The sequence below is a fragment of the Gastrolobium bilobum genome, unplaced genomic scaffold, assembly GCF_033153095.1.
Source record: "Gastrolobium bilobum isolate Gb01-03AN ecotype WA unplaced genomic scaffold, APGP_CSIRO_Gbil_v1 utg23824, whole genome shotgun sequence".
Classification (NCBI taxonomy): Eukaryota; Viridiplantae; Streptophyta; class Magnoliopsida; order Fabales; family Fabaceae; genus Gastrolobium; species Gastrolobium bilobum.
In genome coordinates this window covers 52,488-124,576 of record NW_026897584.1, presented here as the reverse complement: position 1 = coordinate 124,576, position 72,089 = coordinate 52,488, and the positions used below count along the sequence as shown (strand labels likewise).

At 32.6% G+C, this 72,089-nt stretch overlaps 4 protein-coding genes and 1 pseudogene across 5 annotated transcripts; 1 reads left to right on the top strand and 4 right to left on the bottom strand.

Annotated features, from left to right (window-relative positions):
• Positions 1 to 8,650: 8,650 nt before the first annotated feature.
• LOC133308323 (probable WRKY transcription factor 65) lies at positions 8,651 to 10,338 on the bottom strand. Of its 2 annotated transcripts, none has more exons than XM_061508932.1 (3): positions 9,969 to 10,338; positions 9,716 to 9,865; positions 8,651 to 9,492 (listed from the first exon to the last, which is right to left on the bottom strand). In XM_061508932.1, the coding sequence occupies exons 1-3, from the start codon at positions 10,133 to 10,135 to the stop codon at positions 9,000 to 9,002; spliced, it is 810 nt and encodes a 269-aa protein (XP_061364916.1). In that variant the 5' UTR covers positions 10,136 to 10,338; the 3' UTR covers positions 8,651 to 8,999. The 2 variants fall into 2 exon arrangements, with proteins under 2 accessions (XP_061364916.1, XP_061364918.1); XM_061508934.1 differs by having other exon boundaries at positions 9,716 to 9,862.
• Positions 10,339 to 37,559: 27,221 nt separating this feature from the next.
• On the top strand, positions 37,560 to 38,081 carry LOC133308303 (protein FLX-like 4; annotated as a pseudogene).
• Positions 38,082 to 40,189: 2,108 nt separating this feature from the next.
• Positions 40,190 to 41,271, bottom strand: LOC133308301 (uncharacterized). The gene is made up of 3 exons (XM_061508914.1): positions 41,082 to 41,271; positions 40,927 to 40,961; positions 40,190 to 40,801 (listed from the first exon to the last, which is right to left on the bottom strand). The coding sequence occupies exons 1-3, from the start codon at positions 41,269 to 41,271 to the stop codon at positions 40,190 to 40,192; spliced, it is 837 nt and encodes a 278-aa protein (XP_061364898.1).
• Positions 41,272 to 41,574: 303 nt separating this feature from the next.
• LOC133308300 (protein ALP1-like) lies at positions 41,575 to 42,671 on the bottom strand. Its single transcript, XM_061508913.1, has 3 exons — positions 42,456 to 42,671; positions 42,126 to 42,351; positions 41,575 to 42,023 (listed from the first exon to the last, which is right to left on the bottom strand). The coding sequence occupies exons 1-3, from the start codon at positions 42,669 to 42,671 to the stop codon at positions 41,575 to 41,577; spliced, it is 891 nt and encodes a 296-aa protein (XP_061364897.1).
• Positions 42,672 to 48,752: 6,081 nt separating this feature from the next.
• LOC133308298 (uncharacterized) lies at positions 48,753 to 49,456 on the bottom strand. Its single transcript, XM_061508911.1, has 3 exons — positions 49,376 to 49,456; positions 49,145 to 49,273; positions 48,753 to 49,037 (listed from the first exon to the last, which is right to left on the bottom strand). Exons 1-3 carry the CDS (start codon positions 49,454 to 49,456, stop codon positions 48,753 to 48,755), a joined length of 495 nt encoding a protein of 164 aa, XP_061364895.1.
• Positions 49,457 to 72,089: the final 22,633 nt, after the last annotated feature.

Sequence of the window (72,089 nt, the reverse complement as noted above, 5' to 3'; positions counted from 1 at the left end):
CTGCAGCGAACAAACAGGCTTTTGCTTTTGACTTCTTAGTTTTCTTCTCCTTCTGCACTTTTATTTGTGCCATGGTGGGATTAGCTGGAAGAGGCAGAATTTCATAGTCCTCTTCCACTGCTTCCCAAAGATCCAACGCCTCCAAGTACGTCTCCATGCGTACCTCCCAAATTGGGTAGTTTTCTCCATCAAATACTGGCGGAGCAATTGACGTAAGATTCGCTTCAGTTTCCATGGCGCCTCAAATTGACACACAGATCCCTTTAGGAAGATAGCTTTGATACCAGTTGTTGGTTTTAGAAATGAAGTACATTTTATTGATGTGTGACAATACAACTTATAAAGCAAAATAATAAAAAGAAACTGCTCACTACTACATAACTTCTCATCAAAGTAGAAAAGAAAATTGCTCACTATATAACTACCCATTAAAGCAAAAAAGTAAATTGCCCACTACATAACAACTCATTAAAACATAATGAAAACTGACTCCTAAATAATTAAAAATATCAAATTGCAGTTTCTAAAGCATGATCTCTAACAAAAGCTATCGTTTTTTTTTAAGAATTCAGGTATACGTACCCCCGTATAGTGGAGAAGAAAAATTGCTGTAGTTGCCATTTGGACTCGAGGCCCATGTTTATATTTTCTCTCGCTATCTAGCCATGTTTTGAACTTCTTGTCAAACTAATTCAACTAGTAAACTATTTACAATTAACAGCGTTGAAGAGCATACAAACGTTATGTGAGTGCTACTAATGTGAAATCATATACACCTAGATGAAAGAGCTAGTTTATGCGGAATTGACTGTTCCAAAGCACATCATATTGTCGAAGAGATTGGAGTTGAAAACAAATTTGTCATGGACCTAACTAATTATACTCACTTCCCAAGTACTTGAATGGAAATGATTTTGTAATTATCTTGATTACTTGTTTTAGTCTTTCTACCTCAGTGAACCCAAGTGTTCTATTATCTTTTATGCATATGATCGTTTTGGATGTTATCAGAAAAAAGGTGATGAGAGAGATGTGGTGAGGTTGGTGAGCATTCAGTGTGCTACAGAGGGTTCAGGCACATGATGGTTTACCCTGCTGAGGACAGTGCACTCATTCAAATGACAGTGCGAGGGGTTTCACGATGAAAAATGCTCATGAGCTAGTTAAATAGGTTTTGGGTTAGAAAGTTACTTTAAGTTAAATCAAGATTGAACTTTATACTCTCAATTTTTGTTTCATTCCATTTGGTTTTGTTTTTCTTCTCATGAGTTTCTGATTTTAGTCCTTTAGTAATAGTCAACACACTTGCTTATTTGAAATTTTCAATAATTTGTGTTGCTGTTACTGCTTACTATCATAATCTCCAGTTCCTGAATAGCTCTATATGTATTGTGAAAACAGTTTGGGGTGGAATTTGGATTACTCTCAATTTATAATATCGAACTTTTCATAAATAGGTGATGTTAATATTTTTCAAGTGCTTTGGAATCATATTCGTAAAACAGTACTTCTGTTTTTTCATAAAACATGTGCATGTAAGATTTACTCCATAAATGTGTGAAATAATCTGGGAATTGGTGGTTGCCTTTTTCAATGAACATTATAAGATTGCCCTCTCAAAGTTCTTTATACACTTCAACTATCTTGTCAACCAAGGAGTGGCCAGAAAGGCTGGACAAAATACCTTCATTTTGGAGCATCCTTTTATGAGTACACTTCTCAAGGTTGGAAATTTGACTGTGTGATTCCAGGAACAGAAATTCTTCAAACTTGGTGGACCTGTGAGTTCCAAATATACTTGTTTCTTGAGGGCAAATTTCAATTTCCACATCTCCCCCATTTGTTTGTAATCCAAAGCTCAATCATTTTGCAGTCATTGGTGTTGTGAAATGAACCAAACATGGCAATGAAGAAGAGGATGGTAATCAAGCACAAGTAACATTCACCTTCTTCCATGTATTCTTTAACTGATCCAGATGGGCAATGTAAAATTCTCTTTCAAACAGTGCAATTTGTCCCAGGTGGATCAACTGCAGGTCCTCAACTGGAATATCTCCTTAAAGGACTATGGTGCACATAAAGTTCAATGAGATTAATGGGAAATTTCTTACATGGGAAAGTTACCATTCCACTATAGAAAGGACATAAAACTTTGTTGAAGAAGTCTGAATTGGCCATTGTTTATCATCATCTCACCATTCTGATTTAATAATAGTTCCACTAAATTGGGTATTATCTGTATAAGTTATTCATTAAATAAATTTGGGGTATAAAATACAAGATATAAAGAAGGAAAAAAAAATTTAGCTTTAGCAAATCTACTTTTTAAACGTTTCTCACGTATTTTTTTACTCTAACTTCTTTACTAGTCTGGCTTATAAACATTGTACAAGGTAGGCGTAAAACAAAATGCTCCACTAGTTATTCCAAGTTGTTTTCCCGAGAAAACCATCGTGACGTATGGGACTTCCAGAATTGAATAATATCAAATATCTAATGCCTCTAACCATTGATTAGTGGGGTCCCAGAATTGAACTAAAATAAAGTATTGAAGTTCATAATGCTCATGTTTTGATTCGAAGTAGTTATCTTGAGAAAACCATTATTTCATGATGTTTGGAAAAAGACCCAAGGTGTTTCTAGACATCTTAGGATTTTTTGGAAGTTAAAAATTGATTTTAAGAAATTAAAAGCATTGTGTATAGAATTGTGGTGGTGGTAACAGTCTCACATGTCCCTTCGTGCTTTTGAAAAAAATTTGGACAAAATGGCACGGGCCCATTGTGTCAGAACAATAAAGATAATGTATGGATGCTTTTTCTATAACATTGCATCGTTACAACGTGTTTTTTGAAAGCATCTTAAAAGCAGGAAGAGCAATTGTGTTGAATGGAAACAATCCAATATCAAAAAACATATGGCTATTAGCGTATTCAATGAACCATACACGTTAGAGCATGTTAGTTTGGCAAATGGACCCCACAAAGGTACACCATAGGAATCTCCTCAAAAAAGATTTGATATTATATATGCTTCTTATAAAAATGAACATATACTTATACATCATGTTTAGCAAGAGAAAAATAAAAGAAATACATATAAATTCCTGTGAATATGATATTACAATCATAGGGAAATTTTGGATTTTCTTTGTATTCTAATTAACAAGAAACAGTGTTTGGGAAGGGAAATCTTCCTATTTTTTTTTTTTTTTTTTTAATAAACCATATGTATTTTTCACAAGAACAATCTTATTCAGGATTAAGACTTTAAACCCTTCCAAAAATGATACAGGATCGAACACGTTGCTCTCGCCCCCACCTGATTATCTTCCTACTTTCTTTACATTCACTGTCAGGAACAACACAACACCTGCAAAAGGATAAGGTAAAATTTTTCAGTGCAAATTCAGAAAGAAAGAAGCAAAAGAAATGATATCTACCACTTGGAACCGATGGAACAGAGAAAAAAGTATCCTAGTACACTGAAACAGACTCTGGTTTTTTTGTTATGACTTCTTGCATTTCTGCTTCTGAGTCTTTCAAGCATTTCTTGCTCAGTGAATATCCCCTCTGGTGAGCTCAAGAACACTGTGCGTGAAACTAGAGGAGACCATAACCCACTTTGTTCATAATCAAAGTCAAACTGTGACTCATCATAGAACTTCTCCAGCAACCTATCAGATACAGACTTAGGGACAAGTTGAACTTGAACAACCTTTTGTGGAGAGGTGTCATGGGAAACATTGGTTTTAGCTAGCATTTCACTCAAGGGGTATGGAGCAATTGGCAAAAGAAAAATTGAACAATGATAATATTCCAATGTGGTGTGTGTGAGATAATGAAAATACAGGTTAGGAGTGATGTAGCATTTGAAAAGGAGACAAATTTCAAGAGGGGCTAATGATGCAGAAGGTGGGAACTCTGACAAGGACGTGTATGGCTGTATGCAATCATAGATAGGTCGTGAGCACCATAATATGAGATATTGAGATTCTTGTTTGGTGTTTGAATGACAAGTGTTTCAGTTTGTTGTATGATCCTGCATTTAAATATATTTGAGGAAACCACTCTTTGGTGTTAATGGAGGAATATACAAACTCTAATGTGGCCTGGCCCTACTTCGTTGGTTATCCTGTAGCTTTTCCATATAGGTTGTTGGTTAGCACAGAAGCATGTGTAGATGTTAGGCTGAGGCTAATGATTTCTGGGATACCCATTCTGTTCACCTATATATCATAATGCAAAATAATAGCTATTCTGTAAAGATAATATTCGATTTTTGTGCTTATACTATACAGGTCAATTGTTTCAGTAATTTATAGACATGAAATTAAGATGGAATTAAGTCCATTTATTTATTGAATGAATTAAGAATGCACAGAGAGTTGATAGTTTGACCAAAATTCTGACAACGCTTGCCGGCAACTAGTCCATATTGTACCCTTTTTCCTCTTATATTTTCAGCTTTTCATTTTTATATAACATATTTAACTATATTTGGTTTTCTCCTTGAGGGGTTATGTAAAAATGGCTTTTAATCTTTTTCCCATTTGTTTTATGTTTTTGTGTGTATTATGGGGGAGCTTTGTCTGCTATTTCTTTATTCTTTCCTGTTAAAATGTCAGATTTTGTTTTCATCTTTTCGGTAAACAGATGAAATGAACATGAGGTATATGCTTCCTAAAACCCTACATGGAGAAAATTTTAGCATCATTTCACTAACTGCCCGGGTGCCAATAATGATGGTTAAGCATGATGCCTCTGAAAGTTTTTTCATGTTGGAAAATTTTGTTTGGAATTTGCCTCCCTCTCAAAAAATTTCAATGATAGAACATAAAAAGAAGGGGAGGAGGGAATGATGAAATGACTTTCTGTCACTTACTTGAATGGATTTAATATGATTTCCTCTAAGCAATGAAAGGTAAAAACTATTGAGTTAAAAAATTGAAGGAGCTTAGGGAGTTTTTTTAAATTCTCAATGTGATGATTGTAGATCGGGGTCTGAAAGAAAAATATGCTTAGAACTGCATAGGCCATCTTAAAGATAGCTAATAGGAATGAATGCATGATTAAGGGAATGACTTACATGTAATGGTACTAAAAGTAATAAGAATATTAATGAATGCGATCATATGGAAAAAGAGCAAAATATCACTGCAATTAGACTTTTCTTCTTGCATCTAAAGGCGCTGAATTGTGTAATCAGCATCCACAATGAATAAACGTTGCCAACAACCAAATAGAGTCTAGGGTAGGATTATTGGTAGAATATAACATCATGCAAAAGCCTTATGAGGCTATTATTGGTGATTGAATATTTCTACCACAAAAAAATATCAACTATTTTTTTTTCTCTTTTAACCTTTTTAGTCATGAATAACTATTTTTACTTGACAAAAACAGTATAGTGTTCTCATGTTTCATGAACTTGCAGCCCAGAATATTGAAGCATCAACAAAATAATTTGAACTTCCGAAAAGAACAAATACATAGAGAAGAGATTATAGGGACTCCAGTTATTGGTCTCAGAGTATTGGGCCTTACCACTTGAAACAGACTCTGTTTGTGCTGCAGAGCTGCTCAGAGCACCTATTAAGGTAATCTCATTATGATACCTGTTTTTAGAAAATGGGCTACCCAGGAATAACTTAGGGCCTACAGTACTAAGATACCTCTGTTGAAATAATAGACCATACATAGGCCTATCAGGTAGCCCCTCTCTTTCTTTAATTTATTTAAGTAAGTGAACGTCCATGAAAGAAAAAAAATGGCTTCTTATACATCTTTTAGTCAATAAATTGTGTAACACTGGTGGAAGGATCTCTTAATCGCGCTAGTGTCTGAAAAATTAATGCTTATAAAAATATTTGGTGAAATACAAAATAAAATGTCTAACTACGGTTACACTCTCTTACTCCGGAAGCAAATAAAAATTTCTCTTCGCAACTCTGACAAATTTGTCCACCAACATTATAATACATGATGTTCTGCCGTTAAATGACAAAGTCAAATGATGTAGATTTTTTTTTTCTTTTAATGTTTGAATAATTTTCATATTATAGAAGAGGTTTATAACTTTTTAAAAGCATGAGGAAAAAGTTTGACACCCCCTCCTAAAAAAAAAAATCTCCAACACACACATATCTGTGTCAAAGAAAAAGTTTAACATCTCATCCAAGAGTTATTGATCTTATCTTGATCTAACGACTCTGATTTGTAATCATGTGACAAATTGATTTGTTTTGATCTAACAGCACTCAAATGAGATGCCAAACTTTTTGTTTGACACCATTATCAAAGGATCTGCCCATATATATATATATGCGTAAATATTTCTACAGCCACTTTAGATAAAGTTATCTACAGCTATCCTAAAACTACGTCGTTTTGATTAATGTAAGGTGTTTCTGTAATTTTAGGTGAATTAATGAAGGGTGTTTTCGTAATTTTTCTTTTATCATATCAATTTTACTGAAACACCATTCATTAATCAAAACGACGTAATTTTGAGGTAGCTGTAGATAACCTTATCTAAAGTGGCTGTAGAAATATTTTTTCCATATATATATATATAAGGGTTTATATATCTGCAGCTGCAGTACATGCAACAATCAAATACTTGCTCTATATATACTTGAAAGCATTAAATGCGGGGAGTCATAACCATACAAAGGATAAAAGCATTAAATGTGGGAAAGCATAACCATACACCTGTCGTTACTGTACGTAAAGCGGGTGCAGAAATAATTTTACCATATATATATATAATGTCTCTTATGTTGTAGGAGATAAAATTTTCTTACAAAAATAGACCAAAGTCAATTGCATGAGACCAGATGATAGCCCTTAAAAGGGATTTTTTTTTTCTCTTTAGCGGGAGTTCCAAAGTCGGTACTCCCCTTTTCCCAAATTGAAAAAATGTGGTTCTATTTAAATCCATGTCTTTTTACATAATTCCCTTCAAATCCCCATCCATTTCTTGTTTTTACATAATTACCAAAATGTCTCCCTTAGAAGGGTCTTGGTGGTGGAGGAAGAGAGTTCAAAAATACTATTTTGAGATGGCACCCTCTCCATTTTCTTTAATGCATTTATCCCTTGGGTCTTAAGCAATTATTTCGTGCATATTTTTTCTTTTTGAATTCAGTAACCTTAATTATTGGGCGAGTGAGATCTTTCGGGTATCTCTATGATTCACGTAAAAAAAGGGACCCACATAAATATGAAACTAATATTGAGTCAAGTGACGTGTCAATTATCTAAATCTTGCCTAAAATGTCATCTTTATGATTCAATCCATGTTCTTTTGGCAATTTGTGTTGGGTATGACTTATATTTTGTATTCAAATGACAACCCTTGTTGGCCAGATGCAAAGAAAGCCAACAAGGGTCCCATTCTATTTTTTTTATTTTATGATTGTGTCTGTGTACTTGAAAAAAATCTATGTGTGTAAATCTGTATCTTTATTCTTTTTTCCTTTCTCTCTTTTCTATTTTGCAATTGTGTGTGCTCGTTCGCTCGTAACAATTTATTCATCTTTGAGGTTCGAATTGTCATTTGAACCAACTCTCAAAATTGTGTATATTTTTGTTTCTTCATAAAAAAAAGTAATGAAATGAAATTCAATAATGAAAACAATGAATATTCTATTTTATTCATTAGATGATACCAAAATAATCTGCAAGTTTTTCAAGATATTTAATAGCAATTAGCAAGTGATAAGTTTTTCTATTTTCTTCTTCTTTTTTAATTATATTTCTTCATCTTTTTTCCTCTACATAAATGAGACAGCTCGTTAAAATGCATATATAACAATCACAATACAAAAAATTAAATATATTACCTTTTTCATACTATTTAAAGTTTCAAACTCATTAACACTAATAGTGATTTAATGGAAAAACTAAATACACAATCAGAGACAAATTCAAACAAGACAAAGAGGGAGAGCCATTCATAAAAAGATGGAAAAATGATAATAAAGTGAAATTTTGTCATAAATATCATAATTTAAATGTGAGATTTACTTCAGCACTCCTTCCAAAAAGAGGAAATAGTATATTAGTTTTTGAAAAAATAATAGACCAAATAATATAAAAGTACAAGTTGACTCTCAATTTTTATAACATTTAATTTAAAATTTATAAATACTACAATATTAGGAAAATAAGAAGAAGGGAATAGACCCCTTTATACGTAAGAACATTTTGTTAATTTTAAGAGCATGGGGTCCCCATGAAATATCTTGAAAACAATTAATAAAATCGGGGAATTAATATAGGATTTTATAAGAATATTATTGTAGAAAAAATTTGTTAGGTTATGCTAAAACAAAAAATTTCGTGGGACCCACTTTTTCTTTAAAAAAGAAAAAGAAAAAATGCCGGTGGCAGTTTCCATGTATGTGCAGGACATGAAGCGACGTGAGCAAACAATTCTCCGTTAATATACGAGTTTTATAAGAGTTATGTCGTAGGAAAAGTGATTGTGTAATGTTATAGAAATTCGTTTTACGTGTCGTAATTTTTTTTTTTCAAAAAATACAAGCCCCACAAAATATTATGTATAAAAAATTTTGTTGTGTTATGTTAAATAACAAATGCAAAACCCTTGATATATTGTTATAAAAAATGAGAAATTAGTGAAGAAGAGGTGGGGTGGTCCACATAAAATATCTTGAAACATGGTGCAGGCTGTTCAAATGGCCGGACAAGTTATGCTAATTACAACCAAGTTGGGGATACCACACTCACACATACATCCTCCAACTACCCCTTCAACTTCAGCTTCCACCCCAACCCCAATCTGTCTTTATTCATCACTATCCCCTACTTTTTCTATTTTCCTTTTTCTTTTTTCTACTCTCAACCAAGTAGTAGTCAACAAAAAAATAAAATAAAATCTGAAAATAAAAATTGGGTATCTTTTTCTTGTGCTGAAACGAAGAACGTGTCAAACAGGCAACTCTTTTGTTGGTCTCTCTCTTGCTTTGTCCCTCAACTTGTGGTCCCACACCACGGCGCCCTGTACCGCCGGCGCTCCACCACCATTCCCCGCCTGAACACCACCGAGCACTCCGGCAGTTCCCCGAGGTCTGCGAACAGAGACTCGTCCTCTTCTCTCATTGGCAATAACACCGACGCCACGTCAGCGTCGTACTCCGCCATTATCGGGCTCTCCAGAACCGCCGACGACGTCGTCGTCTCCATCTCGCCAAACCACCCCAACTCGTCCCCGGCGAGGTCCGCAAACTTATTATCCTCCGGTTCGGGTTCCGGTTCCGCAACGACCTCCGGTTCGGGTTCGGGTTTTTTAGTGGGTTTAGCGGCGGCGGAGGAGGAGGAGGAGTGATGGTGGTTTCTAGAAACTGGCCAAGGGTGGTTATGGTCGGAGGAGTAAGTAACGACGAGCATGGTGGGGTCCACGTGGCTCCTTTCAACTTGTTTCCTTGCCGGACACCCCTTGGAACTGCTACACCTGTAGTACCCTCTGTTGTCCCAACTCCAACGACAACAACAACAACAACAATTCACAAAACAAACAACCGTTACACGAGTTCAGTTTCTTGTCACCAATTCTTCACTCACAAACCTTAAAAAAACCAAACACGAGTAATAGAATCTTATTGGTTCAAATCAATGATGATCATTTTATGGAAAATCATTACTATTATCATTATCATTATTATTACTACTACTTAATAATTGATTACCTGGGATAAGGGGAACCTTTGATGGGTTTCTGTCCGTATTTTCTCCATGCCCATGAATCGGACGGTGGAGTGTTGCTCTCTCCTTTAAGCCTAGACCCTTCTGTTTCCTTAATTGGGATTTGCACCACCCTCTTTTGTATGGCTCGCCTGCTTCATTTTAAAAAAAAAAAAAAAAAAAAAAAAAACCATTTAACCCTTTCATTAATTCACACTAGTTAATTGTGTAATTAGTATATATGGCTGGAATACTAACCTTTTCTTAAGTGAAGAATTAGTTGGGGAAGGAACCAAGCCATCCATGTTAAACATGGTGGAAGAAGGAGGGGACTCGGCAATGTTTTCCTGAGCTAATACGTCAGTTTCTTCTTGTTCCTTATTGATATAACGGTTGCTGTTGTTGCTGAATAACTTACTATCCATTTTCTTGAGATTTGGAACTTGGTAACTGTGGTGGGTTTGTAATCTTGACCCTTGATCCCACCAGAAGGTGGTGAGATTTTGACGATGGTGATAATTGTGGCTAGCGAAGCATGGAAAAGGGTTAGCTATTGATTACACAGAATAGAAGGAAAGTAAACGGGGAAGAAGGAGGTGAGAGAACGGGGAATGCCCTTTAAAAATGGGGATTCATATTGACAGATTGGCTATGGCCTTTGTTTATTAGAGGACGTGGTAGCAAATACTTCATCATATCGAAACTGACACTAATATATATGAATATGTATATGTCATTTGAAAGCAACCCTATATTTCTTTAGTCGTTATCTTATAAGAAATTTTTCCCTTAGGATAAGCCCGTTGATTAGTTTAAGGGAACCAAGTCTACCCTTTTTGTCATATCTGGGGTACCCTTTCAATTACAACTTAGGTTACTTTTGCTTACATTTATATGCATATTTCCTGTTTTGTATTATCTCCTAAATTTTACTGGACGGAATGGTGCATCTAGAAGAATAAAACTTCGTTTAATATATTATGAAGATAAATGAACCAGTTAACTTAGCTAGTTATAAACAAGGTGAAAAAGTAAGATAGTTCCACGCTCCACGTGCTTAGGTTATGTAAAAAATAAATATATAAATTAAGAAAAGGGGCCAAAATTTTCACCAAACATAGAAGGGGGTGAAAGAGGAAGAGTAGAACTTGCTTTCTTTATAATAAAAGGCTACTTTAATATTGTTCGCATGTTGAGTTTCCTTAGCCTAAATCAAGGTGAATCTTATCCGTGGCAGAGATAATAATTATAAGGGTTTATTCTTTGTCATTTAAAAGGATGCTCCTTTTAGATAAATATAGTGTGTTTTTTTAAATTTTAAATTATAAATCTTTTCATCCACTTTCTTTTCTCTAAGTTTATTCTTTTATCTCTCTTAAAAAGATATAAATGTGTATCCTTTAAAAGAATACACACTTTTCCCTAATAATAATAGTTGAATTAACTATATTGTGAATTCCGTACTATCGTGGTCATATATATGATTTGCCATCACCATTTAATTACATATACATTATTTAATCGACAATAACGTTATCTATTAATATTGTGTATTTATGATTCAAAGTTAAACCAAAAGGAATCACCCATTAATTTCCAACCTAAAACTCACCCACTAACAAGTTGTGATATTTCTTTCTATGTTGATGAAAAGTATATAAATAGGTATTATTGCACGAAATAAAAGAAATATTGTGGATACACGGCTGCTCATGTAAACGGTTGTTACATATATATGCTTAGATCCTAAATAAAAGGGATATTCTGAGTTAAGTCCCACTTTTTATATTATAAGTATGACTAATTATTAGTTAATTAGTATGATGAAAAAAAAATACAATACAAAACTGAGCTATACAACGGTCACCACTCTAAAATTGTTTAAAATATACCTTTAAACAATGATGATTATATCATCTCATTTATTTTGGATCTAAATTCTAGAGAATGGGTAGCTTTCGAAGAGTTTAAATAACAGTTTTATTTTTGTCACGACGCATTCCTTCAATATCAGATCCCATTAGTTTTGACTTAGTCACTTATTGCAGGCTCTGTCACTTTCTAAGGGAAAGGGATTGGAAGTACCTATTGGCCAATATGTTACATAAAAAACATTGAAGACCAGAAAACAAATCAATCTTCTAAGGTTCCTAAAAGCGTGAAGCAATGCAACAACTATTTTTATATTATGGATCATTTATTATCTCCAGCAACCCAAATTTTTTATTGCGAAACACTTTCGATCCATTTTTCTTCTCTATACTCTGTCAGAAAAACAATGACTATATATATATATATATCAATATACAAATGAATAAAAATAATAATATAATAACGTATCTCTAAGCTAGGTTTCTTGCTCCCCAATTTTTGACTCCCTGTCCTTGCGGCATTTGTTATGCCCATTATTCTCTTCACCTCAAATTTCTTCCTAATTAATTAGTACCACTCATCTATATCTTATATATTTTGGTTTTATATTTTATTTTATCAAGGATTGCTAAAGAGCTCGTTTGGCATGCCATATTAATATTATGCTTGATTGTATCCAAAAATGAAAATAAAAATCAATGTTAAGCTTGATAGACTATGTTAATAGAATACATTTGATTTAACCTCCAAAGATATCTCAGTTGGCAACTGAGCTCCCAAGGGTTTGCTTGAGTCAGAGGTTCAAACCCTGCCTCAAGCAAATCTTTGGGATCCAGAGGACATGTCTTTCTCTTTGAACGAAGGATTAGTCTCATCCTTCTTCCGGTAGCGAAGCTCAATGCACCCGCTGTTCCACCGCTGTTCTAATGAAGGGCTAGCCTTCAAAATTCCTCCGGTAGCGAAGCTCAACGCACTCGCTGTTCTAATGAGAGGCTAGCCTTTAGAGCCGTATCCCGAGGACAAGATGACCAGAGGAAGTTGAATAGGGATACCTCCAGATTAATACTAAAAAAAAAATACATTTGATTTTATCAATTATTTGGTGTGAGATTCATCACACTTTTGTTATATATCAAATTGATGTAAAACGTAATCAGGCTTTAAGGGAGGGATAAGATTAGACTTGATTGGCTTTTAAATTGATGCATAAGCTTATCTGAAAAAAATTCCATCGCAACTCTGCCCGTTTGGATGAACTTTTGAAAATAAGGACTTTTATGATAAACTTTTTTAAAAAGAATTTTTTTTAAAAGCCAATATTATTTTACGTTTGGAGGTAATATTTGAGAAGTACTTTTAAGTATAAATGTCATTTGGATGTTAGAACATAAAAGCACTTTTTAATTACAAAATGACTATTGTACCCTTCACTCTATTTCAACGGTATCCTCCTCTCCTCCTCAAGTGAACAACTCTGACGCCGAGAGAAGTGCCTTTGCAACGCCATCGAAGAGCTTCAGCGTGGTGCTGCTGCTCACGCCCACCACCACCACCTCGACTCCCCTCCTTGCAATCACGGCCCTAACAAGTCCGGCGTCGCCCATGCCATTGGTTCATTCTTTCGCTGGATTCATTCATTCTTTTCTTTCGCTGAGTTCTCTCTCTCCTTTTCACGAATTCATTTTTGTTTGTGAAATCATTCGGTACAATGCTCTCTGCATCTCACGTTCATGTCCTCTTAATTGTTCAATCATTCCATTGTTTAATATTAATTTGGGATTGATTAATTTCTTGTCATAAGACGTAATCTGATTTGGGAAAAAGCTCATCCAAACTTGGGGTCTGTCTCTACCTTCTTTTTTGGCTTCTTCATACTCATAAGTAAGTTGCTCCTTCTTCCACTATAAGTAGAGATCTGAACTTGAAGATGGAAAATGACAAGGAAGAAAAAATGACAGAGGAGCCGAGGGTCCAATCTGTCTAGGAGGCTTTGCTACTTGCTTTTGGCTTCTGCTTCTCCAAGATTTTAAAAGGATGTTAAAATTTTAACTTTTTCATTAACTTGTGCTTTTTTTTTTAAGTTACCATCCAAACAATGTTAAAATTTTAAAAGGATTTTTTTTTAAAAAAAAAAAAAAAAACTTCTCACTACGGAGAAAAGCCTATCCAAACGAAGGCTAAAGCTTTTCTATCACAGTATTAACCACGAGAACCCAGTTCTGGGGCCGGTCGATGATGATATCCAAAAATACATTTTCAAGTTGAGTGAACTTCTTTAACTAGCGGTTATCGAATCCCACTTTATAGTAGATGTGCATGGCTGGTTAAAAATTCGCTCCAAAAGAATGATGATGCCAACGAGAGTCAATATTATATTTAAATATTTTTATTTTTAAAACTAAATGTAGTATAATTTTCTTAGGTTATAAATATGACATTTTTTAAAATTTATTTCAAATTGAACTAGTGCTATTTTTTTTAACAATATATTTTTTAAAAGAAATAAGTTATACATATGGACAAGATTAAATTAATTTTTACGACTTAATTAAATAGTAATGCATAAACAGTAACACAAATTGAATACATGTGATTATTAATATAAAACAAGGGATTAAAGTTTTTGTTGTAACTTTAGATAAATATATTTGTTGTTAAATTAAACACATTGTTTTGATTTTTTTTTTAACTAAAACAAATTACTTATCATGCCATGCACTCTTCCAAATAACACCTTTAATTGGTGAAAGTTTACCAGGGTGACATCAGCAGAGGTGATCCATATGATAACCACAATATCTATGTGGAACAATCCAACCTTGTATCTCCAACCCATTACAAAAAAAAAACTACACCTAAATAACGGAGAAAACTGCTGGAATTGCAGAGGTCCACAAGTTTCAGCTTCCACCAGATCCCAAAAATCACCCTTCAATACGCAAATTTTGTCAACCACATAATAAAGAAAAAGAGACACTGTGGTGAAGAAAAAAAAAGCTTCAATCTTGCGTGCAAATTGGATGAGAGAGACACAGAAGGTGAACGAGGTGAAGACGAAGACGGTGTGTTAAAAAAAAATGAAAACTGTGTGTTAACGGCGTGATTTGGCATGATATATAAGTAACTTGTTTTAGTTAAAAAAAGATCAAAAGAGTGTGTTTAAGTTAACAACATACATATATATCTAAAGTTATAGCACAAATTTTTATCCCATAAAACAAAGGACTTTACTAATCTACAGTTGCATAAAGGAAGATTATCTCTTATTACTCTCACAATCATATAATGGGACCCACATAATTATAAAATAAAAAAGGAAAAAAATTTAAAAACTCCTCTATAAGTTTCTTTAGAATCATTTATCCCCCTCATCAAAAAATTTAATCATTTACACCCCTACTTAAAACTTTTTTTATCATTTACCCCCTAACTTGATTTTCCATCCAAATTAAAGTTAACGGTGTTAATTTGAAAAAAATAAATCAAAACTACCCTTAAAGAATAGTAACACACAGCACTGTACCTTACCGCTGCAAGAGATAGTCATTGAGGAGTGGAGAGTGGAGCCCTAATCTATAGAGACGGAACATTACCCAAAAATTATAGAGCGCATGGCTGACGCTCCACCGCCCCTGCTTCTGATTAGCAGCTTATATAATTCGGGTTCTGAGAGAAACACACAGCAGTCAAAGATTTGGACTAGTAAATCTCCATTCTATCTGAGTATTTGGACTGATATATATATATATATATATATATATATATACCATTTGCGAGTTTTTGATTCTGCGAATTATGTGAAATTTTGAATCTACGAAATATATATATATATATATATATATATATATATATATATATATATATATATATATAGACGTTGTCCCGAGTTCTTGAATCAGCTTATATATATACCATTTGTGAGTTTTTGATTCTGCGAATTATGTGAAATTTTGAATCTACGAAATATATATATATATATATATATATAGAAGCTGTCCCGAGTTCTTGAATCAGCTTATATATATATATATATATATATATATATATATATATATATATATATATATACAAGGTAGGATCCTTTGACACTGGTATCAAATTTGAAGTTTGACACCTCATCTGAGAACCGTTAGATCAAAAAAGATTAATGGTGTCACGTGCTTACAAATCAGAGTCGTTGATCTTATTTTATCTAATGACTCTCAGATGAGGTGTCAAATTTCAAATTTGACACCAGTATCAAAGGATCCTGCCTATATATATATATATATATATATATATATATATATACATATATATACCAACGATTCAGCTGATTGAATGGTCTCTTATATTGATAGATGGCTACAAGAGGAGGAAAACATATTAATGCCTCCTTAGCACATGATGAAGGTTCATTGATTTGAAACTGCTTGTTGTTGTCCAATTTTTTTTTTTTTTTTGAGATTAATATGCTTGAAAGGAGATTTTTTTGAAGCTTGTTGTTATTTTTCCAGATTTTTTGAAAACCCATTTTTTTTGCTGTCCAGACATGTTATCTTATCGATAATAGTTAATGAAATTGATCATTTAATTGATTTTGTTGTTGTCCATATTTTTTACTTGCTGAAAATATTTACACCTTTGGTCCTTTAATTAATATATGGAAGCATTGAAAATTGGTTCATTTTTTACAAACAAAAGGTGAAACATATAGTGGGGCTGGAAAAAAAATTACAAGATAACAAAAAAAACCATGTTACTTGAATGGTAGATTTTAGTAGATCATTGATGATAGTTTTTTATCTCTTGCTAGCAATAGGGTGTTGAGGGGTTAATTCTTTTTTTAAGGGTAGTTTTGATATTTTTTTAAAAGACTAATATCGTTAACTTTAATTTGGATGAAAAATCAAGTTGGGGGAGTAAGTGTAAAAAGTTTTTAAGTAAGAGTGTAAATGATTAAAAATTTTGGGGAGGAGGGTAAGTGTCTGAAGAAATTTATAGGAGAATTTTTGAAATTTTTCTTAAAAAAAAATACAAATAAAAAACTTAAAAGTCTAATGTCTCTATAGGAAAATAAACTACTCTCGTGGGATGGAGAGTAGTTTTTCCCTAAAACAAATATATAAATTTTAGATCATTGTGTTTGTTATGATCTCTATAAATCTGTTATTGACTATTGAATCTAGATTCTTGTTCGAATTTTGTTAATCTCTGCATACAGACCTTTTTTTTTTAATTGAATGTTCACTGTGTTTATAGGTTTTTTTTCCTAGGCTTTATAGGGATAGGATATTGTGACACCCAAGTTATGTTACACCCATGTGACACCCAGTCAATCTCACCGTTAGATCGCTTATGTTGATCCAACAGTTATATTTATTTCCATCTTTGTATGGTCATGATTTCCCAAATTTAAAGTGAAAGCATTAAATATGGGAAATCATAACCATACAAAGGTAGAAATAAATATAAAATATTAAATTTGAGAAATCATGACCATACAAAGATGGAAATAAATATAACCGTTGGATCAACATAAGCGATCTAACGGTGAGATTGACTGGGTGTCACATGGGTGTAACATAACTTGGGTGTCACAATATCCTATCTCGGCTTTATAAACTATTTTTTTTCCCAAAGTTAGTATGACAAAATAAATTTGGGAAATGTTATATTTACAAATTTTTTGTTTACAAACTACACTAATTATGACCGGTCATACTTCAATTAAGAGTGTATATATAACCGGTCATACTTAGTATAATTTATAAAAAAAATTGTAAACGAATTCTTTCTCAACAAATTTATAGAATGTAATATAATTTTTGTAAGAAGTGTAAACTTTTATCTTATCTAATGTTATAGAACACATCTAAACATAAAATCTTATAGAATACAATATCCACTAACGGGCTCAGGAATTTTTATAATAGGAAATGATAATAAAATTTTCAAATTATAAATATTATTAAAACTATTAAGAGATATTAATTATTATAAATACTATTGATGGGGGAACTAACTATTAGTATTAATAACCTATTATTATTAAAAATATTATTTTATATATAAAATAATTAAAAAATTAAAATTTAGAGAGGGGCAGCTGTCAATGCTTGCCCCTCCCTCAATTCTCCCCTTAAAGTATCTTATATAATGTTACGTCAAATGTTGCATGGTATTAAAATTTTAAAAGACTTTACATAATTAGGCTTTATACTACTACATATGTTTTACATAATTAGGCTTTATACTACTACATATGTTTTAACTATCATGCCTCGTCTTATTATGTTATTAAACGAGACTAAAGAATCAAAGTCATTTTACCAAAATAATCGAACGTTCTTACTTCTTATTGACTCTTAATGGATAAGCAACCCTTATTATTTTATTCTATACAATAATTGTCCTTAAATTCAATTAACTATTTGTTTTAATCGCGCACCACTCTAATTTTATTTTGCTTTGTCAATTGGCACACGTAGTCACTGCCACACATTCAGAAAACAGTTTTGTCGTTTTTTTATGAAAAAAAGTGTGTCATTTTAAATGACACATTTTATATCTTTTCACTTCTTTGAAATGACACATTTTATATCTTTTCACTCTCACAAAGAGGTGAGATTCATGTACAAAAATAAAAGTGGTGAAATTCATATTTTTAAAAAAATTCTTCCATTCTCTCTCCCACAATTTATCTCTTTCTCTCACTTAATATGACACAACTTTACATCTTTTAAAATGATACACATTTTTCTCTTCTTTTGTTTTCATATTTTTGTCCTTAGTTTTTTTTTTTTTTTTTGGAACTTATAGTAGGCAACCCAAATTAGCTTTTCCAGTGCGACAGATTTATTTATTTTATTTAAAAAAAGAGTAAATACTCTTTTTGGTCCCTGGCAATATCCACGAAATCCATTTTAGTCCCTGGCAATAAAAAAGGACCAAATTGGTCCCTAAAATTATAAAAAAAGGGCCATGTTAGTCCTTCTGTCAACTCATCCGTCACGGTCAAACTAACGGTGCCCATATGGCACGTTAGTGTGATGACGGGGCTTGGACGGTTGACACATTGGATGGGCAAACGACGACGTTTTGTACAAATGGGTTCCCAGCTTTGGAAAGTAGAACACGACGTCGTTTCTTGGTTGATGATGAACCCTAAAAAATAAAATCCCCAAAATGCTAAATCGAACCTTCAACAGACAAAACCCTCCGAATTGATGAAGCTAACCCTAAACATGAAATAAGCCCCCAAAATCTGTGGACGTTGATGATTGTTTGTTTCAATATGACTGTCATGACATTTGTTTGAGTCAATTTGGGGGGGGGGGGGTTCATGAACTACGATTGCACCCCTTATAGTATATATGTACACTTTCTAAAGCCCAGACCCAAACATCTTACTCAATGCATTATGTTATATTTGATTTGGTTTATTCTCAAAAACAATTAATGAAGGAAACTAGAGAAATCCAATAATTGAAAGTGGTGGATATGTAATTTATTTGAACTTGAACTTTTCAGGAGTGACGTAGAAATAGGACAGAGTGGCGGCCTCTGATTGAGAAATAATGGAAAATAGATGACATGATATGATGGTATTGGTGGGTGAACTTCAATGAAGAAGCTCTTGCTCTGCCTCGTGATCAGGAGTTTTTTCTAAGGTTCAAGAGGAGGGTCCAACTCAAATCGATGACAACGCAGTAGGCATTGACCGATTAGAATGAATGGGGTTGGTTGAAGTGATATATATTTGATTTTGTTTAAGTAAGGTTTTGCCTTCAAATTTTTATAACTAATGACATCCATTATGGTCTTGGACATGCATGTGATGCACAAAAATATTTAACTGACATATGTATTTTTAACTGAGTACTACATTTATTCTTGTTGAACAAACTGGACAGCAAGCAATATCTGATGTAATGCAGGTATGTTTTGTTGATTTCGACTGCACATCAACAACATACAAGTATGTGCCTATTATTCTCTGCCTATACAGGGTTGATGAATGTTCCAGCAATGCAGTGTTCCAGCTGTTCTGTTTTATGTTTTTTAAACCCTGAGTTATGAAAGTGTAGTTCTTGGACCTCCAAGTCATGTGTTATGCACTTTTGTTTTATAATATCGGACTGCAAGTGTTTCAATCCCTCATGTCCTATTTTTCTCTGGTCAGGGACCAATAAGGGCCCCAAGCTGTTTGTCAAGGACTAAAATGGCCCTCGTGTAGTTTGACAGGGACCAAATTGGCCCTCGTGTTTTGGCATGATTAACAAATGTGCATAACAATATGGAACTTCTGTATCAGCTTATGCATCTATATCTGTACATGGATGATTTGTGATACAATGTAGCAAACTAGCATCCAGTACTACAATAGTTGATACACAAAAATATGATACTATACACAAAAGATTCAAACCAGATACAATCTAGCATCCAGTACTGCAGTAGTTGATACACAAATATATGATACTATACACAAACAGATTCAAACCAACACAGAATGCTCTATATAATACAACCTTCTTCATTAATTGGTATAACAACAGAACTGATAACTCATTACACATCATTGAAGGAAAAATACATTGGGGTAACTTCTTTTGACTGTTACCACACTAACAAAAAAAACATACACAAGATAAACACACCAACACAAACAGCACCTAAGACCCTAGCTTTCCTACCAACATTTCTAATTTGGTTGTCTATCCTATCTAACTCCTCCACCATCTTCAAGTATACATCATTCAGTTTTCTTTCCTACCAACAAATGTCATGACAATCATATTGAAACAAACAATCATCAACGTCCACAGATTTTGGGGGCTTATTTCATGTTTAGGGTTAACTTCATCAATTCGAGGGTTTTTGTCTGTTGAAGGTTCAATTCAGCATTTTGGAGATTTTATTTTTTAGGGTTCATCATCAACCAAGAAACGACGTCGTGCTCTACTTTTCAAAGCTGGGAACCCATTTGCACAAAATGTCGTCGTTTGCCCATCCAAGGTGTCAACCGTCCAAGCCCCGTCATCATACTAACGTGCCACATGGGTACCGTTAGTTTGACCGTGACAGAGGAGTTGACAGAAGGATTAACGTGGCCCTTTTTTTGTAATTGTAGGGACCAATTTAGTCTTTCTTTTATTGTCAGGGACTAAAATAGATTTCGTGGATATTGCCAGGGACCAAAAATGGTGTTTACTCTTACAAAAAACTATATATGTGTAAAGCAGAAATATTCGGAATATTAAAAGAGTAAAAGTGTACGTAAATCATTTTAACTTACACATTTAATTAGTCATTTATCAAATTAATTTAATAAATAATTAACTTATAACTAATCACCAATCTGAATGAAAAATTTGCTACCTTTAAATAAATTAGTAGTTGAATTAAATTAACAAATAATTAATTCAAAACATCTCACTTCAACACACCGACAATTCTTGTCCTTTTCCTTATCATATACGCTAAACTTTGACAAAACTTGTTTGAATTTTTCTACAACTCAATTCCGTGGGAAAATCATTTTCCTTTTTCCTTTTATTGAAATACTATACAAATCAATGATATCCACCTTATATGTATATTCGAAAATAATGTAAGTTTGATGATCCCAAAGCCCACTGACGTGGTAACAAACCAATGGAATGTAGTTCACATGTCTCGGAGAATCATGATCCATGTAACGTGTAAGTCGCATTAAATTTGAAGACTTTTTCCCAGTATTATTATTATTTTTATGCAGTTTTTTTAATCAACACGTTAATGTGGACATTAGTTTTTGTCGAATCTAATCTCACACACCTCACAGCAAAATTTAAATTCAAACTTCCAAATTAAAATATTTCACGCTATTTTCTTTTTCCTTTTACAATGTAGGTTTATGACCCGGTATGTGAATACAAAAACTAAGTTAAATTGTATATGGCTAAGAGATACAATAAAATTATACATGTATATTTTTTTTTTATTGTTTAAGTTTTGGGAAGAGTTGGTTATATAATATTATATATAAACTAACGACTAAATGGTTTTGGAGTTAGATATTTGTGTCGTCATGTCAAATTAAAAAAGAATAAATTTTGTTACCAAAAAAAGAGAGAATAAATTTAAGCATAAGCTAACCAAAAATAAATAATGAATGTGCATTACTCACGCTTTGAAAAAAAAAAGAGATATAATAAAATTCTTCTTGTATCAGAAAATAAGAATTTGAAGACTCAAAAAAGAAATCGAATTCATTTAAATTTTTTAGAATTAATTGTATGATAAATATAACACTTTTTTTGATACATGATAATATAACACTAGGTAAATACGAAGCCTTAAAAAAATTTAGTGTTATTGGAGCTTATGCTCTTTGGCCTATGCGATTTTCTTAACAGAATTAATGATACATACAAAATATTTACGCTTATAAGTTATAACTCCCTCACGTACTTCCAGACAATATTTAGATGATAAATTTGTCTTCTTCTAACCTTTTAATAATATATTTAGATGATTCTATCTTCCAGCCTATAAAAACTTTATAACTACATCTTTAAAAGTATCATTACTTGTTTTAAAATATTAAAAAAAAATATGATAATAATTAGTGACCACGTGACTTTGAAGTCCATAATCAACGCATCTTGACAAAGTCACATAAGTCTTACAAATTATAAAATAAACTCTCATTTGACCATCAACAAGATAGTCAAAGATATTTTAACACGCAAATATTATCAAATAATTTGTAATTTTTTTTATGAATTTTCCATATATTTTGATCATTTCCCAAAAAAATTAAAATATAAATGTTTATAAATCATACAAGCAAGTAGTTAAAATCAAGTTTTTACCTAAAAACATAAAAGAGATAAAAAAAATCATAAAATGTAAAATTATAACTAAAAAAATCATAAAAAAATAAACGCGCAGCTTGAAATGTTGATAAAAACATTTTGATGAAAAAAAAAAAACATAAAAGCACAATTTTAAAATGAATTTTTAACTACCATGCTTACAATTAAGTTCAGAACAACCAAATAGCTATTAATTCTTGGGCCTTAGAACTGTGGATGTAAATGGACCAGTTTAGTCTGGCCTGGTCTACAACTTGACTATGTCGAGCCTGGCCTAGCCTGGTCTTTCTGAAAAAACTGTGTGGGCTTAGGCTCATAAGAAAGCCTTTTAATAAATAGGTCACAGGTCAACTTTGTCAAACTTGGCCTAAAGTCTTGTAGGCTGGCCTATTTAATTTTTTTAAATAAAATAAAATATTTATTTTAGGTTGCAAAGTACCAACCCTAATATCTTTTGTGCACTACCGCTTCAAAGTGACTTCTCACTCTCGTCTCCAAGTTTTGTTTTTGGTTAACTCAGTAATTGTATTTCTTTCTTATTTTTTCCATTTCTTTGACTCTAATTCCTCTCTGATATATATTCTAGAGCTGGGGTATTATGTTAACTCTTTCTTGTTTGTCATTTTTTATTTCTTACGAGAAGTATTAGTGCATGCATGAATGAAACTTTCTTTGCTCTATACAATTATTTCATTTGCTCAGTATCTGCATTGGGAGGCCTGTAGGCCATATCAGGCTTTCTAATTTTTAAAAATAGGTCAGGCCTGACCTATAAGCAAAGCCTTTAATAGGCCAATAGACCAGATAAGCTGAATATTTTTTTATGTAGACTTAGGCCAAAAAGATCAAAGCCCGACCTAGCCTGATCCATTTACACCCTAGCTTGAAACACACATTTAATATCAAATACCAAGACTGTATTACTGTCCAATTTTAGAACTAATCAATCCAAACATCGTAATTTGGCATATGAGAAAAAAGTTAAGGAAAACACAAATATTATGTTGTAAGAAAATTCTTAGGTCATGTCATAGAGACAATCGAGCCATTATTTTTAAAATAAAAGAAAAATAAAAGAATTGATGGGCTCACTTTTATGTGTCTGTAGGAAAATTAGTTGTGTCATGCATGTGAAAGGAGGAAAACATTACCCTTCTTTTAAATGACATATGTTATGTCATTTCACTTTCATAAAGAGGTGAGATATACATCTTTATTTTATTTTTTTTGTCTACTCTCTCATGATCTATTTCTTTCTATCATTTAAATGACACATATTTTTCCTTATGGCATATAGTTAAAATCTTGTTTGCAGAAATAAAAGAGCACATATAAGATAGTCAACTCATAAAGCATTTGAATAAAAATTTATAAGAAACTAAATAAATAAAATCTAAGAAATTAATATTTATTCTTTTAAAGGATATAAAATTTAGTCATTTTAATCAAAATTATTGTGTTTTATGGTGAAAGAAATATAAATGTTCGGAGAGAAAGTGAGATATTTTTTAATTTAAATATTAAATAAAAAACATTAATTTTTACTAAAATGACTGTTTTTTTAAAAGAATCAATATTTAAAAAAAAAAACAAAAAACTGAACAATATGCTAGATTAATAATAAGCTCATCAAACTGAAGGAATGCAATCAGGATATCCCTAGACATTTATCTAAAAAAGATATAACAATAAATAGATGAATTTGCAACTTATTGAACAGTTTATTCTTACTATAATAGAAATAAGACAACGGATGAACAAGTGTTTCATCGAGAACAAAACATATCATACGCAAATGAATAATTCCTCAAATAAAACAGTTCAACTCAAATCATTAGAAACACAAACTACAAGAAGATATAATGAACAGTTAAGCAACACCACCAAATATATAAATCAACTACTACATACGTAATAGATTTTTTAAGCTTATAACCAAAGGTCTTAAGCTCGAGTCCATGGGACGTAGATGTGTTAAAACATGGTAATGAGTTTTGTTGTTTATGTGATCTTACCTAATCGAAATCGAATTAATCAATAAATCAATGGATAATATATATATATAAAATAACATCTAAACGAGAGGACAATTTTCAAGAATGCAAAAATATAAAGTATTTAGTGGCAAAAATATTAATAAATTATAATTTAAATAAGAAATTATGAATTTATTGTTGTTTTCAAAATATTTACGTGTGTATTGCAGCGTGTCACGCTCTGATTGGGCGTCACAGGTCACGCCCAAAGGTGTCAATGCCAAGTGGGTCACGCCCAATTTGGGCGTGACCAATGATGCCCAAACCAGACGTGATACAAAACAATCTATATAAACCCCAAAAAATTTTCACTTTTACCATTTTACTCTCTCTAACTTTCTCTCTAATACGTTGTTGCTCTCCTTTTCGCGAAAATTGGTTAGGGTAGCTCTGTCCGAAAAGTAAGTTTTTAATACCTGCTTTCTATATCTTTAAATTACAGTAATACATTAGGAATATGTTAGTGATTTAAGAATTTATTAGTGACTTAGAAAACTGTTAGTGGCCTAGAAATATCAAGTGACGTAGAAATTTTGTAGTGACTTAGGAATTTTCTAATGACTTAGAAATTAATATTATTGACCTACAAATTAATTAGTGACTTAGGAATTTGTTAGTTGCCTGAAAATTTTTGTATGCTTCATAAAATTGATAGTGACTTAGGTAATGAATAGTGACCTAGAACAAGTAATTGAAATTATCATATATTATAATTTCACTTGGACGATAATCTTGTACAGGATGTTACATAATTTTTAAATATATATTAATTTTAAATATTGTAATTAGTTGTAAATTAAATTAATGGTACCAATAAATTTAATATTTTTTTATAGTATTTTATCATGGCTAATTCGTCATCATTCGAGGGGTCTGCATCCGATCATGTGCCAAAGCTTACCGATCCCAGTATGTATATCATACATGAACCGTATAGGTAGGAGGTCCTCCGAAAGAGGACACAAAGTGCACACATTTCACAGCGTGTGTGGAATACAGAACATGTTCGTCAGCTGAAGACCCAACACGGTAAGATGCAGGGGGCCACCCCCAGCGATATTTTGGACGTGGTCGCTGATTACCTCACCCAATCAGGATTTATACATGTTGCACGCATGCGACAAATTCAGGTATGCACTTTATGACTGTAATATATTATATTTTTATTCAATTTAATCATTTTAAATTAATGACATGTGATGTGATAATTGTATTATGTACTTCAGATTGATGTTGCCCTGATTAGTGCTTTGGTCGAGAGGTGGAGACCAGAAACGCATACATTTCATATGACACAGGGTGAGATGACTATAACCTTGTGGTGACCTGAGTGATAGATTGGTTACCTTGGAGAGCTAACTTTTGACGAATTCTCTGATGTAGTTCATCAATTGTTGAGTTGCATTTGATATGTGTTGACCTTTTTTCACCTCAAAAAATTGCACTATGTCGGCCTTCCACCTTCCTACCATTGTAATATAGCACAACACGAACAAAATCAGAATGTGAACTCAATTTTAAATGGAATGACAAATAAAATAAGAGACTATGAATAAGCTAATAATTTTGTATGTAAAAATAAGAATTCATGATGGAAAAGAGTTGTGAAGAGTGTGTGGAGGAGAAGAGTTTAAATAGATATAATTGCACCATTCACGCCCCAGGTAGGCTTCAAACCAGCCCTACACATGCCTAATTTGGGCATCATAGGTCACACCTAAATGAGGCGTGACCCACGTGGTAGTGACGTCTACATGGGGCGTGACCTGTAACGCCCAAATTAGGCGTGACACACTATAATACACACGTAAATATTTTAAAAACAGCAATAAATTCATAATTTTTTTTATTTAAATTGCAATTAATTAATTTTTTTTGCCAGTAATTAGTTAAAGCATAGTCTATGCGATAAAATTTATTAGACATAAGTTCAACAGACCAAATCACACATCTCGTCAGGAAACTCACAAGTCACAATCAAATAAGCTCAAAATTTGAACTAACGAACATTTAGCTCGAAACCATAACCAACTTAAATGTGACCAAAAAAAGAGTTAGCATCTATCTTTAGGGGTGTTCGCGGTCTGGATTGGATCGGTTTTGGAAGCAAAAATTATCCGATCCAATACCTTCGGTTTAATCATTTAATCATCCTTTCGGTTTGAATTTTTTTTCAAATCCGATCCGATCCGATCCAATCCAATTTTTTTCGGTTTGGATTGGATCGGTTTTCAATTTTTTAAAAATCCTAAAATTTGTTCCATGATTATTGTATAAATAACATCTTTTGTATATATTGGCTTTGTAAATTATTATTTTTTGAAATACAAAAGCTTCCGTAAACGATAATATAATTTTTTTTTTCGGCATTGAGATATGAAGCTCTACACAATAAAATTTTGTTGATGAGATGTGATTAGGTTTTTTCTTGGGTGTAGTTGATGGATGGGTTAATATGTCTTGGGTTTAAAAATTTTTAGGCTATGATTGGAGAAAAGCTCAAGTAGGTAGAAGAAAATTAATATATTGGATCGGTTTTGATTGGATTGGTTTTCATCAACCCATCTGAAAACCGATCCAATCCAATTAAAATTTGCGGTTTTTTTTCGGTTTTCGGTTATCGGTTTTTCGGTTCGGTCACTGCGGTTTGAATCGGTTTGGATCGGTTGATGAACACCCCTATCTATCTTATTAGATAAGGTTTATAATATATTAGATTCATAAAGCAAACATTCATCGTTGATCAAGATTTCCATTTCAATGAATGGTTTGTTATAACCGTATCTATAAATAGCTCTAAGTTTCAAAAAAATAAAAATGATTATCCCAATAGTTTCTAAGACTATAATAAGTCATTAGGATTGGTATAAAGGTGAGAGTGAGGTTAGGTAATTTATATTAGGTTATGCGTTCAATTCTTATCAGTGTATAAAAAAAACTCTATAATATTTAAAATTTAATAATAAAATCAGTTGAAAATTAACAATTTTCAAATAAACGCAAAACAACTATGAACCGCTTGTGTAATGATGAAATTTTCAAATAATATTTTCCTGAACCGCGCTTTCATTGAAGGTTCCCACACTGTTCTATATCTATAGAATTATTGATGCATGCATCAATAATTCGTATGTCATTAAATTCCCTACACTGTCAATAATTTGGTTTTCTGATGAAATTCAAATAATTTCTAAATAGCATCGCCAAAACTAATGACTCGTACTAATTTGAATTTGTGCCAATAAAAATAATGACTAATCATACTTTTTGGTCATATATATTCACCTCAAAGAACTAAATAAACAAGTTTCAATGAGTGATCAGCATGTTCTCTTTTCTTACTCCACAATCCCCAACTATGAACAACTTGCTAAAAAAAAAAAGAAGAAGAAGAAGAAGAAGGAGAAAAGTTAATGCTTAAAAGTTCCGATTTCCTTAATAATTTGTGCTAAGTGGATGAGATTTGGTAGCTTTTTTAAAAAGATGAAAAAGGGAAAAGACAAAAAAGAAGGAAGATTTAGATCCTCTTGTTCTTAAATAACATGACATGACTTTTTTTTTGGAAGAGAAAGATACAATTTTTACCATGTAAACCTACCATGATTAGTTGCATGATATCAACTATATATTACAAAAAAAAAAAAAAAAAATTGTGTCTATCTTTCTTTAACAAAACTACAACTTATTATTTAAGGGGTTTATACTTCTTATATTGCATAAGAAGAGCTTTCTCAAGCTACACTCACACCGTTTTGCGTGTTAATATTTTTAATTTTTTTATTTACTTTTTTCTAGCGGGACCCACCTGAGTATGTGTGTGTTGCAAAAATTCTCATCTTATACCACATAAGAAGTATAAATCCCATTATTTAATACTAGGAAAGAACCCAAGTTAAAATAAAGGGTTATATGTTTCTTATGTAATTTTACATGAAAAATAAAACCTTTTTTTTGCTGACTCATTGTAAGTTTGGGGCTCACTCATATTTAAAAAAAAAAAAAGCAAAATAATGGAAGTCATTGTGTGTGCAGAAAGGAAGAACATTTTCAGTATGACGGGAGTACAGATCAATGAATGCGGCCAGAGATTTTATATTATGCATTCTTAGTGTAAAGTAATAAAGTCATTTTTTTGTTGTTTAAAAAACTATCAAATGATATGATGCACTTCCATTGATTCGTTGTATCTATGACCGTAATACTATAACCCTAAATGTGTGCAAAAAGGGTTTTGTTTTTCTTATAAAAGGAGAAACATATAACCCTAAAATAAATAAATAAAAGCGCAGGGAGAGGAGTGGGCTGCTTGAAGCTTGAGCTGGTTTAGTTTTTGGATGAAATAGTAAAATTATCTTTTACTATTCAAAATGTACAGCCCATGGTTTTTTCTTTTTTTCCCAACGTGGCGTTGCATATGTATTGATTTTTTTTTCAGTAAATTCCATGTGTATTGATTGGGTTACAATGTTTTGAGAGGTAAGAAGTTACATTTTAACAAAATAATTTTTTTTATTGCTTCAGGACAAATGAAAGAATTGTTATTAAAATCGATTCGAACCAACCGGTTCGACTGATTGGCTCGAAAACTAGCCCGATTTAAGCGATGGACCAATTACACAATTAAACCATTGTCAACCTAATAAACCGGTGATGAACTATAGTTCAATAGATATTAACCTGTACCAATTTTCTTCCTCAAATTGGTTTTTGAAAATTTGTACAAAATAGGGATGGATAGTAATAGTACGTACTTACCATTAGGTTATATTTTGTTATTGGTTAAGATGTATTATTTAATATATTTATTATATAATTAAATATAAATATTTCATATGTAACAGCCAATGGAAGTCAAACTTTTGTCACGGGGATAGACAAAATAATACTTACCACTAATAATCTATCAGTTTGAACCAGTAATCCGGATTAAACCAATAACTTATTAACCCAGTATTTCTACCGGCCAAATTTAATAACGTTCAATGAAACACCAGCGAGAGCCGAGGACTGTCAAGGTCTTTTGAGTCAAGTACTGTAATGGTGGGCCTATGAAATTGTAACCAACTAAAGAGAAATAAAACGTGGCCCAACACATTGCAGGCGGGGTGCATGTGTAACATTTTTAGGCACAAGCTCGTAGTCTACTAGTCTAGCTCCGGCCCCATATTATATGGCGTTAATATATATGAGGTAGGATTCTTTGATAACAGTGTCAAATTTGAAGTTTGACACCTCATCTGATAGCCGTTAGATCAAAAAAGATCAACGATTCTGATTTGTAAGCATGTGACACCATTGATCTTTTTTTATCTAACGGCTATCAGATGAGGTGTCAAACTTCAAATTTGACATTGGTGTCAAACAATCCCACCTCAATATATATATATATATATATATATATATATATGGGCCAGGATATTCTTACACCAGTGTAAGAGTTAGAAGTCTTACACTCAATCTTGATCATTGATCCACTTGTATCCAATGACTCACATTACTAAAAAATTTGAGTTTAAATATAAATGAGATCAACGGACAAGATTGAGAGTGTAACTTACACTAATGTAAAATGATCCTGACCGGTGCCAAAGGATCCTACCTATATATATATATATAGGGGTTTACATTTCTGCAGCTGTTGTACGTGCAGTAATCAAATACTTGCCATATATATATTTGAAGCATTAAATGCAGGGAATCATAACCATACAAAGGATGAAAGCATTAAATGTAGGGAATCATAACCATACATCTGTCGATGATGTACGTAAAGCGGCTACAGAAATGATTTTACCATATATATATATGGTAAATTCATATCTAAAGTTGCTATACATGCAGCAATGACAGGTGTATGATTATCATTCTTCACATTTAATGCTTTCATCTTTTGTATGGTTATGATCTGAGAAGCACAGACACGCTCTTTCCTTAAGAAATTACGTGTGGGACACCGACATGCTCCGACACGTTCCGACACGCGTTCGACATGTAGTCAATATTCTAGGACATGTTGACTATCTCGACACGAAATCAACATTCTTGGACATGTTTTCAGACACGTTTGTAGTTCAGATTAGAATAATTGCGAAAAAAAGTATAGAACAAAGTTCTGGAACAGAGTGATAGAGGGGGAAATCACAAAGTTACAGAAGTTGTCTCGTCGTCTTCGTCGTCTCTGGCGCAGTCACAGGTCGCCGTCGTAGGTGAAGGGGTTTGTCGAAGAGGGGAAGTCACGGTCAGCTAGGGCTGTGCATGGGTCAGGTTGGGTCAGGTTTTTGTCCGACTCGACCCAACTTGGTTTTTATAGGTCAGGTATTTTGACCCGCCCCGCTTTAATTTGATCCAAGTCCGGTCTGACTTGGATTGGATTTTGTTGAACTAGTTCATAACCAGTTTGGATCTGACCTGACTTGGTTTCTGAAGTGGGTCTGACTTGGTTTCTGAACTGGGTCAAATCTGACCTGACCCGTTTTTGACTTGGTTTTCTCACAAAATTTTGTCGAAATTTTTACGTTGCAAAAGACAAAAATTTCGTCACAAAATTATTTTTTCGTCGAAATTTGTACAAAAAAAAAATTTTCTATTGAAATTTAATTTCCGTCAACAGTTTTGACGAAAATGATTTCTTCCATCAAATGTTTTAAACGAAAAAATAATTTTGTCAAAAAATTTAACAGAATGTTTTTCGTTCAAAATTTCGATGGGAATGTGTTCTCACGAAAATTTTGACGAAAATTATTTCGAGGGAAATGTTTCATTTGAAACTTTCGACGAAATTTAGATTCTCTAAAGAATTTTGACAGAATATTTTTTTCGTCAAAATGTTTTTTTTGTCAAAAAAATTTACGGAATTTTTTTATAGAAATGTGTTTCGTTGAAAATTTTCGATGGAAATGTGTTTCGCTAAAAATTTCTACGAAAATTTTTTTTTGTCAAAAAATTTAACGAAATTTTTTTCGTCGAAAACTTTCGCCGAAATTTGAAATCTGTAAAGAATTTTGATGAATATTTTTGCCGTCAAAATTTTTGGATGACGAAAATGTTTCCGTCGAAAACTTTCGCCAAAATTAGAAATCTGTAAAGAATTTTGATGAAATTTTTCGCCTTCAAATTTTTTTGATGACGAAAATATTTCTGTCGAAAACTTTCGCCGAAATTTGAAATCAGTAAAGAATTTTGATGAAATTTTTTGCCGTCGATATTTTCTGCTGTTAAAATTTTTTGATGACGAAAATGTTTCCGTCGAAAACTTTCGCCAAAATTTGAAATCTGTAAAGAATTTTGATGAAATTTTTTGCCGCCAAATTTTTTTGATGACGAAAATATTTCTGTCGAAAACTTTCGCCGAGATTTGAAATCTGTAAAGATTTTTGATGAAATTTTTTGCCGTCGATATTTTTTGCCGTTAAATTTTTTTGATGACTAAAATGTTTCCGTCGAAAACTTTCGCCAAAATTTGAAATCTGTAAAGAATTTTGATGAAATTTTTTGCCGTCAAAATATTTTGATGACGAAAATATTTTCGTCGAAAACTTTCGCCAAAATTTGAAATCTGTAAAGAATTTTGATGAGATTTTTTGCCGTCGAAATTTTTTGTTGACGAAAATGTTTTCGTCGAAAACTTTCGCCAAAATTTGAAATCTGTAAAGAATTTTGATGAAATTTTTTGCCGTCAAAATTTTTTGATGACGAAAATATTTCCGTTAAAAACTTTCGCAAAAATTTGAAATCTGTAAAATTTTTATGAAAATATTTTCCATAAAAAATTTTGACGTAATTGTTTTACTTTAAAACTTCTCTTTTAATGTAATTGTGATTTTTTTTTCACGTAATGGGTATGGGTCAAGTTTTGGGTCAGTGGGTCAATCTTAAAACGAGTTAGGTCTAAAACTGACCCAAATAAAAGTGGGTCAGTATTTAAACCAGTTCAAAAAATATGGGTATTTATGGGTCGGGTCAAGGTCGAATCAAGGGCAGGGCAAGTGAACCAGTTTTTTTGCACAGCCCTACGGTCAGCGCCTCCTCCTTCTCCGTCTTCGCCGCTGGAAGCAGGTCACCGCTGGTCGCAAGTGGCCACTGGTTGAGGTCGCCGCTGGGGAAGGGGAACGAGTTAGTCAAAGAGGGAAGACGTTTGTCAAAGGGTAGGGTTACAGATATTTTAAAGGTTGAAAGACAAAAAGACCCTTTAATTATTACTATTATAATTTTAAACAGAGAGCAAATATGTAAAATTGACATCGATCCAAGAATTTAAAAAAAGATAAGAGGAGTAAGGAACCTGATTGAATAATTGGAGAAGACAAACGGTTTAATAAAAATTAGCAAAGTGATATATTTTGAAAATTAGACATTAAAATAAATACAATATATAATTTGAATGTAAATAATATTATATATATTAAAAATATTATTTAATATCAAAATGTGTCCCAACGTGTCAAAATTTAACATTTTTTAGAATTAACATGTCGGAGTGTCGTATCGTGTCGTGTCTCGTGTCGGTGTCGATGCATCATAGGTTATGATTCCCCACATTAAATGTTTTAACCTATATATGAAAAATTTGTCACTGCTGCACGTAAAACGACTACAGAAAAATCAAACCCTATATGTATATATATATATATATGATCATTTGATACTTGTGTCAAACTTTAAAATTTGACACCAAATTCTGACCGTTGATTTCTACCAATCAACGATTATAATTTGGTGTCAAATTTTAAAGTTTGACACAAATATCAAAAGATCCTGCCCATATATATATATATATATATATTATGGGTGTTCGCGGTCTGAATTTGATCTGTTTTGGAAGCAAAAATCATCTGATCCAATCTCTTTGGTTTGATCATGTAATCATCCATTCAGTTTGGATATTTTTTCAAATCTGATCTGATTCAATCCAATTTTTTTCGGTTTGGATTGAATCGATTTTCGATTTTTTGAAGATCCTAAAATTTGTTTCATGGTTATAGTGCAAATAACATCTTTTGTATAATAGGCTTTGTAAATTTTTTTTGAAATATAAAAGTCAGTAAACGATAATATAATTTTTTTTTGGCAATAAGATATGAAGCTCTACACAGATGAAATTTTGTTGATGAGTTGTGACTAGGTTTTTTTTGGTTTAGTTGATGAGTTAATGAGTCTTGTGTTTACAAATTTTTGGGCTATGATTGAGAAAAGACCCAAGTAGGTATAGAAAAATTAATATATTGGATGTTATCAAAAAAAAAATAAAAAAAATTAATATATTGGATCGATTTGGATTGGATCGGCTTTCATCAATCCATCAGGAAAAAAAATCAAATCCAATTAAAATTTGCGATTTTTTTTCGGTTCTTGGTTTTTTAGTTTTCGGTTTATTCGGTTATCGATTTTTCGGTTCAGTCACCGCGGTTTGAATCGGTTGATGAACACCCCTAATATATATATATGGGGCATGATATTCTTACACCAGTGTAAGAGTTAGAAGTCCTACACTCAATCTGGATCATTGATCCACCTGTATCCAATAGCTCACATTACTAAAAAATTTGAGCCCTTAGATATAAGTGGGATTAACGGACAAGATTAAGAGTGTAACTTACACTGGTGTAAAATGATCCTGACCCTATATATATATATATATATATATATATAGGGGTAGGATCCTTTGACACCGGTGTCAAATTTAAAGTTTGACACCTCATCTGAGAGCTGTTAGATCAAAAAAGATCAATGACTCTGATTTGTAAGCATGTGACACCATTGATCTTTTTTGATCTAACAGCTCTCAGATGAGGTGTCAAACTACAAATTTGACACCGGTGTCAAATGATCGTACCTCATATATATATATATATATATATATATATATATGTATGATCCTTTGACACCGGTGTCAAATTTGAAATTTGACACCTCTTCTAAGACCCATTAGATCAAAAAAGATCAACGACTCTGATTTGTAAGCATGTGACATCATTGATCTTTTTTTATCTAACGACTATTAGATGAGGTGTCAAATTAAATTTGACGCTGGTGTCTAATGATACTGCCTCATATATATATATATATATATATATATATATATATATATATATATATATTAATATTTATTCATGAAAACTTATACATGAAAACTCACAATACCCACAAAATTATCTAGTTACATGTTATTATATTTGTGTAAGAATAATAAGTCTTACTCTAAATTAATGTTATTAATTTGCTTGCATCTAACGGTTCACATATGTAATAAATTAGAACCGTTAGATATAAATACGATCAATACCAAAATTGGGAGTATAACTTATACTGGTATAAAATAATTATCACCCAATTATCTATATCCAATAAAAGGCGTAAATACCTGTATGGCTGTATAGATTGTCTTTGTTAAGAGATTTATCTCTATCATGTTATAAGAGATAAAATTATTTTTTACACATACATAAAAGTGTGTGAGACTCATACTTTCTTTCTCTTTCTTTTCTCTTCACATAGCTCTATATGAGTACCATACACTTTTTTTTTTTATAAGCCCATATACTTTTATATATATAGAAGATAATTTTATCTCCTACGAGTCTACGCCATAAGAAATTTCAAACCCCTTGATTAATTAGTCTATCCCTCTTCATTCTAACAACCAAAAAACGAGACATATATATACTCTGCCTTTGGCGAGGACATTTCAAAACTTTCATATGGATCATGCAAATAAATCCTAATCACTGGATTATGCAAATATTAAATTTTTTAAAGTGATCATGCTATTTTTAACAAATGTTTTATTTTAACTATTCAAAATAAATCGTCTCATCTCTTATCACAAGATGATACTCTTACTGAACATGCTAAAAAAAATCATGTCCCAATTACAAGTTTGGGGCCTATTCAATTTAATATTTGCACATCATTTTTGTTAAACCATTTTTTCACCCTTTTTTTTAATAAAATGAGAAAAACACATATTTCAATAATCTCTATTTTATTTCTTAAATAAATAAATTACTGTAATAGCATATAAAATTTAATCCATCAGAGAAATTGGGGGATCTAAACTTCTTCTGCCACATGGCTAATGGCTCATAAAAATTAGACAGTTAATGACAAAGTACCTTTGTTAATTTGTTAAACCATATATATGTTCCAAAATAACACGTCTAAAGAAGAAGAGCAACGTGATGACTTTTTAAGATATATATTCTGAATCTCTGATATTAGTTTCGGTTAAGCACGCTTAACTGCATAATTATGAATCTTATGTTAATCATTCTAAATATATCATACATGTCGAGTGGTGCATTGCTAAGATTGCTTGAGGATACAGTGAGGGGACGTTTGGTAGAGGAAATGAGAAAGTGAGTTTTCAAGGAATGTGACCAAAAGTTGTTTAGTAAGTGAAAATATTACCGAGAATATTGGCTCAAGATTATTAATTTTATTTTTAGTTAATCGTCAAATATTACTGAGATTGTGAGATGATTTTACAAAAATAACCTTTATCACTCTCAACTATCTCTCGCTCACTCTCAGTCCACACGCACAGGAAACGCCGGCAACCAAAAGCCACATTGGAATGCAAATGGCAACTGCATTAAAAAACTATTAACAGCAACGCCATTTTTATTGTTGATGCCAAACGCCATTTTTATTTTTTCCTTTCCTAAAACTCCAAATTCACCTCTTTAACTTCAAATCGAATTTGTCTGCAATTGATTGATTTTACAGCTTCACAACTTTGGCCGGAGAGGGTGGATGGAGGTGAAGAGATTTAGGAACAAGTAGAGAGAGAAGAGGAAAGGGTATTTTCGTCTAAAAATTTGAAAATATTTTCCCACCATAGATATTTTCAGAATACCATATCTGAGATGGTATTATTACTTGGAAATTTTCTTCACAAATTAAAACACCAGGAAAGTAAAATATTTATGGGGTGTTTGGTAGAGCAGAAATTTTTTTTAACCAGGTAAATATAATTGGTGGGGAAATAGTTGTAAATTTAGATAAGTGGGGAAATTTTAAAAATGTTGTTTGGTAGACCGAAATATTACCAGGAAAATTGTATAAAATTTACTGTGACTATGTTTGGTTGAAAGTAAAAGATTGATGGGGAAATATGGCAAAAATTCCAAAATACCCCTCAATATTGAAATAGACACGGTGGCAAAGATACGTTGGACACGCAATTTTCCAACGTTCTTCTCCTGTTCTTCGTTTATGTGCCAAATGTGTGTCGGTCGTTTTGTCGAAAACCTCATATTGTTCTTATTCATTCGCTGTGTCACAGGGATCCTGGAGACTGGTGAGCCAAATGTGACCATTGTCTTCATCGACGGTGCCATGCACACCAAATAAGCACCTCCTTCTTCATTCACCGTAAGCCTCCTCCTCCTCCTCTTCTCTCTTTCTCTCTTTTCGTTTGATTCACTTGAAGTCCTATTTGACCCATCCCCAGTTTTTTTTTTTATTAAATGTTGCTTAATTTTCTATTTGCATCATTGTTTTTTCATTATGTATCCCCCCTTTTCAATTTTTGAAATGAATTGTTAGTCTCTTCTTTGCTGGGAACGTACAGATACGATTTATTGAAGGTGGGTATTCCTTTGCCAATTCGATTGGTATCTTTTATTTATGTATAATATAGCTCCACACTATTCATCTGTGATATATGTTTCTGTATGATGCAAAATATTTGAATAAGTTGTTAGTTTAGCAAAACAGAAATAAAAGAGATGCTATAAAAATCAATGGCATTCTGAAATTAGCGTTTACATTCTACCTCAGGCCCCCATGCCCCCTTTTAAAGGGAATGAAAAATGTTAACTTTTTTTTTTGGGTGAAAGAAAAATATGAACTTTATGCTTGGTCTGACCTTGAGTCCATGTACTAATGAAACCATCTTTGGAGAGTTGTAGGAATTCATTTTGAGTTTTGAAAATTTGGTTATTGACGTTGGATATGGCTTTGTGTATCCTCTTTAATTGGAGTAATGGTTATTTTTCTTGCAGGTACCTTGGTTGAGTTTGGTGTTGATGTTTGCATAACCACAAGTTCATAATCTGATGAATGGCTGCAGGGGAAAATTTCTACCAGTGTTTGAGGGGCGCTCTGTTCAAGGTTCTGGGATGATGCGACATGGTTCATTTCCTGGTTTGAGTTCTGCTGCTGCACATCTTCCTCTGGAGTCCCTGCCTCCTCCTCACCTGTTGGAGCATAAAATTACTGCTCAGACAGCAGAAATAAAGCAACTTGCTGGGGACAATCATAGACTAGCAAGTACACATGTGGCCTTAAGAGATGCCCTTGTGTCTGCCACTAAGGATTTGCAAAAGCTGAAGTCGCACATTAGAAGCATACACACTAAAAGTGATATTCAGATCAGAGTTTTACTAGATAAGATTGCAAAAATGGAGGTAGATAGTAGAGCTGGTGATACTGTAAAGAAGAACCTGCAACAAGTTCATATTGAGGCACAGAGCTTGGCAGCTTTTAGGCAGGAATTGAGTGCCTAAATTCAACGAGCCACTCAGGAACTGAGGAAGGCCCATGGTGATGTTAAGAGTATGCTAGATTTGCAGGCTGAGCTGGACAGTTTAGTGCAAGAGCACCAGAGGTTACCGTGAGTATTGAAGTATGTTGGATGGCTGTTTGCACCTGCATGTAGATCAGAACTGATGCTTTGAACTGACACTAAACATACAAGTTCACCACTTTCTATAAGCAAAATCTGCATATTTCCCATCCCTACCTAACAAAAAATGAAGATATGAAAAGTATAAATAAACAATCAAAGAAATTTGTTCATGTTGGTTTTTTCTCGACTTAGTACAGTAATAGAAAGTTTAGGACATGCATGCTACTGACAAGGACGATTCCTTTCATCGAACTATCTAGTATCTAAGCTTGATAGGATCTGAATGCTTTCTAGATATTGCATGTTATCTTTGAAGTGGGTATTATGAATGGCATAATAGTTTGGGTATCCTATTTTCATTGTTATGATATACTAAAGGTGAGATATTACGCACCCAGGTCTTTGTGTGGTATCAATTAACATTTATTAGCTTCCATTAACATTTCTGTTTTATTTAATTTATAAAGGAGTAAATAAAATTAATAGTGTTCTACTGTTTTTGCACTTAACGAGCTGCATAAACCCATCTATAATTGCAGGTGTTATATTACCTTCTCTCGAGCTTCTTACTAATGATGAGACAAATATTGTTTATGCTTTTGGGGTGCTGGTTTTCTAGACCCTTTGACAACAACAAAAAACAAAATCTGTATGTGTTCTTTAGCTTACCTCAGTCCTTTACTAATGATTAATGATTAACCACACACATGTTTCATTTTTTATTAACACAGGGAACAAAAAACGGAGCTAGGATAGGCAGCACCTATGCCAGGACCCTTAAATGGCTTACTATGGTCGAAGCATTCACATGGAGATGCTGTGTATGAAGGGAAATTAATAAATGAAGCAATTGGCATTCCAAGTGAAGAACTTGTGTACAACGACCCAGGACTTGTCTATAGACAACTTATCGTCCAAAATTGTGACCATGCTATATTGTAGTTGTCTTGCTTCATGATGGGATTGGACGACCTTGAAGGTGTAAATTGTATAAAAGCGTCATAGACATGCAGTTTGTAAATTGGAGAGTCATGTACTAGATGTGATGATGTTTGTAATTACAAAATTTTGTAGAGCCCTACAAAGGCATACTTATCATTGAATAAAATCAGAGTTATGCAATTCCTTCACTCTATTTACATTTGTGATGCAACTCGATAATGACACAGTAAACAGAGTAAAATTATTCTGTATATGAAGATCTATTCCGTGGACTGCTCTATTCATTAAATAGCAACAAATTTACATTGTTCACAAACTTAAGGACCCATAAATGCAATTAAGGAACAAATCATTCCATAACAGCTGTATCAGACAACATATTCTCCACTATATACTATTACACATAAGCTTGATGAATGGCGAAGTCTATACTAGGTTACAACTTGTATCTGTATTGTTAAGCTCAACTTAGGTTTCTCTCCATCTAGCTTGGTACTCCTAAAAAGAAAACCCAATGGTATATTTTCCATGGCGCATGGTCTTGTGCTTTTTCTGTCAAGAGGAGGTTGTCCTATATCAGAAATATGTGTGTCCACATCAATGATTTCGGTGAAAATGCAAATTTCACCTCCTTGGGCTAACCTGCATATATATATACAGTGTCATATTTCTGTCTTGCATAGTTCATGTTAGATATGAAAACAACCAGCAAAACATATTAGAACAACATCGAATACAGATACAGGTCATGTGGGCATGGTGTCATACATAGCAGTTATATGATTAAATCTTGGACATTGGCAACTTTCTTCATCCTGCAAGTATAGTAACCTGAGTTAGACATGAAATAAATGAACTTTACAGATGCACGAAGCAAGTGATAGACCTATGAAATGACAGCTTACCATCAGACAATGATAAACATTCGTATTCAGCAGCAACATATATTGGTGACCACAAAAAGACGATAAGCTACACTTCTGAACCATGTACATATAGGATATACATTGTGGAGTTGAACCTGACTTCTAATATTAACAGCATTATGGAGATATTTCACAAAAAAGTAACCACCAGTAGATGCATAAAACTATGATATAAGCAAAATATGGCTATCTATCCATAGCACAACCAAAAAGAATGAAACTGTATCAGTCACTGATAATTAGCCAACAATCCAGCCACCAAAACAACTCGTTTTTCGTGACTGCATTGCATGAACACATCTGTGAGATTGCTATCCCTGCCCAATTGCACAGCAAGATGAACCTGTTGTCCCATTGTCAATTCTTCAAATTTCTCCAGTTCAGTAACAATTGACATACGCCTATGGCTACCATCGGCTTGATGTTGAAAGCAAGATGTCAACTTATCAATACTATCATTTGACTTCTTGTAGTTATGACTAAGATCTTTCATGACATCAACAACTTCCACAAGTAATGGGTCTTCGCTTCTCTGACGTTTCTTACCCCTCGTTGTAGTTGCAGTTGATACAGGAGATGGTGGCATCACCTCCTCTTGTGGGATATCGGGCATTGTAGTATCACCACAAGGTGTGGGGATATAGTCTCCAGTCATGTCAAGGTAATCGTTAAAAGCGATCCCACTCCCTGCATTCATAGCACCATCTCGCTGCATTTCGTGAATTGTATCTGTTGGCCCCTCTGCTCCTTGACCAGATGCAACATCTTTTCCGAAGACAACTCCTAATTGGTCGTAGTGAGGAAATGGTTTATTAAACAGACCCTTACCATTGGGGTGACTCTGCAACAATGATAAACAAACCAGGTTACTTTTTTGATGCAATTAAAATTATTATTTAAAGCCCATAGACCAGGAAATTTACTATTTATGATACAAGTATAAGTAAATAAGAGTAACAACATTACCTTCACCCAGTCATCGAATATCTGCCTCTCCACCTCTATCATTTTTTTTGTATCATTCCATCCAAATCCACTCCCACTGTTAGGCCCGATCATTTCAGTGATCGCATTGTACTATTTTTTTAACAACTTAACCCGGGATGTGATATGAGGGATACCTCTGAGGGTACAACCAAGTATCCTTTGATGCATGAGCTTCTTTATAGCTCCAGAAAAACCAGGTTTAAAACCATTCTCTCCTTTGTAAATCGACCCTATGTCAATGAGACATTCCACAAGCACTTTATCTTCTTCGGCAGTCCACGTATGATTAGCTCGTTTGCTTGACTGCTGGCTGTCTTCAGCCATGATGTTAAATTGCCAACTAAAAAATTGTGTCATATGAAAACATGTAAAAACATGCAAATAATTGTGATCCAAAAAGATATATCAGCTTGCAGTTAAATAAATCTAACATCTATATACCATGCCATGATTGTGAGGAACACACATGAATATTTTAACGTAAATCAACTACGAAGATGATGATTCATAACCTAGCATCGTACATTAGTACAACAAAATAGTAGACTGATCGAAGTTTGTAGTCAAATGTAATGCATAACATTAACAAACACAAAATTAGGACTATGACTTGTTACATAGTCCACATCAAACACGTGTCCTCCAGTTGTTAAACATTTGTCTGGCCATAACGTCCCTCAATTGTGACCACGCATTGGAAGACTCCACGTGTGTGATCATTTCCGCTCCCATATCGTCTTGAACCGGTTGAAGATCCACTTCACGCTCCTCTAATGGGTCATAGGCCATTTCTCTTCTGATATGGTTATGTAGCAAGCAACATGCAGTTATAATCTTGATTTGTGTTTTAACCGGATAGTATGACTTCGACCTAACAATTGCCCAACGACCCTTCAACAGCCCAAAACAGCGTTCAATGACATTTCTTGCAGAAGAATGCTTCATGTTAAAAAACTCCTGGGCTGTTGTAGGTTGTGCCCCGTGTCTCCACTCACTGAGATGATATCTTTGACCTCTATAAGGTGTAAGGAAGCCTTCCGCATTCATGTAACCAGCATCACACAAATAATAGAAACCTGGCACAACAAATTAGAGAAACATTAGACATAAATTATTAACAATTCAGCAAGTGAACAAATTATGAAAAAGGGAAAGTTAAAGTTACATATTTGAGGTACCTTTTGGAACCCTTAAACCATTATTACGAGATATGGCATCTCTTAAGACCCTCGAATCTGCAGCTGACCCTTCCCATCCAGGCAATACATATATAAACTGAGCATCTTGTGAACAAACCCCAAGCACATTGGTTGCTATTTCTCCCTTCCGAGTGCGGTATCTAGCCTTATCGGCTTGTAAAGGATTTACCTTGATATGTGTACCATCCAGAGCTCCCAAACAACCCTAACAATTAAGACAAAAAGATATATTAGTACCAGTTTTGCATTGAATACAACTGAACATCGAGAACTACATATTGTAATAGTACAAATTAGAGACAACATTACCTTGAACCACTTCCATTTTTCATCAGTGGAGTTTTGAGGGACTGGCTCAGGTCGTTTCAGTAAAACTGTATGACAGCGAATGACAGACAAAAACACATTCGTGAACTGCCTGCTAATTGTTTCACCGGACCTCATGAATTGTCTTTTAATTATCCTATTCTTCACATCATGTGCCAAAATGTGAAGAAATATTGCAAGCATCTCTTCCACACCCATATGCTTCGTCGGTTCAAGTCCCCCAACAGTTTTGACTAACTCACACAATTTAAAAAAACACCTTATGTCCATCCTTGTATTCTCTATACAAGCAGTGTCACTTAAATGTATGATTCTATGGAAATTTACTTCCCTTACCCTACCCCTGCTACAAAACTCCCATGTTACTGTCCTCCTTTGATTTCTATTTTTTATAATATCGCGTAACAACAAAGCACACAAACTCATTAACAACATTGTCATATGATTCATAAGTTGCAAATGAGTGATGAGTATAACAATGGCACTAATCTCCATTCCGTTGTTCATTGCCACAATCTAACACAAAGAACGACAACATAATTCAGCTTAAACAAAATAAACAACATAAAAAGAGTTATACAAATGTGGAGACATTCTGATATGACCACAAATAGGAAGTACATGGAAAATTCATCAAAAAAAATTCGATGGAAGCAAAAAATAAATAAACGAAAAGGACTAGCATTGTTGTGGTGGTATTCGGTACACAAGAGAAACCTCTTCTATCCTGCCCTTAATAATACAAGTGACCAAAATCGAAAGCTCTTGAGAATAAAGTCCTAAACTTTTCAAATGAAATCCAAAAACTAACCAAACCCAGAAACTACATGAATTGCAACTTAGCCCACCAACTATCCCATATATCCATTGTAAAGGTACACAGCAAGGAAGCAATCAGGCTCTACATGTATATTATCATACTACCAAAAGCATAATTCCTCTAAGAAGGAAATTTTAAAACTGCAGAAGAAAGTAGTGAACATAATTATGCTTGCATTACATGTCTAAAAAGTATAGTAACAATGGCACAAAACAGAACATTCATAGCCCAAAAATAAGACTAGAAAATGGCAAGTTTGAAGACAAATAATTGCTAAGTGTTTAGAACAAAAGGAAAACAAAATAGAAATGGAGATGCATGCTCATTGAAAGATTGCAGCTTTATCAAGGTTAATGCACAAGGTGGTGGTTGTGGTTGTGGTTGCAAAAGTTGATTGTGAGGCATAAAGCTCAATTCTAGTATGGCTAGAGTGTCTTGTTTGGTTGAGTCAATCAATGATTTATTAAAAAAATTCACAGAAATGAAAAACAAAATGCAAATTGTATGGATTTACAAAAAATTCATGCATTTCATGATATTCAGTTTGGACAAACAAAAGCATGTAGGAGCACATAAACACATCAACCGATTGTGCAGAGAGGCATTTTTTAATCAAAATGTGTAAACCGATAAAGAAACTTGTGTAAACAGATATGTGAGCAAACAACAGTACAATCTATGGAGTCTACATATTACCACTTTATTAGAAGAAATTGTACCTTTAATTTAAAGGGGTATGTGAAATGGATAGGCTGAACCCAAAAAAATAATCAAAATACTGTATGAAAAGGAAAGAATAACAAAGATCGAACATCAATATGTATGAATGAAGATGAACAAAAGCATCATGAAATAAAGTGGTAGCAAAATAAAAGGCACCCTTTCTGCTATGCCCCTTTTTAAAGTTTTTTTCATTTACCAAAACAACAACCTCAAGCCTAAACATAAACCAACTAAAGTGGAGTTGACCATGAACACATAACAAAACCAATGCTACCGGAACACTCAACACCAAATCCATTTCAAAAACACAGGGGAACAACACGCATAAATGAACACAACTTACAGAAACGATGAACACAACTCTCGGACCAAAATAGTTGGCAGGTGACTCGTCTTTCCTTCAGCTACACTATCCTTCGTTTCCTCAATGAGCAGTCACCCACGGCATGTATGTTCCACTCAAAGGATGCTACAACGAAGTAATCACAAAGACAAAGAAATACAGAAAATCAGTGGTAGCTTTGTCTACGACCACATGCATCACCCATGGATCTTTCTCCTTCCATCTGTTTGGTTCCACGTACCATGAATAGAGCACGGGTATTATAGGAGAGAGGTAAATAGAGAGGGGCAATTGCGTAAACATTTTGGCGCCTAAAAGATCATTTCCCTAGTTTTCTTCTTATACCAGGTCGAAGGAGGTGTTCTCAAACAGTGATTTGGAGCCGATTTTACACTGATTTCATAGATTCATGGGGAAAGCCATTGCCTTGCTTTATTTGTCAAACTCCTCTACCAAACACGTCCATCACAAATCCCCTCCTTCACTTACCCATCTATCACTCTCAGTCCACACGCACAGGAAATGCCGGCAACCAAAAGCCACATTGGAATGCAAATGGCAACTGCATTAAAAAACTATTAACAGCAACGCCATTTTTATTGTTGATGCCAAACACCATTTTTATTTTTTCCTTTCCTAAAACTCCAAATTCACCTCTTTAACTTCAAATCGAATTTGTCTGCAATTGATTGATTTTACAGCTTCACAACTTTGGCCGGAGAGGGTGGATGGAGGTGAAGAGATTTGGGAACAAGTAGAGAGAGAAGAGGAAAGGGTATTTTCGTCTAAAAACTTGAAAATATTTTCCCACCATAGATATTTTCAGAATACCATATCTGAGATGGTATTATTACTTGGAAATTTTCTTCACAAATTAAAACACCAGGAAAGTAAAATATTTAGAAAAATTTCCCACTTTCTTGTACCAAACATGAGTATATTGGAATCCCAATTTAAGTTTCCAAGGATTTTAAATTTTATCCTCCTACCCAACACCCTCCTAGTTTTAATTAGGAAAATATGTCTCTCATATTATATGAGACAAAATTATTTCACGCAATGTTATTAAAATCGGCTCGGTCATTGACCCAATCGAGGTATTGAGTCACTAGGTCGTTGGTTTAACCAGTGGGTATTCAACCGCATGACTCGGTAATAATAAGTAATTTTATAATTTACATTAAAAAATTAATAAAATTTGGAATTTTATTTTTGGTATCGGGCCAGGTCACCGGTTAACCGAGAATTTTATTTTTGGTATCGGGCCAGGTCACCGGTTAACCGATTGGTCACTGATTTTCATGAAAACCGACCGGGTCGGACCGGGTCGCACCGGTTATGAAGCATGGCCAGTCCGTTGCTTTAACCGGACCGGTTATATGACCAGTTTATCGTTCCCAGGTCAACCCGCTCGGCTCGATCCAGTTTTATTAACACTGATTTCACGCACGCGCAAAAAGTAGATAGGGCCCATCAATTTTTTTCTCTCTTCTTTTTAATGGGTCTCACCTAATTTTTTTGTGTTGTATGAGACAAAATTATCTCATACAACATGACAAATATATTTCCCTTTTAATTAACCATAAAGTTGATTTGAGATAATTTTTAGGGTTTTGCATTTCTCATTTAATAGGAGAATTGCAAAGTTCCTTCACACACAATTTGAGTGGGCCCCACCATAAACAAAAAAAATTACACGTAAAACAATGTTTCAATAATCGAAGAAAACAATTCTACAGTTGAAGGAGAAAGTGTTTTTTCATAATTTTTATGCATCACTAATAAAATAATTCTTCCGTTTGGATGAGTTTTTTTCGCCAAAAGCTACTTTTTTCCAAAAAAAAAAACTTGTATTATAAAGTCCGTTTGAATGTCTGCTTTTAAAAAAGCAGAAGTCACAAAAAAATTCAAAATCTATTTTTTTAAGTTAAATATTTTACCTTCAGAAAAAAACAGAAAGAAAAAGTCAAATATTTTTATTTATTTTTTTTAAAATGTAAATAGCTTTATCTCTTATAAAAAAAATATTTTTAAAATAAGTAAGACATAAAAATTATTTTTTTATAGCCCCATCCAATCGGGCCTTAATCCCAGGATGATACACTTGATAAATGGACTGTGCATACTCCCCAGCTGAAAGGTTTTTATTAAAAAAATTAAATTGCCTAAAGGCTTCAACTTAATCGAAATTAGTTCCATTATATAAATTTAAAAATAATTATTGATAGAATAGTTGTAAAAAAAAATTAAATTTTTTTAATACTATTACATTAATTTCATTTAATGTAAATTACATAGCTAGTAACTTTAGAATTTTATTTGTTAAAATGTGAATTAAATAGGATTTTTTAAAGGAAAAATGGTTTGTCATTATAAAGGACTAAGTTGTATTATTTTAGTTGTTTATAACCTATGTAGCACCGATACTGACACGGGACACGTGATACGACACGACACGACACTCCGATACGTTAATTCTAAAAAATGTTAGATTTCGACACGTTAAGACACATTTTGATATTAAATAATATTTTTAATTTATATAGTGTGTATTATATTTAATATTCAATATTTAACAATAAATAAAACTAAACTTATAATATTCATAAATTTTGCAAAGAAACATAAGATATCCTAAATATTTATATTAAACTCAATAAAATGGTAATCGTAATCCAACAAATCTAATAGTTAAAACTAAAAACTCAATGCAATGCAACCTTTGAACCTTTTTTTGAATTTCTATAACGTGTGTTGGAGTGTCGGAGTGTCGAAAAGTGTCGGATACGACACGTCAGGATTTTTGAAGTGTTGGTGCTTAATAGTTTATAACTATGTATTTTGGGTAGTATATAGCTATAATATTAAAGTTATACTTTTTTTCTTTCCTTAGAAGGTGCCAGCTGATGCGGAAAGTTAAAAAAAGTATAATTTTAATATTATAACTATGTATTATCGAAATATATAATTATAAGTATCTAAACGGACACACAACTTGTGTCCTGCAAAATCACAAATTATTTTCCCTTTTTAAATGGGAAAAATATGTTACTTCTTAAAGGATACAAATTTAAGTTCTTTTAAGAGAGAAATATACACAAAGAAGTGTGACTCCCACTAAAAAAATAAAAATATAAGTCCTACATTTTTATATCTATATCTCTCTTAAAAGGACATAAGTTTATGTCCTTTAAAAAAAACATACTTTTCCCTTTTGAAATCATGCTTTTGTTTTGCCAAGATTGGTTATAAATAGTGATTTGTCAATGTGATTTTTGTTATCCCATTTTTTGAATCGAATTGTGGAAAATTTTGAAAGTATGAAATCATTCCATCAACAAGCAGGCGTTTGTTAAATAGTTTTTTTTTTTATATTTTATATCTTAGGTGAGAGAAAAAAAAAGTGAAGTTCGTTTTGTTTTTTTTTAAATGTGCTTTTCAATTTATTACGTATTTAAATCTTAACTAAAAAAAAATAAAAGTCACTAAAAAGTAAAAAATGAATCCTCTCATGTGAAAAAAGAACATGATATGATCATGTGAAAAGATCATAATTATACAAAGGTAAATCAACAGTTATGATTTGTTAACTACTTATTTCAATATATTTTTTTATCTTTTCTTTTATTACCACTCATCCACCTTTATATGGTTATGATTTCCTACATGATCATGTAATTTTTTTTTTCACCTGAGAAAATCTAGATCCGAGTAGGAGTAACATATTATTGCACCAGACCTTTTTATTTTTTTACTTAAAAATAATTTCTAAATATTGCATTCAATCGTAAAATAGTTTTCATTTTAGGGAAAAAAAAATTCTTCCAAAAAAACAATGCATAAGAAATCCTTTCATAATAAGAGTATATCTAAAGGGGCCCTCAATCAATTTTGAAACAACTCTCAATATTGATTTTGTGAGGAGAATTTTAGTCTAATATCCTTGCGTTTCATATCAGAAGTAATTTACAGGGGAAGCTATCAGACATCTAATTATATTTTTTTCCAAGTTAGTATATGAAAATTGAATTATGAACACTAATTCATGATCAATAGTGTCAAGGAATTTTTTATGTGGCTTATATACATCACAAGGCAAAAGCCAAAAAGGTAATTCAACGATTCAATTTCCTATATTGTATCAAATTCATCGCCTATATGTTAGTTGGGAATCAACATTTTAAAATCGGAAGAGGATTATATATTCTTCATATTGAAGCCGAAAACAAGCATAAAAAATTCGAAGCCTTATTTTTGCTTCCCATGTCAGCAATATTATACATATAAAAGAGGAACTTGTAGAAAAAAAAAAAGAGAGGAACGTGAAATTGGAATTGACTAGTTCGAGGGACACAAGAACATGTAGAACAAATTTAAAGTACTTAAAAAAAAGTCACAAATTACAGCAGTTGTCAAGCTTTTGCGAGTCCTTTTCACCACTCTGCTTTCCAATAGCTTTTAGAAGCGCTTCAGTTACATCTCTTACATCCAGAGTTTGATCCTCAGCAACAGCAATGGCTTCCAAAGAAAAACCATTTTCACATGAAACATTCGCTTGCTGAACATCAAGACACATTTCATCAAAAGCTTCTAAAATAGCAACCAACTTGTCTCCTCCTTTCTCACAGGAGACCCTCACCACAAAAGTTCCTGTCCTTATCTTCTCTATTTTCACATCCTGTTAAAATTTTTGGAACATTAAACATACATATCAATATCATGTTATTTTTGCTAGGATTTTCATTTCTATATGCCTCTGAGAAAAGGGTAAGAGAATAAGCAGACCTTGTTGTATTTGACATGGTTCAATAGGCTAAGGTACTCTCTTCGTGTGGCTAGTAGGTTTTCATACTCTCTTTTGATATTTTCCAGCATGACCTTTAGCTTGTATATGTATTGAACAATACTCTTGGCCTTCAAAATAAACCAGCAACTTCAGTGCATGAAGAAATAAAGTTATATGTTTGTGAAATGAGGGTAAAGAAATTGGTAATAGGAGAAGTTAGATTGCTTTACAGAATTGTTGTTGTTGGTAAGGACTCGCAGAATGTGAAGTTTTCTGCGCCGTGATATCCTTTTGTGCACCTTGCAAGCCATCTCCTCTGTGTACCAGTCTCTCTATCTCTATCTCTTCCTCTCTTGTGAATGTTTAAAGTGAGAGTACTTTGTTACTAGCATCGTATTTATAGTTGGTGAATGGAGCCTTGTGTCTTGGACTCTTGCCATTTCGAGTTTATAAAATTAGGCCATTGCTACGTTCTGTCTGTCGTTTATGGAACTGAAAAAAATAAAAAAAAATAAAACCCAAAATTAAAAACTCTTTTTGGTTACCGAGTACCAACGAGTAAAGAGTTATTCCAACTTAAATGGTGTTCTCGAGTTCGAGTTCTTTGATACGTAACTGTGTTGAATTTTGGTAGAGAGAATTTTACCGCTCATATAGTCCACAGACTTGAATTAGATTAATCGAGTAATCGATAAATCAATGAATAATATTAAAAAAAATCTCATTGATTGAGAATATTCAACCTTTAAAAAATTGCAAGTTTTCTTGAAAAAGTAAAGGGTTCTATTAATTCCTGTTGCTGTAGACAAATTATCTGCAATTGACATATGCTTTTCAGGATACTGTTCCGTATCTTAAAAAACATGTGACTGCTGCACGGAACATGTGACTGCTGAAGAGACATATTTCCCAAAAATAAATCATTAAAAAGTTCTGATTAACCAGAGATGCACAGTTTTAAATGAAGTTGCGAATAACCTAACTGTTTAATAGAATTGCATTTCCTTTAAAAGAAGGGTTTGGTGTTTGTTATTTTAAATGACATAAATTATGTCATTTTATGAGATAAATTATGTCATTTTAGGAGAGAGATAGACACAGAAAAACAGAAATCATGGGAGAGAGAAAGTTGGTGGTTTTTTTAATTTAAAATTCAAATTTTCCGTGTCTGTATCTCTCTTAAAATGACATAACTTTCTGTCATTTAAAATGACAAACATTTTTCCCTCAAAACAAATACAATTTTTCGGCTTTTTGACCTTAGTAGGTTGATTTTTATAAGGTTTTACCGGAATAATTTCTTGATCAAAAGTATTACCTATATAATGCATAACGACGCGATATCATGGGAATCACGTTAGGACGTGGCACTTTAGCAACCGCGTTCTTTGCATTTGTTCCTGACGACTGGAACGTGATACCCTGACAATCACGTCCTATTCCCAAGACTACTGGAACGTGATACCCTGGCAATCACGTCCTATTCCCAAGACGCGGTACACTCTCAGCCGCGTGTCAGTGCGTCTCATCCCAAAAAAAAATTCAATAGAAAGCGGTAGTGTATATGCCGCTTTCCAAGTTACAAGTCAAGTCGGAGTCAAGCACATATATATGTTTCACCTAAAATGTAGGCATATTGATATATTCATTGTAAAAGAGTTCATAAAATCCAATAAATCAAATAGTACCCAATCTTATACCCCTATTTTGTGTTTGGTCTGCTTTCCCGATTTCCAATATGTGAAAGAAACAATTTAATCCAAAATTTTAACGTGATGAGTGAGAGTTTTTTTTAATGATTTATATTAAGGTAAACAAAAAAAATAGAATCTATGCAAAATTCATACTTCAAACCCAAAGGGCTTTCGTATGAGTGAGTGTGTAAGTGAATAACTTGTTGCTTTTATTGGATTTTTGGAACTCTTTTACCGTGAATATATCAATATGTCTAAATTTTAGGTGAAATATATATATATATATGTTTGACTCTGACTTGACTTGTAACCTGGAACGCGACTTATACACTACCGCTTCCTGTTGAATTCTTTTTGGGATGAGACGCACTGACACGCGGCTGAGAGTGTACCGTGTCTTGGGAATATGACGTGATTGCCAAGGTATCACGTTCCAGTAGTCTTGGAAATAGGACGTGATTGCCAGGGTATTACGTTCCAGTCATCAGGAACAAATACAAAGGACGCGGTTGCTAAAGTGTCACGTCTTAACGTGATTCCCATGATACCACGTTGTTATGCATTATATAAGTAATACTTTTGATCAAGAAATTATTCCGGTAAAACCTTATCAAAATCAACCTACTAAGATCAAAAAGCCCAATTTTTCCCTCAAGAAAGCATTATATGTTGTTTGAATTATAAAGATATTAAATGAATTTTTGTACTTTCCTAATCAGCTTGATAACTTTGATTTCATGAACTGATCATACCCGCCACAACAGCTTTCCTAATCAACCAAACCTGCTACAGCATTTTTGTACTTTCCAACACAGTTTTCAGCTTAAATCGTTAAGGAATATTTGTCACCTATAACTCTTCAGCCACTAAAAATGCATTTTCAACACACTGATTTAAAAATACTCAAGAGAGTACAGTGCTCTTAACACAATCTCCCTATCAAGGCCTTCGCCCAAGACTAGTCACGGAAAAGACCTAATCTCACCCTCAAATAGTTCAACTTCAATTAATATTCAATCATAGTTGAATCAATAAATGACAAAACATATTAGTTTACTAAATTAATGACCGATGTAATTTAAAAAGAAGAAGAATTCATTTACAATTTTTTTTACAAATTACACTAAGTATGACCGGTCATACACTTTTGATTGAAGTATGACCAGTTATACTTAGTGTAGTTTATAAACAAAAAATTTATAAATATAACATTCTCCATTTAAAAAATATATTATATTTTAGCATTGATGCTTTCAAGTTTCAACTCTATATGTTTCCATTTCATGGTGTTTGAGTTCAAGTGACATCCCTTCTCGGAACAGTGACCAAAGTGTCACGTTTGGACAAAAAAATTACCAGACTGTCACGCTAACAGTAAATTTTTCCAAAATGCCACGCGGTATAATTCGCTACACAATGTAGTGAATTATGCATGCAAGTAATTCGCTACACAGTGTAGTGAAATATGCCACGTCAGAACGCACAGAACCAAAAATGCCACATGTCAAATTTTGCAAAATTCGCTACATAGGGTAGCAAATTTTGCAAAATTTGACATGTGGCATTTTTGGTTCTGACGTGGCATATTTCGCTACACTGTGTAGCGAATTACTTGCATACATAATTCGCTACACTGTTTTGCGAATTATGCCGCGTGACATTTGGACAAAATTTACTGTTGACGTGACAGTCTGGTAATTTTTTTTTGTTCAAAGGTGACAAAATGGTCGATCTCCCTCCCTTCTCAATATCTACCTACCATTGCAAATGGAAAGCTCTCGGAATGCACACTAGACTTGTGAATGTGGTACAAATCATAATCACCGAAGTTGCTGAAAGGGATTGGCTGGTGTACGAATCACAGAAGCTAAACATATCCATCATGAGACTGTCAAAGTTTGCATGGGAAAGGATGTGGGAACTGAACCAGTGAGCAGTAACAGAGGATGGTCCCAATCAGAAATAATATCAGTGACTGAGTCATGTCAGGATCAGCTACTGCCAATGAATGAGGCACATACGTACATAGATATGCATAATACATGTCTGTCTTTCACTCCCTTCACGGGCTTCTGTTTCACTTCGTTCGTTCCCTTTTCTTTGTCTCTCTATCTTCTCTACCTTCTATTTCATCCCATGCCAAACCTTCACTAGCTAGTGGCCATACTTGTATCACATGCACTGACACTACTTCTGTTTGATTCTTTATATCCTTCCTTTTACGACTTCTGCCCAATCACTTTGCCTGCCCTCTACCTACTTCAATTAATTCCTAAAGTATAAATTAGGTGTTGCAACCCACAAGATAATATCAAAATAATAATAAAGACACTATATTCTTTGCTTTGATGCAAGCTTCTCCAACAATCTCATTTTCCAAGAAGAAGCTTAGTATGCGTAATATTGAGTATTTTAGTTTAAAAAATTTATACTTTGAGTTTATTAAGAAAATAATAAGATCAATTACTTGTTATATCATAACCTAAATGTTGATAAGGACGGTCACTGTCACTGCCTTATTTTGTTGGGAACATGTATCTAGCTTAGCCAGAACAGAGATATAAAATAGAATGGATAAGGGAAAGAGATTTAGAGAATTAGTATTTAATTGTTAATCGATACTGGCTGACACATAAAATGCCGTGTGTGTGTGTTTGTATAATTAATCCAATTAAGTTGAAGGAACCGTTTTGGAATAATAAACAGTGGCATTGGCTGGTCATCATTCTCTAAAGCTAGAAAAAGACAAACATATAGCACTTAATCTGCATAAAAGGCAATTGAAAGGACTTGACCATTGCTAAATTATCTCATTCTTGCACAGGCAAGCATCAGTACTAGAAGGCAAAAAGAAGGTTTGGATTTTAGTAGTTGCATCATGTCTCCTTAAATTGCTCTTACTAGCCCTGTTCTATTGTATGCACTAATATCTCTTTTTGAAGGCTATACTATATAGCTACCTATGTGTATAAGAGGACTACTTTATTGTCTCCTTATTTTCTCATGTATCAATGTTAAAAAGTTTATCCTTCCAGAGGTTGTTGTCCATTTGTGCTTGGCACGTCTTTCTCAATTCGAAAAAGGGGTTAGATTTGTATCTATTCATTGGCTTCTAGCTAAAAGCTCTATGCTTTTCATCTGCTTATCCTCCAAGGAATCCAGACTCACATGCTCAATAAAATGGGAGCAATTTGTATACAGCAAAACATGTCTATGGGCTAACATGTTCATGTCTTGGGTTTGCGCTTCGAGGAAAAGGAATTAAAAGCTCGAAAAGGATAACTAGCTAGGATATAATATAGAAGTATATATTGAACATGTTTTAGTTTTTTGATATATCATATATAAAAATGTTTGATTATGATGTCCCCGCAGCATTACGGTACATGCATCTAACGACATAGATAATACTCTGGTTTTATCACACTCCATTTTCTATTTGTTTGTACCTATAGGACGGCTATTTATATATACATTAACCCGTGCTATTATTTCAATTTTTTTTTTTTTTTTTTTTTTTTTGCGGATTACACAGTAAAAGTCAAAGTTAGGTTAAGCGCGTGTTGAACGGTTTTTTTTTTCTTTTCTAAATTTTATATTTTTAATAACTGAGTTTTTGTATTTGATGAACAAATGGTTAATATATATATCTTAATTAATAACATTAAGGAAAATTTGCGATTAAAATATTGGGGAAGGATATTGTGACAATCAAGTTGTGTTACTACCAAGTGACTAGCAATTAATCTCACCGTTAGATCGATTATGTTGATCCAACGGTTATATTTATTTCTATATTTGTATGGTTATGATTTCCCATATTTAAAGTGAAAGCATTAAATATGGGAAATCATAACCATAAAAGGTGAAAATAAATAATTTACAAAAAAAAAAAGGTGAAAATAAATATAAAATATTAAATTTGGGAAACCATGACCATACAAAGATGGAAATAAATATAACCGTTGGATCAACATAATCGATCTAACGGTGAGATTAATTGGTAGTCACTTGGTAGTAACACAACTCAGTTGTCACAATATCCTTCCCCTAAAATATTTAAACAAAAAATGTATCGGACAATTTTTATTTTGAATAAATTAATATAAAAACATTTATAATCTTATAACACATAATAAAAAGACTCTTGTAAGTTTGTTTCTAATAAATTAATTGAATTAATTTTTTGTATGGAAAAGTTCACCAATATTCTTATGGTTTACTCCAGAATCATCTATGCCTATGTGATTTTTTTTTATCACATGTGCCCTTGTGATTTGTAAAAAATAAAAAAACCACATGGGCTATATGATAAAAAAACATATCCTTTTACAAACTACATGAGCATACGTGATAAAAAATAATCATAGGGGCATAAATAATTTTGGAGTAAATCACAGGGTCATTGGTGAACTTTTTCCTTTTTTGTATTATTCATTATAAATAATATTTATGTATACTTTAACTTTATATACGTACAAGTTATTATATTTATTTTGATATTTTGAGCATATTTTTTAGGGGTTTGCATTTATCATTTAACATGACACAAGAAAGTTTCTTACACACACGACATTTTGTGGGGCTCACACTTTTTGAAGCAAAAAAAATAAAAAATTACGGCACGCAAAACGAATCTCTATAACATTACACAATCACTTTTCCTACAACATAACTCTTATAAAACCCTATTTTTTAAGTCAATTTTTTTAAATATAGTTTTCTGACTCAACTTTAGTTATATTTTGATAATTTCTCTCTTAAAAGTTTTAAATAGAATTATTTTGACAAAAAAATTCTTTCATCTTCTCTTTCCTTTTCTTAAATTTTTATCATATAGATAGTCATAGTTGGCAAAAAAAATAAAATATTACTATTTTAATAAATAATTACAGATAGATGGTAGTTTGGAAACAATTTGCGAGAATGCCCTGGCCTATATAAACCTCCAAATTTTCACTTTTCCTTTTCACACCTTCTTTCTGAAGTTGCTTTGATTTCTCTCTAGATTATTTGTAGAGAATTTCGCACAGCGAAGCCCTGTCGGACAAGTAAGTCTTTATATCTGGTTTATCAATTTTTTAAATATTGTATTATACATGTTATAATAGTAATTTATGGACTTGCGTATATAATTGTTATTATAGTGATGTAAGAATATGTTAAAGTAGTATCTTAAAACCTAGGAATATATTAGTGACTTAAGAATAATATGTTTCAGACCTATAATAATTGGCAGTGACCTAGGAATATTGTACACATGTAATTTATTATATTTTGTGGCACATGTAATTAACGCAGTGACTTTTGAATATATTAATGATACCAATTAATTTGTAATTGTGTATAATACACTATTATGGCTGACTCGTCATCATCCGAGTCACCTCAGTCTACATCCGATACTGAGGCTCATCCCGAGCCACTGGATCCTAGGACACACGTGCTTCCAGGACCATACAGGTGGGATGTACTTCGGAGGCACACACATGCATTGGCGGACCCACTTGCGGGCAAATGCCCGCAAGTGCGGTCATAAACTTTTTGATTTTAATTTTTTTTTTTTTTTTTTGTAGATTGTTATTTGTCTCTTGATTCAATATATATATTAGGAGTAAATAATTTTTTAAGTCCCTAACAAAAAACATGATTCTCAATTTAGTCCTTTACAAAAAAAATTAGTCTCGAGGTCCTTAAAAAATTTAAAGTAGATCAATTTAATTAAAATCGTGGTCCATCACAAATTCAAAAAAGACCTACACTAGTCCCACAAAAAGACCAAAGTGGGTCCATAGGGATCATGTGACTAATTTTTTTTTTTTATAATGGACTAAAGTGAGGACCAAATTTTTTTTAGGGACCAAAAAGGATATTTATTCTTATATTAGTTAGCAACGTAACAACGTACGGAGATGATTAAAACAACGCAACAACGCACATTGATTAGAAAGAAAACTTATTCTTCCTCCCTTGTCACTACTCATTTCCACGTTCTCTTCATCCTTTGTTTCCTTTTTTATTTTTATAAAAAGAGATGATTGATTGTAGGTCTGACATTCTCAAATAAGTTAATATCTAGAGACGAGACCTTCACTGTGATTTTGTTTTACTTCTGTACAGGTAGTGTTAACTTTTTTATTCACCACTATAAAATAGAAGGGATAGGTTATTCTACTTACCATTTTTTTGCCTACCTCTACCTACCACCCTCCAACACCGTTAGATCAGAATCTTAACTAACATTTATCTTTTTCTCTCTTCTTGAGTTTTTGATCAAACGGTATTGGAGAGTGGTAGGCAAAGGTAGGCAGAAAAATGTTAGGTAAAATAACATATCCCAAAATAGAATGATGATGTATGGATGTACTGGAGTATATTCTCATATTTGTTTTGAAGGATTGATAAGATTTAGGGGGAAAATAATTGGTCAAACTATTGTCTGCAGCTTGTTATGGAAGCAACTAGATTATGAGCGGGTTCAAACATTGATTTAAACTTTTATATAAAAAAAAAAATTCGGGGGCGCTTCCCCCGAACCCCCGCCACTGATTGTGCGGACATAAAATTTTTTTCCTGGGTCCGCCACTGCACACATGTTTCACATGTTGTGTGGAACGAGGAGAGGTGTCGCCAGTGCAAGACTAGACGCGGTAAGATGCAGGGGGCCATCTCCTGAAACTATTCCTGACATTATGGAAGACTACCTGTCACAAGCTGGCTTCCTACATGTCGCACGCATGCGACATATTCAGGTACGCATATAAGAAAGTACCAGTGATTAATATTTTAATTTAATAATAAATGTGAAAAACTTACTTTATAGTATCGTTTATTTTTATAGTTTGTCTGCATTTATTTCAGATTGATCCCATACTGATCAGTGCTATGGTGGAGAGGTGGAGTCCAGAGCAAGGTAGTCAAAATCAGGATTTTACCTAAAATTAAAAAGGGAATAAAAAATCGTAAATCGTAAAATCGTAATACAAATCATAAATTTTACCTGCACTCTAAAATTAAATTTTTATATACATATGCTTATGTATAATAAAAAATTAAGAAAAATAGACTACCTGCCACCATTCTTATACATTTGCATACAATTGTCACACTCTAAGGGTCTAAGCTAATAATCATTCAAGTTATTATCATCGAAGACATTCTGTTCCACGTGATCTTCAACTACATCATTCAAAATTGTCGTCATCTAAACTTTTCTCACGAGATAAAGTTCATTCATTTTCCACAATCCATTCATCTTCGGATGAAACATCAACAATGTTATATTCAACAATTTTTCGAACTTGCTTAACATCGTTCCAATAGTTAAAATCGGGACTTAAGTAAATGTCTAAATCGGGATTTTATATTGGAAACGATTTTAAGTGAAATCAAAATCGTTTTAGCAAAAATAAATCGTTAAATTCGGGATTTTAAGATTTAAATCCCGATTTTAACTACCATGGTCCAGAGACACATACCTTCCACATGACCCAGGGCGAGATGGCCATCACGTTGCAAGATGTTGCAGCTATATTGGGTTTGCCGACTGATGAGAGAGTGGTTACGAGAGTTACGTCTACGGGAGGGTCATTCTTACACTAGCGTAAGTTGATTCTATCCCTATATATATATATATATATATATATATATATATATATATATATATATATATATCGCCAGCAACTGGAGATAAATTTATCTCCGGCTACCCCAAAACTACGTCGTTTTGTTTATTTATTTTCTTATATTAATTGATTCACCTTTGAATGGTTATGATTCTTTTTTTCTTTCTCTTTGTTTATTATCATTGATCCAGTTTTGCATGGTTATGATTTAGTAGCCGGAGATAACGTTATCTCTGACAACTTGAGAAACGATAAGTCCTATATATATATAAATATATATATATATATAAATATATATATATATATATATATATATTAAACTTAGTTTTGTATTTTATATAGTCTAAGTTATAATTTTAATATATTAATACATTATGATTACATAATTAACATAAAGTAATCATTTTAAAATTATTAGAAAATATAATATAAAATTATTAATATAATTTTCACTTAATAACTTAAATTATTGTGTTTGATAAGTTTCTATATGATTACGGGTTTCATTCTCACCTTCTTATTCTATTAATATGACAAAACATATATATATATATATATATATATATATATATATATATATATATATATATATATATATATATATATATATATATAACAGAAATAAGTTTCTACAATTTTCACACATTATTAATTTAGACTATTTTTAAAGTATTTTCAATTATATTTCCTAGTTAAAACAAAAACTAATAACAATTATTTATTTTTCATCTTTAATTACTATTTCTGTTTTTTGTTTGGCGAACTCTTTAATTACTATTTCACCATCCCAAATGTGACCGTATAGGCGAAACAACCTCTAAAAGATTAAATCCTATTATCAAGCCGTCCATGCAAAGACACCTGTCAGTATGGACGAGTAAATAAATAATAATACAAATTTTATTCTGCCTCTATGACTTAGTTATGCAAGTTTCATTTTAAAGGAAAAGAACAATATTGATTAGGGATGGCAAAAACGAGCCAACCCATTGGCTTGGCTCGTAATCCGTAAAAAATGAGCTGGGTTGCGTTGACAAAAACGAGCTGTCAACCCGAATGTACCCAGCCTGAGCCAACTCGAAAAAAATTGAGCAACTCGCGAGTCAAACGAGCCAGCTCGCAGGTTGAGGTTTTTTTTAAAAAAATAATACAAAATATAATATATAAAATCCACTTGGTAGTAAGTGGTTCTGATTATTTATTGATGTTCGTGTAAATTTGTTGTGAGAAAAATTAGAAACTAAAATATTTTGCTTTTATTTCTTATTTTGTAACCTTTTGTTTAAGTTTATGGAAGCCACATGGCTGGTGCATTAATACTACATGTTTATTTAAATAAGCTGAAAACGAGCCAACCTGCAAGCCAATTTTCGAGCCAACTCGCGAGCTATTTTTTCAAGCCAACTCACGAGTCATATTTTGAACAAACCCGCGAGTCAACCCTAACCCGACTCAGGTTGGGTTAGGTTGAGTTTTCTGACTCGTTTTTTTTGTTTAACCAACTCATTTTTTTCGAATTGGCCCGTTTTAACAACTTTAATATTGATAGTCGATAAGAAAAAAGTCAAATGCAACACTTGCTGTTTAATACCGAAATTCCACCCGTACCTTCTTGTATATATGCTTCCTGCAGTTTGAGGATCTAGAGCATATGTTTGGCATATCCTGAATTCATTAAAGTCGCTTTCTCTCCAGTCTCCAATATGCTTGTGTGCTGTGTCTATATCAAGCACATAATCCGAATCCAAACGCTGCTTCCAGTTTCTGCATAAGCAAAGTTTGTATTTACTAATTAATTATTTGTTAGTTACTGATCGCAAACCTCGCGCGCACAAGTCGAAGAAATTAAGGGGTCGTTTGGATAGATTTTTCTCTCTCCAAAAGTTATTTTTTTTTAGGAAAAAAAATATTTATCACTTTAAATTTGTTTAGATATATGCTTATAAAAAAACAAAAGTCACAAAATAGTCAAAAATTTGTTTTTTTAAGAAGCTAAAAATTTTAACTTTTAAAAAAAGCATAAGTCAAAAGTCAAAAGTCAAATATTTTTTCAAAAATTAAATATTTTTATAAAAATATAAATAACTTTGACTTTTTGTAAAAAATATTTTTAAAATAAAGAAGACATAAAAATTATTATTTTTATAAGCCCAAACAAATGGCTCTAAAAAACATATGTAGCTAGGATATTTATTCTCATTGCAAAAAGCACGTTAAACCAAACATAATCCACTTCCCTTCAAACTCATTTTTAACCAAAATCAATGTTGCAAAATCAAAATAATTTGTTAGTTTATTGCATCGTATAATTATATTCTTCAATTTGTTTACAGATTGAAATATGTAATTTCATATAAATACTTTTTTTTTTAATTTTAATAACTGTTCACGCAATTTCAAATTGAGAGTGCTAGTTACGTAATCAAAGTGACAATTTGACTAACCTTATATAGCTTGGCTTGTGTCAAAACTTAAAAGCTGGTCATTATTACTTATGCTGAAATCTGTTTTGTGTTGATCTGCAAAAAAAAAAAAAAAAAAAGAATCTGTTTTGTGTTTAAGTTGTTTCTGTATCAGGATCAAATAAACTAACTTGCCAATAACACCTGGAATAGAAAACTCAAACTACACATAATGACGCAACCAATTACATCAGCAAAAAAAAGAAAAAGAAAGAAAGAAAGTTTGTACGCCCCTCTATGAACGGGTAAGGTCAAACTTAAGAGTAACTTTCACGCGGAGGGCGATCAATCAGAATATATGGTTTTAGATTTTGAGTTTGAACATTCATAAGGAATCTGATTTTTGTTGGAAAGGAAAAGTGTAGGTGGAGAAAGAATAGGCCGTGAATTATGCTATGATAAAGAATATGTGATTATATTTTCTTATGTAATAGGAGATAAAATATCTTATGTTGCACTCATAAACTTATGTGGGTCCCACTGTACAGAAAAAGAAAAAGAAAAACAAAATTTGAAGTGGACTCCATATCTTTTTGAGTGTGTAGGAAAAATTTATTATCTCCTATCACATGAGACTAATATTTTCCAAAGAATATACTAGACTATGTTGTCTTGAGCTTGCATTGTATAGCAAATAATTACCATGAGGGGTCGTAAGTACTTAGACGAAAAATTATTACTTTGTTTAAACTTTTCGAATACTTGTTCTCAAAAGAATATTAGAACATCTATGAACCATGTCTTGCATTGAATCCTTACCACTCCTTTTTTTTTTTTTTTTTTTTTTTAAAAATTACAATGTAACATAGGATGTATCTTTCCATTAATATGCTTGTAAGGTAAAAAAGGGACTAGAATGTGCCCTATGCATCATATCCCGGTTCGATCTTTGACAATACTTTTTGGAATTGGGTATGAAATTCTTGTTCTCTAAGCTTCGGTGAGGGATTAATTAATCTCACCTTTTCTTTAGTGAAACGGTAATAATTGTTTAATGCACTATTCATTTCAATGAGACACTAGCTCTAAGCCCTACTCCGGGATACGATATATAAGTGGAGTGGGATACCTTCTCGTTATAAAAAAATAGAAAATAACAAACAATTATTGTACCCAAGCTTTGTTTATGTGGAACAAGAAAGTAATCAACATCGAATAGTGAACTATATAGGATATACGTCTGTAAATAGGGGTAAAGGTCTGCAATAGCAAGCGGTGTGCGAATATTATTATCCGCAACAAAAAACTCCATCTAGAAAATTAAGATTTCTATGGCTCGAAAACCATTTATTGTAGCAAAATAACAGCAACATCATGCAAATTATATGGCCTAAGGTTGTATCAAGAAACGGGAATCTCTCCAAGCAATTGACTCTGAAGGAAGAAGCCACTATAATACTGTAACCAGATACCGTTCAGTGGTTCACCCCATGTGGGATGCCTAATCTTTTAAGGGTGTGTTTGGTAAAAGGGTATCAAAAAGATTACTGGTAAACCTTTTTTGGTAAACGTAAATTACCATGTTTGTAGAAGTAACAAAAACCAGTTTTCGGATATCCAAGATTTACCGGTAATTTGATTTACAAAGAAAAATTACTATTCAGATTACCAAAAATAATATGGTAATTCAGAATTCCAAGTAAAGAAAAAGCACAACAATAGTTTTTGAGACAACACACATCAAAACTTAGACCCAATCTATCAATTACAAAAGTAAAAATAGTTTGGAGTAATTTTTATAAAATAACCTCATATTCCAAGTCATATTTTGTTCTAAACCAAACATGGAATCAGTAATCTTTATCTAATATTTCCGGTAATATTTTGACGAACCAAACATCTTTATCATAATATTTCGAGTAAATTCAATTTTTAGTGTATTCTCAGTAATCGTGGTCCAAACACACCCTAATAGCTATGCATGTTTACTACCACATAGTTAACTCCGATTTATATTGGCTATCAGTGGGCCTCCAAGTTGGCCCAGAACCTTGGAGGGTTTAATATAAGTTACGTTAGCCTAACCTTGCAAAATGGAGGAGCTGGATTTTTATAAAAATATAGCGGCTGGGTTTCCATCTTCACATAGCCTAAGTTAAATTATTTGTAAACTATCAATTTAAAAAGAAAAATTGGGGGATAGGTAACCAGTTAACAATATTTGTAGGAAAAAAGTTAATTAAATAATACAAATTTTAAAAAAATTATAAAACATAAAAAAATAAAATAAAATAATTTACGTGATTCGAGAATTTGTTTACCAACACCCAATTAAATTAAACTAAATTATAGTCACTCTAAACCTCATCATTCAAAAACTCAAATCACGACCAATATCTATTGGCTCAAGTTGTACGAAGTTTATTTCCCTTAACTAGTTCAAGTCTTAAGAATGAAAAAAATAAATTTGGGAGAACTGCCTTCAAACCAGATTAATCAGAATGATGGACTAATTATGTTGTACCAAAAAAAAAAAAACTAAACACAAATCCCGATCACCAATGTCTCGCTAGCAATAAAATGGCCACTGAGAACTATCATCTTCAACACCCAATGTTCCACTTTATTCACTCTTCTAATTAAACTTTTATTCTATATCCTTCCATATTATTAAATTCTTGCTAGCACATATATACTTACATCATCACGTGTTTTTGCATTACCGTCATGCAATTTAATTTGCCTATATAGATTTCTAAGAATACTCAATCTATCTCTTTTAGCAAGCTTCACAATTCACAATCACATTTATTAAACATCTCAAACAATTCCTTATTTGTAGAAATATGACTAGAGCATATCTAAAAGCTGATCGTCACTCAATCTATTGCCTTCTTCAACAATTGGGCCAATATCTTCATCAAACAAACTATCTTGAGGAATTGTAGCTAGCATATATTATCCTTTTCCTGGTTATTTATTTATTTTTAATTATTCTAAGTCATGTTTCATATTCTTTTTAAGTGTATTGCATATATGACAATTTTCATCACAGTTGTAGCTAGGGATGTGAATAAGCTGGATTAAGTTAGACTTTTCCTTAAAGAGGTCAAATATATATAAAATGTTTTATGTCTGACCTAGTCTGTTAGCCTTGCATAGGCCTAGGTTATAAGTCTGATCTGACCTATATTTAAAAAATAAAAGTCTTGATTTAGGCCTATTAGTCTCTTTAAATCTATTATAGGCATTCAAAAATTAAAATAATATTATTTTATTATTTAAAATCATAAAATAATAATTTATTTATTTTATTTAAAATAAATAATATAATATAAGTCGGCTGTAGGCTTATAAGTCTAACATGTAAAACAAAGTCTATGACCTATTTCTTAAATATGAATTTTTTCTATTTAATTATATGTAATAGCTTGATTTGATATAAGTCTACCCATATGCTCGTATTAGGCCGATTAACTTTTCACCCATTGACCTGATCGATAGTCAATCGGTTATTTACTTTTCTCATGGTCAGAACTAGCAACAAAAATCACAAGTTCAATACAGAAATTCCAAAGCAAATCTTGAACATCTTTTTTGTTTTTGGTAGCCAATCTTGAACATCTTTTAATATAATGAATGGTGAGTTGAACGGATATTTAAATAAATAAACTTTTTCCATAAATTTTTTGCATCAAATATTTTTCTTTTTGTTTAAGATGCCTCTAATGCCCTTTCTCTTTCCAATCTTACTCTATAAATTTATTAGAAAGACACAAGATTTTGCAATAATATAATATAATTTTTAGAAATCTGTTTATAAAAGATATAAAAGTAAGTTCTTTATAACTGCTTTATTTTCCCAAAAATAAAATAATAATATTTTATTTTATTCCCTTAGTATAATAATAGTAATAATATATTATTATTATTAATATTATTATTATTATTATTATTATGACTATTATTATTTCAACAACTAAATGTACAAAGATAAATTGTTGTGTTAGTGTACTAGGAACTAGGAAGGGGGTTTAGGCTTTTGCAGCTCTGGATGGCCACCAAGGCATAGTGCAACCTGTATGTACCAAATGAACATAAATTAGGAGAAACCAACTTTCGCTTAATTTCTTTTCTCCTTTATGATGGTAAGTTACTTCAAATTATCTTCAATATTGTAAAAAAGTTCTCACCATGAGTACCAAAATAAAAAAATAAAAAAATCTCAACATATATAATATAAAGGATGATTACAAAGGAATAAAACCATATGAAAGGACACATGCAACGCAAAATGAAGGCATTGTTCCATAGGATATGCCGATTCTAGCAAGCCATAAATAACGTTCCTAGTAACCAGTTCCTCTGTGTGTGTGTGTGTGTGTCTTCCCAGTTGCAAATGCATTACAGGGCGAGTTCTCCATTGGCAGGTAGCCACTATGATATGCATCTCAGACATGCAATTCTCTTAGTGTTCAACCTGCCAAAGGAGATTTGCCCAGCGATTCTCCTGCAACACTCTGCTTCAGAAACATCAATTGTACTACTGGTTCAAAGTTGAAACACTCATCCGCTATTTTCCCCATATATATTTTGGTAAATACCGATTTTTCCTTTGTTTTTCTCCAGTGAAGTTGATATTTATCCTTTATTTTAAATTTTGATAATAGGTAGTTCGTAACGATACTTGTTTAAAGAACTTGTATGTTGTATATATATATTTTTAAATTTAATTATCCAACCAGCTATAAAATTCCGTTTTCTCTTCTTACTAGGAATGAACTAATATCTGGATGAGAAAAGATAATTGCACTCCTTTTTTATAGTTATAGATTTAGACAAATATTATGTTTGAGTCACGGGTTCAATCTTTATTCGTAGCAATGGTGGAGTCCGAGAGAGGCTAGTGGGACAATCGTTCCCTTTTTCTTTCTGAGGTGTTAGGATGAACGGAGGATTGAAGATGAGTATCTCTGGCGTGTAAGTGAACGGAGGTTGCTTCACAAACGTTGATGATGGCATACATTAAAGACTCCAATGTTCAAATAAAATAATAATTAAAGAATAAGAGATATCAAATGCATACATAAAGGTTTGAACTGTGTATTTATAGGAAAGTTGATCAATTAGACCGATGCTGTAATGATGGGATGTTGGCAATTAGATCCTTGTGGCCCTGAATAGTTTTAAAGAATAATTAAAGTCACTTTCTTTATTAAAAAAAAAAAAAAAAAAGTCACTTTCTTTCCAACATGTGTATAACGAGGACATAATCCAGATCCTTGCGCTGCTTCTAGTTTCAACATAAACAACTTTTGGGCCAATTAATTATGGGTTTTGAGTCTCTCATGTAATAATTAACAAGAGTGGTTTTTCATCTCCCGCATACAGAAAATATGATGGGGCCCACCATGTTTTATTTATTTTTTTAAAATTTTAAACAATTTTTTTTTTTTTTTTTTTTTTGAAATAGGAGGGAGAATAGTTTCTCAAGATAAAGGATTCTCCCATTAATTATTTGCTAGTCACTGATAGCTAGCAAACCTCGCGCGCACAAGCCCAAGAGAATATGCTCTAGTATCTTCGTTCTCATGGCACAAGCCATGTCCTATATATGAATATATCCTCTTTTCTATCTACATAAGTCTTTCCCTTCCCAACAAAAATCAGATTCTTAATGAATGTATAAACACAAAATCTATAACTATATATTCTTATTGATCAATCTCCGTTTGAAAGGTACTTTAGTTCTGACCTAGCAGGTTTATATATATAAAACGGACGTCTATAATTTTTTTTTTTCTCTATTGCAGATATAGTTAGTTGGTTCTTTGATTATTTTATTCTAAGTGATATTCGCCTTACATAGTTTATAAGCCCGGATTTGACTTGGATTAATGTGAAGTGATAAGTAGGGTCCATTAATGTGAAGTGATACTGATACTGAAATACATTCAAAAACATTGATGTGGCCATATCAAACATGTAGGGTACTAAATGAGTAGATCATTGGTTCAATTACATGAATTAAATATATATGATAAAATATAATAAATAAATAAATTAGAAGCATTTTAGCTAATAATTAGAGTTGGATTAGTAGATTTTACTAAAAAAAAAACCGTTGAATTAGTAGCAAGTGCTATAAGTTATAATCTAAATAGTTTAGGTTCAAATCTTATTAATGATATTTTTCAAATATTTTGTCAAAAATTTCACAAAATTAATTTTTTTTAAAAAGAAGCCAGTTTAGGACTGGTTAACTGTAATGCACCATTCTAGAACCAATTGTTTGCATTACTTATGATATTAGACTCGTTAACATCAGAGTAATTAAATGCAGAATTAAAATAAGATAAAAGCAAAATTACAAATAACCTTTTTCTTTCTTGATGGTAATAAAACTCATATAAGCTTCATTTACATGATTTAATTATTGCTTAAATACTTCAAAGTTATCATATAATTATAAGTCATTTAACTATTTTTCCTTAAGCGAGCTTGTGTCCCCAAACATTAGGCTTCCTCGCCGATATGCTCGTTAAAGCGAGAAGATCAACAAGCAATTCATTTTCCAAACTGAAGCCATTGTAACCATCAAGTCCAGCTATCAAGACTGCTCACTTAATCGACTAAGTCAGCGAGCATACCCTGTTTTTCCACTAACAACCTAGAGACGCAATCTTCCATTTCTTTACATCCAAATGTACCTAATTGACTAGCATGTTGGTTTCACAATAGTCATACAATGTCATTTGCCACCTCAATAAGTTTCAAATCACCTTCTCATATGTTTCACTATACTTCTCAACTACATCTTTAACTATTTAATACTCAATTGTTCAAGTGACAAATAACAATAGTGCATTGGAATTTCATAGGTCCTTTACATAAATCCTTATCAAAAGGGTAAATCATGACTTCTACGTAGTATTGACGATGAAATTTGTGAGGGAATTTGTGACGAAAAGTAGTAGTGACGATGAAATTAGCGACGGAATTTCCATAACAATTCCGTCACTATACAAGTTTTTTCTAGTATAAATAGCATCATGATACAATGTTTACAAATTACATCAATACTTTCAAAAATCATGATTAATACATATGTCAATGTCTTCAACACAATCATCTAGGCTCAAAAGTTCTCCCACTTTGACATAATTACATATATAACCAAAACATACAATATACAGCTCCAAAATATGATACTAGCATGCTATTATGTCCACGGGTACAAAATAAACATAAATGACCATATTCCCTACTCGGGCCTCTTGCCACAAGAAACATCATTTGTGTCACTCGAGGTACCTGAAAAATAATCCCCACACGGTGTGAGACACAATCTTAGTAAACTCAGGGTCCTTAGAGACTCCTCCAACCCTGAGCTCACTTCCATGAAATGCAAGCATCAAAACGGTATTTTACAATAAAACTCATAACGATCAACATATAATATTGCGAGGTGTATCAACACCAACCAAGCCATTCCTCAGGTCTATTAGCCATCCCTGGAATGCTAGTAATAATCAATTCTACTAGCAAGAGAATCTATCCAATCGTGCAATCATCCATAGCACATTACATTCACAATCTCAACCAACAACACTCAATTTCAATACCAATTCACAATCATGTGATACAAATCATAACTCTTCATGGAGTGTAGTGGAACATCAAAGGGTAAAATTTCCAAGGTCCAAGAGTTTACCTATCATGGTGTTATCCTCTTGCTCCTCTAGGTTCCTAAAACAGTCTCAACACTTCACAATACCAAAATAACCAACAACACCTATTCAAAGTGTGTGGTTATAAACAATATTACATAAACACAAATATCGCAACTCAAAGCTCATAAATCATCAAAACATTGGCTCAAACTTACAACCTTTGTTGAAATCTCAAGAGCCTAGCTTAAGGGTGGTTCCACACCAAGATCATCACCACCAATATCAATCTTATGCATAAAAAAATACAACCAAGTATCAAACCTCAAACTAAGTGCCATTTTCGATTTTCCCCTAAATACCAAGAAAACCCTAACCCTTATTTCATGAAACTTAACAAACTCACCAAAGCTCACCTCAAATCAATCCCAAGGCTTGAAGAATCAACCTTTCCAAGCCTGAAGAGTGTGAAAAACCCTTCCTTTGTTCCTTCTCTTGAGGAATCCAAAAATGGTCCAAGATGGAAGATGAATTTTCTTCTAGTTCATGGTTCCAAGGTGGCTTGACGGTGGTTAGGATGAAGAACCAAGGTGAAGGGGAGTTTTCTTATGCTTAACAATGGATGAAGCAAAGGATTTTTGAAGGGAAAGGGAGAGAAGAGAATCGAGAGAAAGGCAGAGTTGAGTGTGTAAGTGAGAGAAGAAAGGGTTTTGTGATATTTTTAACAATTTTCAAATCTGCTCGCTGTAGCGAGCAGAGGACTTGCACGCTAGGCTGCTCGCATTAGTGAGCAAGCTAGCGAGCAGTCACTTGATGTCACTTTGTCATTTTGCTCCACAAACCCCCATTTAATCCCTTAATGACACATCTACACTCAATTAATGACTTTTAGTTATGCGGGTTATTATACTCATCAGTTTCATACCGGGTCAAATGCATAATCGATCCAATACCTAAACCGAAATGGTCGGGGATTCAGTTTATCACAATGTTATGAAACCCAGCCCGACCCAGAATCGATTCGAGTCAAGCATCAGATCGGCCATGCGTCAGATCCGGTTAAAACCGGTGACCCAGTACGGTCTTGCATTTTTATAAAAAGTAAAAAAGCCAAAAACCAATTTTTTTCGTTTTGTTAGAAAAAAATATAGAACTCATTTTTAAATTTTTTGTACTTTATTTGCTAGTAGTATACTCTTCTACAATGACCTCAAATTTCAGCTTCCAATACTGAAGCAATTTGCGGAACAATAAATTAAGAAAATGTGACATGTCATTTCAATGCCTTTGAGAGGTATGCTTATGAGGATTTTGAATTGCAATTTAAATTGACATAGTAATAGCGTACATATTCATTTATTATGCTTTATGAACTTGTAAAAATATGATTGAGTAATTTTTAAAATTATTTAGTTAATCTTGTTTAACTCATTTTAGATATGGAGAATAAAATTAAATTTATATGTTTATTTTTATATATATTTATATATATTTGGGTTAACCGGTCCGATCAGTAGTGACCCACCGGTCTGACCAGTGACCCAGTACCTTAACCGGATCGATAAGATTTAATAATACTAATTTACGGTTGAAAGGTCAATTTTTATAACACTGGATCTGACACTTGAACAATAATATTAGAGAAAATAATATTTATTGGAAAGTTCAAATTTTATAAAATTAACAATGTGTTCGGTTTTACCATTTGGTGTCTCTTATTTTAAATTTTACAATAAAAGTTTTTCCTTCTCAAACGGCACTTGTTCTCGTTTCATACTACCGGTTTGAAGATATTTTTTTATTAAAAAAAAAGCCTATTACAAGAGAAGTCTTTTTTTATCATTAGTAACTAAGTGGTTTATTAACTTATATTTATAATTTATGAGAAGGTAAGCTTTTATAAAAATAACTTTCCCGGTAGCCATTAATATATTGATATTCTATCAAGCGATAAATAACGTTCCCAGCAGCAATTAATTAATATAAGGGTTTTATGAGAATAATGTAACATGATATAAGAAAATTTTCCTACCCTCACAATAAAAAAGAGATAAAGTGGAATGATGAAAGAAAAAAAAAACATGTGGACCCCACCTCTTAATTGCGTGTGTAGGACAGTTTTCTTAGTTTATGTAACATGATACTAATAAAACCCTTAATATATATCTAGCAAGCCATAAATAATGTTCTCAGTAGCCATTAATTAATATGTTGATATTCTATAGCAAGCCATAAATGACGTTCCCAGTTACCATTAATTAATATATTAATATTCTAGCAAGCCATAAATAACGTTCCCTGTAGCCATTAATACATTGATACTCTAGCAAGCCTTAAATTACGTTTCCTGTAGCCATTCCTGTCTTTGTGTGTATGTCTCTTCCCAGTTGCAGCTGCAGTACAGGGCGAGTTCTCCATTGGCAGGTAGACACTATTGATATGCATCTTGAGACACGCAATTCTTATTATTTATTTTTTTGGAGACATGCAATTCTTATAGTGTGTAACCTGCCAAAGGATATTTGCCCAGTGATTCTCCTGTAACTCTGCCAGTGTTTTAAAACCGAACCGGCCCAGTCAGTTGACTCGAAAATTAGCCTATCAACCAGTTTGATTCTTGCAATGGATCGGATAAGCGATCGATTTAGTATCGACCCAGTGAACCGGTCAAGAATCGCGGTTCAACCATTGACCGGGTGGACCGATTTTATAGCTCAAACCGGTTATCAAAAAAATATTTTCAATGTTAAAGTCGCTGAATTCAAACTCGAGTCTCATAAGAATGCCCAACAACAACTTACCACTGGGCTAAGTTTGTTTGTTGGTTAATATGCATCATTTAATATATGGGTTCGCTTTTTCTGCAGTTATTGCAGATAAGTTATCTGCATTAAGCCTAATATGACGTCGTTTTGGGGCAGAAATCATGTTATTCTTGTAATTTTAATTTATTTCAGGGTTACAATAGTCTTTATATTTATAATTTTTTAAGATTTTAATACCAAAACGACGTAGTTTTGAGAATAAATGCAGATAACTTATCTGCATTAACTGCAGAAATATTTTTTCCTTAATATATATATATTATTATTTAATAGAATTATTTCAAAATAGTATTTAGTGAGAATTGACCTTGTTATAAAGATATAAATTATAGTCTTTTCTACTAAAATACATTTGGTTCTTAATTCACTTGCACCATTTAAAATATTTATTATATAATTGAGTATAAAATATAAATTTATATATATATCCAATTCATGCGGTTGAATTAGTAACCCACTAATTGAACCAGTTATCCACTGACCTAGGGGTGTCAATATGGGTTTTGACACGCGGGTCAACCCGCGACACGACACGAAAATTCGTGTTCGGGTTGACCCGTAAAAAATTCGTATCGTGTTCGTGTTGGAAAAAATGACACGCAAAAAATTCGTGTCGTGTTCGTGTTTATGAATTCGTGTTCGTGTCGACCCGTATTATTTTTAATTATTATTTTTTTATTTTTTTTATTATTATTTTTTTATTTTTTATTTATTTTCGATCTATTTTT

Excerpts from the sequence above, each read along its gene's own strand:
- LOC133308298 (XM_061508911.1), bottom strand. The coding sequence starts at position 49,456 with ATGGCTTGCAAGGTGCACAAAAGGATATCACGGCGCAGAAAACTTCAC. Across the intron at positions 49,274-49,375 it reads TTACCAACAACAACAATTCT|GCCAAGAGTATTGTTCAATA; the intron begins GTAAAGCAATCT and ends TTTATTTTGAAG. Across the intron at positions 49,038-49,144 it reads ACCATGTCAAATACAACAAG|GATGTGAAAATAGAGAAGAT; the intron begins GTCTGCTTATTC and ends AAATTTTAACAG.
- LOC133308300 (XM_061508913.1), bottom strand. The coding sequence starts at position 42,671 with ATGGGTGTGGAAGAGATGCTTGCAATATTTCTTCACATTTTGGCACAT. Across the intron at positions 42,352-42,455 it reads AAAAATGGAAGTGGTTCAAG|GGTTGTTTGGGAGCTCTGGA; the intron begins GTAATGTTGTCT and ends CTTAATTGTTAG. Across the intron at positions 42,024-42,125 it reads TGGTTTAAGGGTTCCAAAAG|GTTTCTATTATTTGTGTGAT; the intron begins GTACCTCAAATA and ends TTGTTGTGCCAG.
- LOC133308301 (XM_061508914.1), bottom strand. The coding sequence starts at position 41,271 with ATGGCTGAAGACAGCCAGCAGTCAAGCAAACGAGCTAATCATACGTGG. Across the intron at positions 40,962-41,081 it reads ACTTGGTTGTACCCTCAGAG|AGGTGGAGAGGCAGATATTC; the intron begins GTATCCCTCATA and ends AAAAAATGATAG. Across the intron at positions 40,802-40,926 it reads TATTCGATGACTGGGTGAAG|AGTCACCCCAATGGTAAGGG; the intron begins GTAATGTTGTTA and ends TCATTGTTGCAG.
- LOC133308323 (XM_061508932.1), bottom strand. The coding sequence starts at position 10,135 with ATGGATAGTAAGTTATTCAGCAACAACAGCAACCGTTATATCAATAAG. Across the intron at positions 9,866-9,968 it reads AATTCTTCACTTAAGAAAAG|CAGGCGAGCCATACAAAAGA; the intron begins GTTAGTATTCCA and ends TTTAAAATGAAG. Across the intron at positions 9,493-9,715 it reads AAAGGTTCCCCTTATCCCAG|AGGGTACTACAGGTGTAGCA; the intron begins GTAATCAATTAT and ends TTGGGACAACAG.